General features: G+C 35.5%; 1 protein-coding gene across 3 annotated transcripts; it reads right to left on the bottom strand.

Moving 5' to 3' along the window:
• Positions 1-37,069: 37,069 nt before the first annotated feature.
• Positions 37,070-40,115, bottom strand: LOC111905505 (protein RGF1 INDUCIBLE TRANSCRIPTION FACTOR 1). 3 transcript variants are annotated; one of them, XM_023901188.3, is made up of 4 exons: positions 39,820-40,115; positions 39,510-39,683; positions 38,896-39,111; positions 37,070-37,725 (listed from the first exon to the last, which is right to left on the bottom strand). In XM_023901188.3, the coding sequence occupies exons 1-4, from the start codon at positions 39,820-39,822 to the stop codon at positions 37,501-37,503; spliced, it is 618 nt and encodes a 205-aa protein (XP_023756956.1). In that variant the 5' UTR covers positions 39,823-40,115; the 3' UTR covers positions 37,070-37,500. The 3 variants fall into 3 exon arrangements, with proteins under 3 accessions (XP_023756956.1, XP_023756955.1, XP_023756954.1); XM_023901187.3 differs by having other exon boundaries at positions 39,510-39,686; positions 39,820-40,020; XM_023901186.1 differs by lacking the exon at positions 39,820-40,115 and having other exon boundaries at positions 39,510-39,692.
• Between the last annotated feature and the right edge of the window lie 31,974 nt (positions 40,116-72,089).

Raw genomic sequence — 72,089 nt, 5'->3', positions numbered from 1 at the left:
CTATAATGTGGCCTTAAGGGCAAAAAGCCCAAAATTTTCTTCTCTTTTCTCCTCTCTCTTGGCCCAAACTACAAACCCAAGAAGAAGGGTTGACTTTGCTTACCACATCATTTTTATTTGTGGGATAACTATGTATTATACTTCAAACATCCATGCTACACTCATATTTCCATGCAACCTCACTTCTCTCTCTTCTTCTCCCTCTTCTTTTTCCTTTCGGCTGAGAGTCTCCCAAACACACACACTTCACAACAAAATTCTCTCTAAATCACTCAAGAATCATACACTCCTCTTTATCCAAAAAATCTCGAAAATTTGGCTTGAAGTCTAAGGATTTTCATCAAGAAACACATCATCTAAGGTAAGTTGATGTTAAATCCATGATCTAGCTACTTCATTTCATCAAAAATCTCTTCTAAATCTATTCCAACTTGTGATCTTGCACCTTAGAAGCATCTAAGTTCGAGATCCTCCAAGGAAGCTTACTAGGATCGAAACTTCCTCATTTTCTCTCTTCAAAACCGAAACTACAACTCAAGGTGAGCTTCATACCCCTCTCTTTTCGGTTTTCATAGGTTTTATGGGGGATAATACAAGAAAATGTGTAGATCTATGTGTATATGTATGCTATGTGTGATTTTATGCATGTATGTGTGTGATTTTATGTGTTTTTGTGACAAATATGTAACCAAAAGGGATGTTAATTTGAGAACTATGACATGAGAAAGGAAACAAACATAATCTAAGTTATTTTACACTAAACAAGTCAAGAAAAATAGCTTATAAGGTTATGAGGAACGTATTACTAATAATCTAACTGGCTGAACTTCTGGTGCGTCAAGAAAAATAGCTTATAATCTAACTTGCTGAACTTCTGGTGCGTCACCTCGACGATTGAGCGTCGTCATCATCCTTACTAATAGGACCTGCTCTATTACCTGCTATATAGGTCTCACCGTATGAGCGACTAGTCATACCCGTCTTTAGTACTATGTCACTAGGATCTATGCTATGTACCCCGACTCTATGTTTAAGTGATTACACTACTCAGAGAGCCGTTATGCTGCCGAAATTACACTACTTATGTATTGCTCTTTTGAGCAAAATTTTCATGTATCCAAAAATGCGGATAATATTAATGAAAGGTTTTATGTTTTCTACTGTGATGTTGTAATCTGCTATGTGTTATATATATCCATGATTGTATGCTAAATTGTGAAATTTCTTAAGTTCGTGCCACACACCTAGTTTATAGGATCACCATCTCACGAAACCATAGGCACTCAATATCTTTCCGTTCCATGACAAAAAGATGCCTCGACGACCAACTCGCGGTAACCCTGGACCAACCCCTCCAGAAGTTGACTCAGCTACATTCCAAGCAGCTGTGTTTGCTGCAGTCACCGCCACAATGGCACAGATTCACCAAGGGAACAATGGAGGAGTCAACGGACAAGGGGCAGGAAGTTCGAACAACGGGATCAATCAAGGACCGACCAAAACATGCTCCTACAAGGATTTCAACAATTCCAAGCCGCGAACCTTTAATGGCACGGGTGGTGTGATAGCCCTGAAAAGGTGGATTGAGAAGGTGGAATCAGTGTTCGAAATATGTGAATGCCCCAAGGAATTGAAAGTAAAGTTTGTTGCGTGCACCTTTGTCGACCAGGCTCTCACCTGGTGGAATGGACATATAGAGGCCATGACTCTCCCTATAGCCAACTCGATGCCATGGACAGAGCTGAAGGAAATGCTGATGGTTGAGTACTGCCCTCGTGGCGAAATTCAGAAGATGGAGCAAGAGCTTTGGGATCTCATCGTCCGAAACTCTGATATAGATGCATACATATCAAAGTTTAGCAAGCTGTCATTATTGTGCCCTGGCATGATTACGTCTGAAGGAAAGAAAATCGAACGATTCATCTGGGGACTTACCTCCCCAATCCAAGGAAATGTGATCGCTGCAAAACCTGAAACATTCGACAGTGCCAAGAGATTGGCGAAGAAGCTGTACGACCACAACAACAAAAAGGGCGAGAAGCCAGCGGAAATCGAGGGCAAGAAAGAGAATGACAACAAGAAAGGAAAGAACAACAAGAGAAAAGGATTACAAGGCGCAGAATCGGCAAAGAAGCAACAAACGGTGATGGTCAATGCTGCAACCACTCAAGTACCCTTCACACCACATGCTCCAGCCTCAGCTAATCCAAGTGCTCCTAGGCAGTATTCTGGGAATCTCCCAAGGTGCAATAGGTGCAACTACCACCATAATGGTGAATGTAGGGAAATGCATTGCACCAGTTGCAATCAGAAGGGTCACACTGCAAAGTATTGCAGGACCTATCCTCCCCAGAATCATCCCCAAGGAAACAACAACAACAACAACAACAACAACCGCAACCGCAACAACAACCACAACAACACCAACAACAACAACAATAACACAGGATCAAGCCCCACTTGCTACGGATGTGGAAGGACAAGGCATATCCTTCGGAATTGCCCCAACACCAACAACCCTGGGAACGCAAGAACAGGAAGGGTTCTAGCTATGGGTCAGGGAGAAGCGTTTCAGGATCCCACTGTTGTTACTAGTACGTTTCTCCTAAACCACACTTATCCATGCGTCCTATTTGATATCGGAGCAGAACAGAGTTTTGTGAGAAATAAATTCAAATACTTGTTAAATCAACAACCCTAGAAGCTTAATGAAACCTTCACGGTGGAAATGGTTAATGGGAAGACAGAATCCACTGGGGAAATCTATATCGGATGTACCCTAGCCTTAAATCATCACGTCTTTCAAATCAACTTAATGCTTGTTTCCATTAGGAGTTTTGATGTGATTATCGGCATGGATTGGTTAAGCCCCCATCATGCTGAAATTATGTGTCACGAGAAGGCCGTTCGCCTTCATCTCCCAAATCACGAAACCCTAGTTGTTTACGGGGACAAACCCAGAACGAACCTTCGTCTTATCTCCTGCATTAAAGCGTAGAAGTACCTACGAAAGAAGGACTTGACGTTCCTAGCTCACATAGTAGACAAATCCAAGAAAGAGGTCAACATTCAAGACATTCTCGTAGCTTGTGAATTCCCAGATGTCTTTCCTGATGAACTTCTGGGAATACCCCCAGAAAGACAACTCAAGTTTTGAATTGACCTTGTACCAGGAGCTACCCCCATCGCCAAAGCGCCCTACAGATTGGCTCCTGCGGAGATGCAAGAGTTGTCCAGTCAACTCAGTGAGCTTTTGGATAAAGGATTCATCCGACCCAATTTCTCACCTTAGGGAGCTCCAGTTCTCTTTGTCAAGAAGAAAGATGGTACATTCAGGATGTGTATCGACTATAGAGAACTTAACAAGCTTACTGTCAAAAACCGATATCCACTTCCACGAATCGACGACCTATTTGACCAGCTCCAAGGAGCTAGTCACTTCTCAAAGATAGATCTGCGATCTGGATACCACTAACTCAAGGTCTGGGAGGAGGATATTCCAAAAACCGCCTTTCGAACTCGTTACGGACATTATGAATTTGTTGTAATGCCCTTCAGTCTAACGAATGCTCCTGCCACATTCATGGACCTAATGAATCGAATATGCCGACCTTTTCTTGATAATTTCGTAATCGTTTTCATCGATGATATCCTAGTATATTCCCGAAGCAAAGAAAAACACGGCCAACATCTTCGACAAATCATGGAAACCCTACGAACCGAAAAGTTGTACGCAAAACTCTCCGAGTGCGAGTTTTAGCTCCGAAGCGTGAACTTTCTGGGACATGTTGTTAGTCAGGAAGGAATTCATGTGGATCCTTCTAAAATCCAAGCTATCAAAGGATGGGCAATCCCAACAACACCCACAGAAATTCGCCAGTTTCTGGGTCTCGCCGGCTATTACAGGAGATTCATCCAGAACTTCTCTAAGACGGCTAAACCGCTTACCATACTTACACAAAAGGGCGTACCTTTCGTATGGATGGACAAGCAGGAAGCCGCATTTCGATCTCTGAAGCAAGCACTCTGCAGTGCGCCGGTGTTATCGCTACCCGAAGGAACGGATGACTTTATAGTTTACTGCGATGCGTCAAATCAGGGATTAGGTTGTGTACTCATGCAGCGTGGAAAGGTGATAGCTTACGCGTCCTGGCAACTAAAAACGCACGAAGTGAATTACACGATCCACGATCTAGAGCTAGGAGCAGTGGTCTTCACCTTGAAGATTTGGAGACACTACCTTTACAGTACCAAGTGCATTATCTTCACCGACCACAAGAGTCTCCAGCACATCTTGAATCAAAAAGAGCTAAACATGAGGCAACGAAGATGGGTCGAACTGCTAAACGACTACGAGTGTGAAATCAAGTACCATCCAGGCAAGGCTAACGTGGTAGCCGATGCCTTGAATCGAAAAGAATACTCAAATCGTCGTGTGAAAACTCTCTCGATAACCATCCAATCCCACCTGACCTCGCAAATCAGAACGGCCCAGTCAGATGCCATGAAGGCGGAAAACAAAACAAGTGAAGCATTGCGTGGAATGGAGAAGAACTTGGAGGTGAAGGAAGATCGAGCATATTACTTCATGAACCGCATATGGGTCCCTAAACTTGGGGATTCAGAGAGGTATTCATGAACGAAGTTTACAAGACGCGATACTCCATCCATCCGGGTTTAGACAAAATGTACTTGGATGTTAAGAAACATTATTGGTGGCCAAATATAAAGGCAGCGATTGCCACTTACGTGAGCAAGTTCCTCACTTGTGCTAAAGTAAAGGTGGAATATCAGAAACCCTCTGGATTACTACAGCAGCCAGAAATTCCTGAGTGGAAATGGGAAAGGATTACCTTAGATTTTGTGACCAAACTACCCAAGTCGACGGACGGTTTGGACACGATCTGGGTAATAGTTGATAGACTAACGAAATCCGCCCATTTCCTACCAATAAAAGAATCATACAAGATGGAGCGCCTGACAAGAATCTACATCAAAGAAATCTTGATACTCCATGGTGTATTGGTATCTATCATCTCAGATAGGGATAGTAGATTTACTTCACGCTTTTGGCAATCGCTTCAAAAAACTATGGGAACACAACTTGACATGAGCACTGCCTACCACCCACAAACGGATGGCCAAAGCGAGCGAACCATCCAAACGCTAGAAGATATGCTTCGCGCGTGCGTAATAGACTTTGGAAAATCATGGGATACCCACTTGCCTTTGATCGAGTTCTCGTACAACAATAGTTATCACTCGAGTATCAAAGTTGCTCCTTTAGAAGCATTATACGGGCATAAATGTAGATCACCATTGTGATGGGCTGAGGTAGGAGACACCCAGTTAGCGAGAGGGAAAACGCCAAACAATGCCTTAACGGGACCGGAAATCATACGCGAGACGACCGAGAAGATAATTCAGATCAGAGCACGACTGCAATCGTCACGAGACACACAAAAGAGTTATGCCGATAAACGACGAAAGCCCTTGGAATTCGAAGTCGAAGATAGGGTGTTACTAAAAGTCTCTCCTTGGAAAGGAGTGATTCGTTTAGGGAAGCGGGGAAAACTGGACCCTCGATACATTGGACCCTTCGAGATTCTTGCCCGAATCGGTCCGGTGGCTTATAGACTGCAACTACCCGCCGAGCTCAGAAGTGTACACCCTGTGTTCCACGTTTCCAACTTGAAAAAGTGCTTATCCCACGAGACTCTCGTCATTCCTTTAGAGGAGATTAAAATCAATGAGAACCTTCTGTTCATCGAGGAGAGGTAAAGCATACCAAGCAAAGCCACATTCCAATTGTGAAAGTTCGATGGAACGCGAGACACGGACCAGAATTCACATCGAAACGCGAAGATCAAATGAATCAGAAGTACCCTCATCTATTCTCGCATTCTCAAATCTAGCTTTCAAAAGAATTTTGGGACGAAATTCCCTCTAACGGGGGATGATGTCACAACTAGAAATTTTGGTACCTTGTAACCACAACACTTATAACAACTATGAATCAATAACATGAAAGCATGCATGATGCTTATTCTATAACAACAAAACTTCATCAAATACTTCATTCTAACACTACAAAAGGTCAACAAAGAATTGGAAACCTTTGAAATCCCAATTTAAGTCCATTTTGGAATAGGATTTCTTTATTGGGCCTAATGGACTCAAAAACTTCCAACTTATCCATCTTGAATCTAGAACCCTCTAATGGGACCTAAATGGACCCATATACATGAAACATCATATTTCGGGCCTTAATGGGTCACAACCAACTTAATTTAGCCCTATTAGGTCATAAAAATTACACCTTGATTTAATTGGGCCAAGCATCATCTAAATTATCTATAATGTTAGCTTAAGGGCAAAAAGCCCAAACATTTATTCTCTTTTCTCCTCTCTCTTGGCCCAAACTACAAACCCAAGAAGAAGGGTTGACTTTGCTTGCCACATCATTTTTATTTGTGGGATAACTAGGTATTATACTTCAAGCATCCATGCTACACTCATATTTCCATGCAACCTCACTTCTCTCTCTTCTTCTCCCTCTTCTTTTTCCTTTCAGCTGAGAGTCTCCCAAACACACACACTTCACAACAAAATTCTCTCTAAATCACTCAAGAATCATCTACTCCTCTTTATCCATACATCTTGAAAATTTGGCTTGAAGTCTAAGGATTTTCATCAAGAAATAGATCATCTAAGGTAAGTTGATGTTAAATCCATGATCTAGCTACTTCATTTCATCAAAAATATCTTCTAAATCTATTCCAACTTGTGATCTTGCACCTTAGAAGCATCTAAGTTCGAGATCCTCCAAGGAAGCTTACTAGGATCGAAACTTCCTTATTTTCTCTCTTCAAAACCGAAACTACAACTCAAGGTAAGCTTCATACCCCTCTCTTTTCGGTTTTCATAGGTTTTATGGGGGATAATACAAGAAAATGTGTAGATCTATGTGTATATGTATGCTATGTGTGATTTTATGCATGTATGTGTGTGATTTTATGTGTTTTTTTGACAAATATGTAACCAAAAGGGATGTTAATTTGAGATCTAAGACATGAGAAAGGAAACAAACATAATCTAAGTTATTTTACACTAAACAAGTCAAGAAAAATAGATTATAAGGTTATGAGGAACATATTCTAACATAAAACCCATTTTAGGGCTTAAATTGTCAAAAATACAAAACATGGGTTAAAGACTGTCAATTCACAGTTTCTTGAGGTTCAAAAGATTCAAAATAGTTTATATAATCATTTTTCTGAATATTAGAATTTTCAAAGGACTTGAAATGCAAAAATTTAGCTTAATAGGCTAAATATGGGCTTTTCGGCCCAATACGCCCATAATTGCGAAATTTTGAAGTTTTAAGGGGTTGAATTGTAACATTTTGCAAAACAGGGGATAAGAAGTGAAATAAAACTATTTCAAAGGTCAAAAATGCTTTTCAATTCCAAAAAGGATCAAAAATGTAAACTTTTTAGATTTTGGGGCAAAACTGTAAAAGTTGCGAAAAATGGGATTTTAACCGAGAAATACCATTCTGGAAGGGCTAAAGCTGTTAACAAAATAAATTTTGGGTTAAAACTGTCTTTTCAACAAGTTTATGATACAAAAGTGTCAAGAATATGTTTTAAGGACTAAAAATGAAATTTTTTTATATAAAGGACTAAAGGTGTTATTTTTATAAAAGAAAGATAGTGAAATAGTCAAAATCATACTTTTAAACAAATTAATTCATTAAGACAAAATACAAGATCCACAACTACCGACAAAACAAAAAACAAATACACATTCAATACCAAATATCGTTATAAACGAATTGATTTGGTCTCGAATTAATACAAAACAACAATCGTTCAATCAAAACACTTCAATAGATACGTGATGACTACAATGAGTAAATCTGCAAACTTTGGGCTTATGAGTTTCAAATCATGCCATTTGGGCCTTGCAAGCCCACCAACATGATCTTTGGGCCCAAATGGATAACGCTTATATGTTATTGGGCCTTCAATAACCCAATATTTTATAAAAAGACTTTCAATAGCTTTTATACGCTAGTGGGCCAAAGTGTCTCGTTCGAAAAGCTAGTAAGGTCACAGTAATCAAGTGCGAGTTGGACCATCGTGTCTTTCGCATCCGCGACAGCCTAAGGTACTCACGATAGTAGTGGGACATAATAATCCCCTTCTCTTCGTTCGCTAAGGCTTACGAGAAATCTAAGTAGACAAAATTAGGACGATATACAATGTGGATTAATCAATATTCATTTGTTAAGATAATACAAAAATCAGTAATCACAAATACATTTCAACATCGGAAAACATCGGGTTTTCCGGGGAATTCAATACTACTCGTTCGAAATTTTATAACTATAATACAAATATCCTTCATATATATATATATATATATATATATATATATATATATATATATATATATATATATATATATATATATATATGTTTTTAAAATCATTCATGCATCAACTTAGGGATCTTCACACTTTGATAAACAAAAGTCTTTTTAGAAAATATCGGATTTTCTGGGTTTTAAAAACTACACAAATCATTTTATCACAACATTGCTTATGAACTCACCAACATTTCATATGTTGACGTTTTTCCAAAATAACTTGTATTCTCAGGTAATAGGTAAGCAGAAGAGTAATATGAAGCAATGTTAGATGTTATGTTGTTAAAAGCACTCAAACAATTTAGGTTATGAATGTGTAATATTAAAACAATGTACTTGATGTGAACAATTCCAGTTGTAATATATTGATGCATGGTGACGTTTATGTTATGATTCATGTATATTCATTGTGATGATATTCGATTAATGTCACGCGCGCCCTTGGACATTTCCGCCGTCTGGTTTGGGGGTGTGACAACATACTAGCATATTCGAAGTACAAAGACAAGTTTCCTATCACTAAAACATACTTATGAACTCACCAACTTAAATGTTGATACACTTTCAAAATCACTTGTATTCTCAGGAAACCAGTAGACAGGTACACCCACAGGGTTTTGAGAAGACAGGGATTTTAGAGTCGCGTCTTTTATAGTTTTGGTATACCTTTTGATGTCATACAAACTATATTATGAACAGATGTAAATACAATATTCTATTAATGTAATGGTTGTATTTGCGTTGATTACTATTATGCAATTGTTGTGATATTGTACATGACGTCCTCCGCCTCCAAACGTTTTCTCCGTTCCGGTTTGGGGGTATGACACTATCGACTGCCGAAGTTGAATATATTGTAGCTACCTCCTGTACCTCGCATGTGATATGGATTCAAAGTCAGTTAAGGGACTATAGAATTAACATGAAAATAATACCCTTATACTACGGTTCTGAAAGTGCCATTCACATCTGTCACAACCCAGTGCAACACTCCAAGACCAAACACATTGCACTGAGGTATCACTTTATTAAAGATCACGTGGAAGATGGAAATGTAGAGATCTACTTTGTTAGATCTGCTGATCAACTGGATGACATATTTACTAAAGTCGTACCAGAACAAATCTTTAATCACATTCTTCAAGGCTTAGGAATGATAGAAGCTGAATTGGTTCCGAAACCACCTTCGCATTAGGAAAGTTTTGATTGAACTGTGAATATGTGCGAACACTCGTAGTAATTTGTAGTCATCTGTTTAACTACGAATGGGTGCGAACGCTTGTAGTGGTTCACAGTCTACTGTTCAACTGCGAATTGGTCCGAACGCTTTGAGCGACTCGTAGTCCATTGTTCATTCGGAGGTTCAGAGCTTTTTGTATACCTTTATATATTTTTTTATTTCTACTTATTTAATTTTTCTGTTTTTATTTCTTTTTCGGAAAATTCAAAATCCAAAAATATTTTATTTTATTTTTGTTTTATTTTCTTTTTTAGAAAGTTCAAGATCCAAAAATATTTTATTTGTTAATGTTTTTATTTTTTTTTCAGAAAATTCAAAAATCCAAAAATATTTTATGTTTTTATTTTTCTATTATAACATCAAAATAATAGATAATTGAGCAGGACTAACAGGGCATACTATGGTACTCTCAATAACGAATGATGGGGTAGGTATTGAATTTCTAATCTTTACACTAGTTAAGTGTCCCTAGAAGCATGTTGTTGCATGTAGTCTGAAGCCTTTGAGACTCTATGTTTGAAGCCTTAGTGAATTGATAATACCAATCATTTCTTCCCAATTAGGCTAATATTCACATAAGTAATTAAGCTACCTTACTCTTCTCACATTGAGTTAAGAGTTGACTGCTTGGGCACTTTCATATAGCAGAGGTACATTTCTCTTCGGAACCATCTCCTAATATTTCTCCATCACACTCGTTTCCACACTCGTAACCCTTGAGACTCTCAAAAATTACCATTGAGGTTTACGGTTACACAACTTCTATGTTTATGATCTTAAATTCGTTATCACCACGAATTGAGTGAAACCCAAAATCCAACACAGACAGTGAACAATTTAAATGCTATAGATTAATCACCATGGAATTGACGAAACTCCACTTTTGTGGTTCGTACCTTGAAATCTCTTTTTATTTTTGAGAGATCTTAATGAAATGTTCTAGACCTAAGACTTTTCTTCCCATAAGATCCAGTTTTTATTTTTCTTAGGATTTCTAAATTCTCCAACCGCTCAAAAATTTTCAAATCATACTTATTCTTATGGCTACACTAGTCAGACAAGTACTTCATACGAACGTTCGGACTTATATTAAGTTTCTGACTTAGTTGAAGAGGAAGCCACCCCTTTCGCCTTATTAAAAAGACGCCTTTCACTGTTTCTCAACAAACAAATGATCATAATTCAATGGAACACCACACAAAAACTTCAAAGTCTCTCTTGACTGTGAAGGAAGAGATCATTTCCTGGGATCTATATGCTTTATGTCTTTAGTGAGATCACTAGAATCCCATAGAGAACTTATTTTATTTCTTTATCTTCGGCACACTCTTAGACGAAGATCCTTGTGATTTTCAAAAATATAGTTCATTGTCCTAACGGTTACTTTCAGATTTAGAGTATAGGAAATGGTGATCAATTGCGAAAGTCAGCAACTGCGAAAGTGAGCAACTGAAATGGCGATATTTAATGGATAAGATTGTGATCATGGTGCGTGGAAATTTAAAATTGGCGCTAACATCACGCCGCCTGACACATGCATGTCGCATGCTAGTCTGTCACACTTTTCAAGGCTACCTTATCGGTATTTTGGAGCGCCAAACATTGATTTTCTCTCACCAATTGTACCATATATAAAGAAATTCAATGCTTCACTTTTACTCATTGCTTTCAAAGTAATTATACTTCCGGTGCAAGAAAACCCCTTTTCTCTCTCAAGTACAGTTCATCGTCTTCTCCAACCAATTCAACGGCAACTTCATCTGAAACTCCCTCTGCTGCCGGTCAGACTACTTCGCCAAGTTTGTTGGGTATCAAGGTCAACCCAAACCTAATTCTTGATCTTGATCCATCGAAGTATGATGCGTTTCTTCAACCTCTCATCGAATGTCTTCGTCATTCACCACTAGGACAGACACTTACCATGTTTGAGGTTGTTCCCTTGGTTCATCTATCCAAGGCATATTATACTGCTAGCTATCAAGAAGGGGAAGCTATTATCACTTATGAAATTGACAACCAGAAGACCAACATTACCAAAACCAAGTTCTATCACTTGCTAGGGTTTTCTCAAGGTCACGATTTGGTTGATCCTGAAACCATCTCCAACTCTACTCTTTTGGAGATGTTCTATAGTATGGGATATCGTGAATACCTAGCTAAGATTCCTCCTATGTGGAATGGTTTATTTACTTTGCTCTTTAAGAGTTTTTCAGAGAGAGTAATTGGGTCTGACAGTTCTAGTAAACTTTTTCTTACCATTATGTAAGGTGTTTATTTAGGGGTTAATCTGGACTATGGATCAGTTCTTTGGACTCAGCTTGCCCAGAGTACACTTTCTGTCACAAGGCACATGGAGATTTTCTGTGCTCGATTTTGGTCCATTGTTGTTCACAGGGCCATAAATCGCCTTCATATTCCAGAGCTCGAAGGTTCGAGTGTTGTCGATATTCCCATTTTTCACACCTCAAACTTTATCATGGCTGATAGTTCAAGATTCTCTTTTATTGGCTCAATTCCTAAATCAGTGCTTCGGAATGTACCAGCTGATAGTGAATTAATTCAAGCCTATCGCAGCCAACCGGCTTCAGGTCCTCGTCCAATGACAGCAGCAATGCATGAAGTTCTTGCGGAGGCTGATAATCCAAATAAAGGAGGAAAAAGAAAAGCGAAGGCTAGACCTTCCGAACCTACACAGACTCCGAAGAAAAAGAAGCGAGCCACTCGCAGGCAAAGAAATCCAACTCTAGGTGCTAAGGATGATTCGGAGTCCAACACCACCTCGGTTGTGCGCAGTGTAGAGCGAGTCCATCACGAACATGAATATACAGTTGCGACTTCGCATCCTACACTTTTGGAGCCTATAACTACGAATCATGAGGTAACCTTTTCTATGCCAACTTCAGTTCCAATTTCGGATGATTTCTTTCAAGATTTTACTCCACCTTCACCCTTGATACAACAACACTGATCTCGATTACTTCTTGTCCAAACATTTATGTTGGTGTTTCGCAACCTCAAGCTTCAATTCCATTATCTACTCCGCTCTTCACAGACTCAACGTCAACCACAACAACAACCACCAGTCATTACCAACATATCTGATACGGGAGCAAGGACTTTTGGTTTTTCTATTGGTACAGAGTCCCCTCCCATCTCACCACTTCGTCAAGATGATCGAGATACTGTATTTGGTGATGATAGGGACACTATTGAGGATTTTCATTATATTCATTTTAATATCCAACCAGAGAGTGATGAAGATGATGCTCCCATGACCGCAAAGCAGTCCAAGGAACTAAATTCCAAGCTGGATTCTTTAATTGAGTCCTCCAAAGACTCTTCTAGTAATGAATACGCTCAGGCCTCTGTCAAAGCCTTCTTGGAAACTCTTACCAAGGAGCATGCTTCTAATTTCACTCTCACCAACAAAGCATTTGCAGATTCTTCACAGACCTGCAAGGAAACGACCGAAAAAGTCGCAAAACTAATTTCTGATGCTCAAACCTTTATGGGTAATTTCCAGACATATTTTGAATCAAACACTGCCAAAGCAAATGAGGTGATTTCCAGTCTTGGAATTTATGTTCACACTAAGAAAGATGCTCTTGATAAGGTTCATATAGGCATTCAATCAAATAATGTAGAGTTTCACACTTCCATCTCTTCCAAAATCGACAAACTTCAGGTTTATTTGGCTCATGAAAACAAGATAATGAATGAGCTTGCTATTAAAACTGATAGGGTGAAAGTTCTATCAGTCAAGTTAACACATGCGAACTTCCAGATTGCTGATCTGAAGTCTGAGAATGTTATCATCCGAAGCCGCGTTGCTGATGTGAATGTTGAGTTGCACAGTCTGATTGAAATTTGCAATTCTCTTCAAACAGTCTTAGTTCGTCAACATATTGCAGAGAAATTACAGCCTATCTTCTCCATGTTAGACAAAACCCAAGGTGTTTCAGAGTCTTCTATTCCAAAACAAGGGGGAAGCAAATAAAGAAGCAAAGAAAGTGACAACTAAAGATCTTAAGAAATTACCTGGTAGTGGTGATGATCAAGAACAAAAGCCCAAGATAAACGAACTGAAGGTTAATGCAGCTTCGAGTTCGAGAGGCAAAGAGAAACTGATTGATGACAATGATATGGAACAAGAAGATAAGAACGAGAAATTGCAAAGGAAGATTAGTCGAGCTAAAATAGATGAAAATCATCGCATTGTCAGGAAAGCTGAAGAGAAAGAAAAGCTTGCTTGTTAAGCAGAGGAAACCTTGAAAGCTCACAAAACCATCTTTCCTTTGTGGACACTGGAACGAATTCTGAAAGAAGCCGTCGACAATCTAAACGTTTACTGGATAGAGCCCGTTGGATCATTTGATTTGGAGAACTCTTCAGATTTGCAGCTTGATATGCCTATTACACTGAAGGATTTTCTATTTCACAGCTTTGACAAGAATACGAATGTTTCTCCTGCTGAAAAAGGTGTTGATCAGGTGCTCTTTTCGTTTTATCTAAACCACATGAGGCCACCATATGAAACGTAGAACTCAAAGAAGATCACAACTATTAAGGTGGTCGGACCAATTGAAACTAAGAGCTTCATTAATGCATGTTTCAAGGTTGATCGTGCGGCTGTGAGTTCAACGCATGAATTTACTCTCACAGATCTGCCCTTCCTCAACCCATTCGGTTGGATTTCTTTGTTACGTCTACTACTGAAGGATGAACAGAAATTCGAGCCTATCATTGCACATCTGAAATGAATGTTGGTATGTCACATCCAATAGATTGGAAAGATAGATGTGGAAATTGCCACTGTTCTACATAAGAAACCTACAGTTCTTCCCAAGGAGCCTCCGAAGGATCTTGATATGATGAAGTTGGGGAGGATACGAAAGAAGGATTGGAATGTTGCTTTTCAGATAAGAGAAAAACCAAATGTAAACTTTCACAGAGTCTACTTCTATTTGCCAGACAAACATCTATACTTCTCCTCCGATCTCGTATATATTGTGGATTTTGTGAGTCAGAATAAAGCAAGCAGTGTTGTGGACAAGAAGTGTTTTGCGGACATGATCAATTGGTATGTCTTGGTTTGCAAGACTCTGCTGGGGATTATGCCGAGGCTATTTAAAGTTCAAAAGCGGCAACAAAAATGAAGATTGCCTTCCTTATTGACACAAAGGGCGAGATTTTTGGGATTATAAATTGTTGTGTCAATTATTGTATTGTTTTATCTTTTGTAATGGACTGGGCCTCTCCACCCGATTCTTTATTATGCTAGGGTTAGAGTATAAATAGTTTTTGCATGCACCGTGTTTCTTTTAATGATCTTGTAACTCTACATTGCCTTTACAGTAGTAGTTCTTTATCGAGCTCTTCTAAGTCAGTGCTTTTCAATCATTCAGCACAACTTTGATCTCTATTCCTTGTGTTTGATTCTTCTACCTATTTTGAATCTATCGATCTTATTGTTTTAATCTTATAAGTGTATTCCTTCATCTATTATCCGGTCTGTAGGCAACCATGCCTCTTGTCCCTTTCTTATTATTTTATTTTTTCGTACCATCTCTTTTCATGTTTCCTGGGATACGGTTCCAAGACTTGTGTACAGTTTATTCGAATTTAGATTCGTTCGTGAGACGTTGTGGTATTTTCATTACCGAATTGCTAAGTATCAGGCCAGTGATGTAGTCTCTCAGACTATCGGCCTGGTACACCATTAAATGGCATTTATAAGTGACTGAAGTGTTCAATCAAGGATTAAAGAGAAAAATCAATACAAAAATTGCTCCAAACCACGATTAAATTAAAGACGATTTCCCTTGTTGTCAAGATAAAGGCTATTGGAAAAGAAGTTGTCCTAGATACCTGAATGGACTTGAAGATGAAATGTTTCCTCTCATCGAATTTGATTCATGTATTCACTAAAACATTTCATACTACTATATTTATTTTTCTTGATACATGATGTTATGATCACTTGTGCTCGGTATTACAGGAACAACAGAATGAAATCTTAAGCTTGAATAGATCGAACCACTCATACAACTGGAGAAGGGTCATTTCTTACATTGGTTGGAAAGATCATATTGAAGCTTCATAGTCTAGTTATGGTTAGTGTTGATTTAAGCAATTGTTGTTATTCGTCATAAATGAAAAGGAACATAATTTCATTACATTCTTTATTTAGACAATGTTCTCACTATGGTTTTGATAATAACAATGGTGCAATTTAGTTTCTAAAAATGGTGCATGTATTTTTTGTTGACACAAGAAAGTGACCCTCATCGTCTAAGAAGGACCCGAAGAGCGAATGCTTTTGTGAAGCAAATAGGAGAATGTCGAAGACTGTTAACCATCAGTAGAACCTGAAGACAAGAAGAAAAGACCCACATATATCTTTTGAACATGAAGACTGAAACAAGTTAGTTTAACTGACTATGCGTGTAAACATTGTATTATCTGGTGTACCTTTTAGAGTCACCGGAGTCAGTAGCTTTGTAATAGTTTATTATTTCTTCATAACTTTTGGACCTCTATAAATAGAGTGATCCTCTTCATGTTTATGTACCAATCCAGATCTTATCAATACAAGATATCTTCATCTCTATACTATCTAAAGTTATCTGATTGATAATTTATCTGAGTCCCTTTTCAGTTAAGTTGTTCATCATTTACTAACTTGTATTTGAATGGAAACCATGTTACAATTCAAATAAGTGTCTACCTGTTTATGCTTATTGATATAACTTGTTGCTATTTACTTCCTTACTTTTTCGCAATCTAACTTTTATTGTTGAGATAACAAAGATCATTTGAGATTAACTTATGTTTCCGCAATATATTATATTTGTAACCTCCCAATGGTGAGGTACTTCTAATTTCAACCCTATATTTTAATTATGTTGCATTTTAGTCGCTAAGTAGAAGATAATGTTCATTGGAAGCCCTAGTAGCATTTTTTGTAATTTGAGAGGAATATGAGTACTTCATGTATACGTGCGTAAGCTTAGGGTACTAGGGCACGCCCTAGTACGCTAGGCGTACATCAGCATACACAGGACATACTTGCTAGATATGGAAACCCTAGTTTTTAGGGTTTAGCTCATATATGAGCATCCTTATAACCTCATTTCCCCTCACCTCATCAGCCTCCATCCCTCTTGAGACGTTTTGCAACCCTAACTCACCTTAAGAAGCCATTCTAGCCTAAAAGTGTATATTTGTGTTTTTAGAAGAAGAAGGAAGAAATCCATGCTCATCCTGGAGGAGTGAAGCACCTTTGATCTGGGATTTGTACTTCATTTGCAACCATTCTAAGGTAAAAAGCTTGCAACCTGATCCCTCTATCTCATAGATCTAGTTTTGGTTGTTTTATGGAGGTTTTTAGGTCCCAAAATGTTAGATCTTGAATATAGCATGTTCTTGACCTTTGAGTTGTCCATTCAGACCCTATGAGGAGTCTTAAGTCATAAAAATGGGTTCCAAATGGTTAGTTTTGCTTCATGTATCTTGTAGAATATCTTAATGGAATAAGACCTTGTGTTAAGCACTTATTGGACATGCTAGGTCATAAAGTTGGAGACTTTATGAATCTTAGGAGGATTTTAGCCATGGATCTGAATTATGGATGTTAGAGCTTAAGCCATTAAGCACTTAATGGAGTTTTGGGACTTGCGAGGGTATGTCCCGCGTACTTGGAGTACGCACCACGTACGAGGTCAACCACCCCGATGGTGGTCATCATGTGAAGCTGCATATGCCTAATGTACCTCGATTATACACCCCGCATACATGCCCTGAGTAGACTCGGTCGAGTTAACTCGGTTGGGTTGACTCAATTGACCTAGTCGGTTTGACCAGTTAACTTTGACCAAGTTTGAATTTGAGGGTATTTTGGGATTTTGATTGAAATTGGTCATTTGGTGGGAATAGGTTTCAGTTAGATAATTGAGATTCAGAGTCAAGACCTCATCAGCTTCTGTTCAGTTTGCGGGGTGACTTTTCCTCACTATAGTTTTGGGTCGAAAGCACGAAAGTCGGCCCATTGGATTGTTATCCTAGTTTATTACACATTGATATTTTGTAGTGATCTGTTAGATATGTATCCTTGTATATAGGATGATGCTATGCTTAGTGATCTGTAAGATCTGTCTAATTGTCTCTTGACTGGTTATATGTATGCTTAACTATTATGTATATGTCGACATGGCTTATGTGTGGTTGGATTGAGGCAGACCATTGTAGACTGAAGGCCAAGAGACCCAGGGCATCCCGGATAAACTGTAGGCCCGAGAGGCGTACTAGTCAGGCCGAAGGACCGGAGAATGTTCAAGATATGCTGAAGCCCCGGTGAGGCTTACATGTCATGCTGAAGGTTCTGTGAGCGTACCCAATAAACTGTAGGCAAGTGGGGCATTCCAGTCAGGCTAAAGGCTCTGTATGCATGTTGGTTGTATTATGCTTATGTTATGTGTTGGTACTTTAGGGAATCTCACTAAGTGATGGCTTACAGTTTTGGGTTATGTTTCAGACATTTCAGATGATTGTGCGAATGCGAATGCGTAACCGTACACATCCTCATGTTTTGACTTATGAGTTTTGGAGACTCTGATGTTGAACTTGTTTTGAAAACTATGATTGTAAACAATTTATAAGTTTGTTTCGTTTTAAAAAGTTTAAATTTATCATGATTTTTATGGATGTTACAATCTCGTTATTAAGTTCTTTACTCAAAATTTCAAAACTTTTCCTTGTAATGGTGTGTATTTAGACGTGTTAATTCTTAACCTCATATCCAACTTGTTTTATGCATTTTAATTGTATAGTTTGAGTGGGATGTGATATATTGTAGTTATCAAACCTTGCAAGTAGTTATCAACAAGAGATCATACATTATGAGTTGAATTTTTCTCTTATGGAAATAATTAAATATATTATAATGTTTTTTGCATATGATACAACAATGCAATTTAAAGTATAGCAAATAAAATTTAAGTGTGCTTTCTTGATTAGAGTACTAAAAGAAAAGGTATGTATCAAACAACCTCCTTGATACGAACATACCAAAATTCCAATCCTCTAATACATTCCAGACAATGAAATATATGGTCTAAAGCAAACACCTGGATCATGGTATGACGTTCTATGATAATTTCTTCTTGCATATATTGAAAAAGTGGATGTATATATTGTTAAAGATTCCAATGAAGAAGAAAATTTTAAATAAAAGAACATGGCTACCAAATTTCAACCAGGGTTGCATGATATATTTTATATATAAAAGGTCAGTGGGAGGGGTTTGTTTGTTTTGAATATGAATTTCAACCATGGTTGCATGATATAGATTATTATTGTGTCTATAAACATTTGTGGGTGAGAGGTAGAAAGACAAGGGGTTGAACAAACAACTTGTGTGTTGTACATGAGGTTAAATTTTGGGTGTTCAAGAAAATATAATCAAAAGGATTGGCATGTTTTAATTGAAGATGATGTAGGTAAGTTTCAAGTTTGATTTTGCATGCACTAGAACATGAGGACATTTGGAAGACATTATTCTAGTTTGTGATCCATTTACTTTTACTGAAACTGTTGTTACATGTATGGATGATTGTGTGATAGTGGAAGTGAAATTGATTAACTGTAATGTTACGATCTAGATTATCAATGTGCATTCTCCTTAAGACAAGGGTAGTAAAAGAGGTTTATGGCCTACTATTATTTTTTTTATCAATCAAAGGAAAAGGTAGTACATATTCAATGATTTTAATAAAGCTCGTGATCAATCCTAAAGGTTTAAATCACATTTTTTTCAAAGATCTGCTAATTTCTTTAATAATTTTATTCAACATGCAACTTGGATACATGTTCATATAGGTGGGAGAGACTATAATTGTATTAATAAAAATGGTACACAGGTGAGTAAACTAGATCAATTTATCATCTCAAAAAATCTTTTTAATATGTCAAAAAATTACCATATCATAATTCGATTATCCTTGAAAGTGAGATGTTAAATTATGGGTATATTCATTTTATGTTGTTTCATTCTTTGGATGCAAGTGGAAGGATTTGAAGAACTTGTTAATTCTACTTAGGAAAAAAATTGTCGAAAATGGTGGGCAACAATGTGATTGTAGTTAAGAATAAATTTATAGGTTTAAAAACCAATATAAAGGTCTAAAATTCATTTTCGAAAAAACATGGTTTGAAATATGAGTTTTTGAAGAAAATCAATGTCATATATATATATATATATATATATATATATATATATATATATATATATATATATATATATATATATATATATATATATATACTTATAAATGAAGTATTTTTCCTTTCACCACATTCATTTAAAACTTTAATGTATTTTTCTTTTCACCACATTCTTTTAAAACTCCCATGACTTTTCAATTTATTTCTAATAATGATTATAAGTTGGTTAATAAGATTAAATAAATATGAAACCTAAAGTGTAATCATATATAAACTAAATTTCAATATAAAAGGAATATCTTTAATTCTACTTATAAAGTTATGTTTTTTTAACTTTTAACATGTTATACTTAATTTATTAGTTTTAATATATTGTTGTGTGTAAACCATTATCATTTTAAAGCTACAACTTTTGAACAATTTGTATAAATACTTCAATTATAAATTTAAATATAACATTATATGATCAACTTAAATATAAAGTTTTGTTTAACTTAAACAAACCAACTAATATTTTTTAAATAGTTAAAAGTAATAAATTGTAGTGTCTTTCTAAAAATGATTATAAATTGGTTAATAAGGTTAAATAAATATTAAACCTAAAGTGTAATTATAAATAAACTAAATTTAAATATTAAAATAACATCTTTACTTCTACTTTTAAAGTTATGTCTTTAACTTTTAACAAATTATACTTAATTTATTAGATTTAATATGTTTTTGTTTGTAAACCATTATCAGTTTACAACAACAACTTTTGAATAGTTTGGACAAAATACTTAAATTGTTAATTTAAGTATAACATTACAGTGTCAACTTAAATATAAATGTCAGTTCCGCTTAAAAAAAACCCAACGAATATTTTGCAAATAGTTAAAAGTGATAAATTATAGTGCTAAATAAAAAAACTGAATTATAATCTCAATTTAACTAAAACATTTCCTAAATATATTTATATTATCGTTAAAAGTTTTCAAATAAGTAGCTTAAAATAATTTACAATAACAATAGTTAAAAATAACTCTATATAAATGATTATATTGTTACCTTTAAAATCAAAAAACAATGTTTGATATTTTAAATAACTATACTAATAGAAATTAAAACGTTAAGCAAATATATTTTTGAAAAATTAATTAACAAGAACAACTATAAATAATATTAAACCATATATTATATTTAATTTATTCATAAGTAACTCGCGGGTAGAAGTCATTTAAACGGTTGAGATTATGCAGTTATAATAGATGTATATATTATCTTATAAATCAAAATAATCAATATATTATATCAATTTAGTATACGAATTATTATATCAAATTTAACAGCAATGTTACTGTTATATATATTATATATATATATATATATATATATATATATATATATATATATATATATATATATATAAGTGTTTCTGCGCAACGTATGGACATTCGCCTAGTATACTTATAAAAGAGGCATTGTTACTTACACTACATGCATTTGAAACATTCATGACTTTTCAATTTCTTTCCAATAATTATTATAAATTGGCTAATAATCTTAAATTAATGTAAAAACTAAATGCTAATCATAACTTAAGTACAATATTAAAATATCATATTTTACTTCTATTTATAAAATTAGAACTTTAATTTTTTAACCTATTATAGTTAACTTATTAGTTTAGATATGTTGTTGTATGTGAATAATTGTCATTTTTAAAGTCACAACTTTTGTATAATTTATGATTTTATGCAAAATAGTTAAATTATTAATTCCAATATAATGTTAATTGGTTAACTTAAATCAAAGTTTCAGTTAAACTTGAAAAAAAAAATCAAGAGACTATTTTATAAATAGTTAAAAGTTATAAGTTATAGTGTTAAACCTAAATTATAATCCTAAATTAACAAAAAAAACCATGAAACTATATTTTATAATGATTAAGAATTTTCAAATAAATAGCTTAAAAATAACTTATAATAAGAACCGTTAAAAGTAATATTATATAAAAAATTATAATGTTATCTTTAAAAATAAAAAACAATGTTTGTTGTTTTAAATAATTACAATAAATGAAACTAACAATATTCATCATATAAATTTTAAAAAAATTAAAATTTTGAAACCAAATTAAAATAATTAAGAGTTTCCAAATACGTTATTTTAAATAACTTACAACTATAATTGTTAAAAGTAACATTATATATATAAATTTTACTGTTACCTTTAAAAACAAAAAGAATGTTTAATATTTACATAAATTACAATGATAGAAATTAAAATCTTAAACAAAATAAACTTTTTAAAACTAACTAATCATAATAGCAACTAAAAGTATCGTTAAATCATCTATTATATTTAATTATATTTATGAGTAACCTGCAGGTAGAGGTCATTGAGACAATTAAGATTATAGAATTTTAAAAGATGTTTAGATTATCATATAACTCAAAACGAACAATGTTTATACCAACTTAGTATAAAATGTATTATAAAAAAGCTAACAACAACTTCATTGAAATATTAAAAAAAAAACCATATATTTGTAAAGATTTCAAATATATTGTTGTATTTTGCGCAACGCGCGGGTATTCACCTAGTATACTTATAAAGGAGACATTTTCTCTTGCATCATATGCATTTGAAACCTCCAAAACTTTTCATTTTTCACATAATTAATGACAATCATTCAGAAGTTTTGTAATTTATATATAGTTAATGGTATTTTATGAAACAAATTGATTAAATCATGTTCGTTTTTTACCTTACATATACTTAATGGCATTTCATGACCATTGCAGTCTAAAGGATTCCTCATAATATCTTTACCTATATGTATGCATAATGTCATTTCCTTGTAGAGAATACCAATGGATGTATTGTCGCTAAAAATTTTGGATTCTTTTGTTATAAGGTTTGTTATTGATTTCATACATGTATTCTTTTTATTCTTCTTATTAATATTTTTCTAACTTTTGATAAATTTTTTGTATTTTATTTGTGTGTTTTCATGGGTTGTTTCTCACATCTCCAGTGAAACCAAAATCTAAAGTCATAATACATCTCAACCATATATTCCTATACCTACAAGATTTTTTTTTTACTTTCTAATAATAATTAGGATTCTAATTATTAATTCTTCCAATTGAGTAGAATGACAAGATTGCTCATTCTTAGAGCATTTTTTATTAAGCCTGTGTGCTTAATTTTTTTTTCACTTGAGTAAATTCGTTATAATTTTAAAATGTGATGATTATTTATATAATTACTTTTAATTAGAAAAAGTTATAGTATAATGTTTAATTAATTAATTAAAGCACATGACTTGGGTGATTTAATTTTACTCAAATAAGTATTTACATACGTTTTACTCTATATAGTATATCTCAATATTAATATATGATATATGATATATTCACATGACTTGATGTACGCGAATACAAAGGTTGACCAAGTTAATGGCCGGCAAAATATAATAACGAAGATGATATTAAACAAGTTGATGAGATTAAGGGAAGACGAATGCAACAATTTGGATTTAGTAAGTTATTCGAGTAACGAAAACGAATTTGTTCAAACTGGACCAAATAACCAAAAAACGGATTAACATAAGTAATACGATTCTGTTAAGTGATAAACATCAAACAGATAACCTGAAATCTGACTTATCCACATGTCAATCATACCGACATGAAGTATATTCGATGGTGTGATATTCTCTAGGTAAAATGACTTCATTACTCACATTTGTCTCTATGTAAACGTGTAATTAGGTATTTTTTTTCAAAGTTAACAGATATTATATATTGTAAATTTTTATTTGTGTAGGTGAATGGAAAAAAGTATTTACTAATATATTTTACGAGGAAAAAAATAATATATCAAACTACTATTGTTAGAGAACAAAAGCATGTTTGGATATATATATATATATATATATATATATATATATATATATATATATATATATATATATATAGGTAAAGGTTCAAATGAGAACCAAAAAAGGCTAAGAACCGTAAAAACCTCTAATTTTAGAAGTTTATAAAGGGTTTAGGGTTTAGGGTTTAGGGTTTGGGGTTTAGGGGGTTTAGGGTTTAAGGTTCTTAACTCTAAACCCTTTATAAACATCTAAAGTTAGAGGTTCTTACGGTTCTTAACCTTTTTTGGTTCTCATTTGAACCACTCCCTATATATATATATATATATATATATATATATATATATATATATATATATATATATATATATATATATATATATATATATATATATATATATATATATTATTAAGATAATACAATTCTAAAAGATAGATATACAAAATTGGTTAATTATCATAATAGTAATAATACAAAAAATCAAAAGTTAATGAAAGTTTATATTATCCAAAAATAAACACTCTTAAGATGAGTTAGTTTAAATATATATCTATCATATTCTATATTTAAAGTAACTACAATGTAAAAAAAATATTTCAAAATCAATGATACCTACACAACTATTTTTAATAACATATATTAATTATATTAAAATATTTTGTGCAACACACGTATATTAATCTAGTTGATTTAATAACTGAGACACGTATTGCTACAAAGATAGAGATTGAAAAATCCATCATATTATTGTAACAAATTGGTGAGATTGGTACTTGGAAGTGATCAATTTAGAGAAAATTAAAAAAAATAAATTAGATAAATAATGCGACAAAATTATAAGTTATTACACAACATACTTCAACAAAGACGTCATCAAATAAATGTTCATGGTGTTTTTGGTGGATGGTATGTATATTAAAAACTCGTCTCATGTGAAAGTTACATCTTGTACTTTTTTAAGGAGAAATTTTTTGAATTTAAGGTGGTTGAGTCCAGGCCATAATAGTTATCGATTCAAGTCCTCTATCGGTGTACCAAAGTCAAATGCGTGATTCTAGGTTCACGATTAAAAAAATTAAGAGTGCAGTTTGGTCTTGTGGCATTGAAAAGGCGAGGACTTTATGACTTTTCCTTCAAAGTTATGAAACAGTTTTGGAATATTTTACAAAAGAAATTGTCAAATTTGTAATGAAATTTCATGACACTAATTTATATTTTGGGTAGGTGTAAATTTTCATTTATTACACTTATTTTGAAAATGCCAAACCTGTTATTTATAAAGGATTATAGACACAAAATTTTATTAGGGTCCAAAATAAAGACATAACTAGGATTTTAGCTAATAGATTTGTGAAATTGGCAGGTAGTGTGGTGAGAAATGAACACTTAGTGTTTGTTAAAGGTCGAATTTTTTTTGGATATCCCTTTGTTGGTTAGGGCATGTTTGATTTACCTCTTACTGGGTATAGTAACAGGTTACCTCTTATTCGGTAATGAGCCTTTAATATCAACATGTTAGCCTCTTACGTGGTCCACTATCGTCTTACCGAGTCCAACAAAAAATGTTAACTGCTTAATTTGGAATGTTATCCCATTTTTACCAGACACAATACATCATTCCATCGCTTTTGCCTCCATCGTTTCTGTTTCCATCGTCATCTCCTTCTTTCGCCAGTACCTACTACTATGTCGCGTCTTCGTCTTCCTTTGGTGATAACTTCCTTTGCAACCCTCTATTTCAGTCACATAACCACAAAATCCTAACCTCCGTCTGATTTAAATTATGTTATTATTTTATTTTTTCAGGTGAGAACTCCTAACCTTTAACTGCTCCATTTCCAAAATCATCTCGACTCAAGGTCTAGCCTCTCACATTTTCTTTATTTTCATTTTTTCTTTTCCTTCGTTCTTTTTTTCCTATATCCTTCTTAATATAATGAGATGATGGTGTTTTTTAATGTGGCCTTTCTTTTGAAAGAGATTGTTTTAATGTGGTCTTGATTTCTTAACATAATTAAATGTTGTGTTGCATAGTTGCCTCAAGTTTTTACCATACTACCCTCTTATTATTTTTCTAATCTCATTACATTGTATGATTTACATTTCTTGATCATAGAAACTGAATATTTGTTTCCTTCTCATGTGTATCACTCTACCTATATCGATGAGGATTGAATTGTGAAGCAATTACATTCTTTAGGGCGAATGTGTTTACTAGAAATAGATACGTACTTTCTTTTATTTGCTTGTTATAACCTTCTATTTGCTTTTATTCTTATACGACATTATACTTTAAATAAGTTGATGAGACTTTTGATGCTTTTGTTTGTTCAATTATTATAAGGGATAATGACTTGAAAGGGTAACGAACTTTCGACTTTTTTCACATTTAGTCACTAAACTTTTTTTCGTTATCTATTTGCCATTGAACTATTGAAATTGCTCACATTTTACCCTTATGACCGGCTGTTACCGGTCATAAGGGTAAAATGTGAACAGTTTCAATAGTTTAGTGGCAAATAGATAACGAAAAAAAGTTTAGTGACTAAATATGAACAAAATCGAAAGTTCGTTTCCCTCTAAAAAGTTAAATGACTAAATGTGAAAAAACTTCCTCTTGTATTATGTTTTAGCAAATTATTATTTTTGTTAAATTGTAGCAACATTTGTTGATGAAGAAATCTATGAAATAAAGAAAAACAAAACCCTTAAAATATATTTAAAAAAAAACAAAAAACCAAAACCGAAATAAAAAACCAATGGTTTGACTTCCAAAATAAAAAATCAAAATTTCCAATATGATTTTGGTTTTACAAAAAAAATGAACCATTCTCACTAATGTGAATTATGATCATTGGTTTGGCATGCAGAATTTGTGACATCCCATGAATATGTAGTTACAACATCGTCTGAACTCATAATTCATAGTAAGGGGTTAGAGTATCATCGCATGAATACGTAGTTACAACATCGTCTGAACTCGTAATTCATCACGTACAGGTTATGGGCCTGCTGGTGTTTTCATGGGTTGTCTAGAAAAGTCCGTGGTCGCCATCTATACTCTGGTAGATGACTACATCGCCACATTGTCGGTTAAGGTTATGGTATCTCCTTTCATCCTACATCACCTATTCATCATCATCTATTTACCTAATTATTATCACCTTTCTATCATCACCTATCTCTCATCATTTTATTTCATCACACACCAACTATTTCATCTACTCATGTTTCATCCGCAACATATTTGTAGATATAAAATAAATATACCATTAAAATTTTTAAAACATGTATAAAATCGTTCATCCAGCATAGACAACAAGTATTCAAATAATATGCACACATAGCACGTAATTTATATAAAATACTTCATATCTATGTGTAAGATGAAAGTAACTATATATACCATAAAAATCCCAAAAATGTTTCCTAACTTCAAACCCCAAGGTTTACTCTACTAAAGCTTCATATTCTCGGCTCTCTGGACCTAGAAGGGTCCAGATCTATAACACAAACTTGCAAGAGGGGTTTGAAGTGATTCAAGCCCTAACCCCAAAATGGAATCTACACAATAGGGAAGGAAAGGGGTTCATTTTTGTACCTCAGAATGAAGCTCCTTGCTTGAATAACTCAGAACAATAACCTTCCTTGGTCCCTCTTGCTGGAACTCTTCTCCTTTCTTGCAAAATCACACCAAAAAGCTCAAGATAGCTCTTCCTCTCACTCTACACACTCAAGCTCGCTAGGGTTCTCACTTATGGGAAAGGTAGTCGCAATTGAAGGCCCTAAGTGCCTTTAAATATAGCTCGGGCCCAAAGATTTAGGGTTTCTGCCAACAGCGCAGACTCGTCGAGTCGCCTCACCGACTCGTCGAGTCCATTCATTAATCCGAGTCATCAGTCGCGACCTTACTTGACGAGTTGAGGCGTCAACTCATCGAGACTCTCTTCTTAACTCAAAAGAAAAATACTTAAATTATGATACCTGGAAATCCGGATGTTACATTTTGTTTTTTTATTTTATAGATTTCTTCATCAACAAATGTTGCTACAATTAAACAAAAATGAATAATTTGCTAAAATATAATACAATAGGAAGTTTGTTCACATTTAGCCATCGAACTTTCTAGAAGGAAACGAACTTTCAATTTTGTTCACATTTAGTCACTAAACTTTTTTTCGTTATCTATTTGCCACTAAACTATTGAAATTGTTCACATTTTACCCTTATGACCGGTTACAGCCGGTCATAAGGGTAAAATGTGAACAGTTTCAATAGTTCAATGGCAAATAGATAACGAAAAAAAGTTTAGTGACTAAATGTGAAAAAAGTCGAAAGTTCGTTACCCTTTCAAGTCATTATCCCTTATTATAAATGTACACAAGATAGTTGATAGTTTATTTTTTTCTCAAACTAATAAAGTTTATTCAGCACAAAACAAAATAGGAAGGTTAAAATTATCATTTTAAGCATTCAGCATAGTTAGTCAGATGCATAATAAAATAACATGGTTTCGGTCAGAAACAATTGCACTAAAAACTTTTGACCCGATCAAACTCTCAGGCTTTGACTTACTTAAATCTTTCATAGTAAACAACTATCAAACAACCTTTTAATGAGGTCATTGATTGGTACAAAAACTAGAAGATTAAATTCATCATTTTTTACATATAAGAAAAAAAAATATTTTTTTAAGTTGGGGATACATGTACCACATTATGGGGATTTTTTTAGTTTTGCTAAAGTTATTTGATTTTGGTTCATGGTATCCTAGTAGTGAGTTTTAAGTGGGAAGAGTATTAAGGCAATAAGATCGTATCATATTTCCTTTTCATTTTTAGCTATCTAGAGTTTTCATGTTACTATTAAAGATGCAGTGGTAAATAGTTTGTATCGACCTGCTCGGGTTAGTTAAAAGAATTTACGAATTTTCATTTATACTTACTTGGTGATGTTCTTTTTCTTGACAAATAGTCGAAAAATGTTCCAAATATTGTTACGGTGTTGAACTAGATCAACTTGGATTATGGTTTGAATATTAATTTACAAAAATCAGACTTAGACAGAATGTCTTATGCAAAAGTCAAGATTTGGCTACCCTTATACTGTCGGTTGGAAAAAAATATTTTGTGTGTGGAAGGTTGGAATCTAATAATAATAGTTGTCGCATTAGAAGGTATAAACTTTTTCTATTGGAGGTCGTACTACTTTGTTGAAGTCTTTTATTGGTAGCATTGTTATATTTTATGCCACTTCTAAAGTCATACAAAAGGTGATCAAAGAGACGTAAATTTTTCTTTGATGGGTAAGCAAACAAAAAGAAGATTAGTTATCAAGTGGGAAAAAGTGTTCGCTCCTAAAGATAAATATGGATTTTAGTATAGTAAGTTTGTATGCTTTTAATTGTGCATTGATTCAAAATTGGCGGTGTTGATTTCTTTTAAAGATTCTAGTTCATTGTGGATTAAAATCATTTGTTCTTTTCATATCATGGGTTTGATCCTTTTCAATTTTGATATAGGGGATAAGTTGCAAGCACTTGGTCTAGAATTTCATATTATCAGTTGCATGAGACCAGATTGTCTTAAGTTCTTTTCTTCCAAAAAAAAAAGTTGGCAATGATTCGGCCACTAGATTTGTCAAATGTTGGGGTTGGAAAAAACTCGCTTCAAAAGAGATTTCTTAGGCTATGTTTGGCGTACTAGCTGAAAAGCTATATGTTGGCTGAAAAGCTAGCTGATAGCTAAAAAGCTAGCTGTTAAATAAAAAACTAACTGATAGCTGAAAAGCTAGCTGATAAAAAATAGCGTTTGGTAAAACTAGCTGAAAAGCTAGCTGAAATATATAAAATTACATAAAATGACATGCAATAGTATGTGTTTCTATAATTAATTAAGGGGTGTATTTGAAAATTTTTGAAAAAGCTCCTAAAAAGCTAGTCTAAGTAGTTTTTCAAAAAGCTAGCTTATAAGCTACTTTTTGGCTTACCAAACACGACAACATAAAAAAGCTCGAAAAATAAGCTAGCTTATCAGCTAGCTGTGACGCGCCAAACACAGCCTTAGACTTTATTTGTTGGAAATCGACATAAATTGTTTTATTACGAATCAATTCTTAAATAATAATTATTGTCGGGCATAATGTCAAGATCTTAGAGGGTGAATGAAGATGAATATTTTGTGGCCTTAGTATAACTTATAGCATCGTTTGGTTTTTTTCTCATAGACGGGTAAATTTGTCTTGGTTAAGGTGAGTTTTTTTAGCAAAAATGTTTTTTTTACGCATTATGAACTTAAGAAAATACATTCTAGGAAAAGATTTTGTTTTTCTCATGAAAAACGTCTTTTCTAAAAGACAAAAAAAATAGCTTTTATTTTTGAAAAACATTTTCTATGTTCTAATTCTAATGTAATAATTCTTTTTCCACCACCACCACCTCCACCGCAACCGCCACTGTCACTGACAACACCACCATCCCCTCCGCCTCCTCCGCCTTTGCAACCACCACCCCACCCCCATCTTCGCTAACACTAGCCCCACCCTCACATTTGCTACCACCACCAACCCCACCCTCACCTTCGTTACCACCACTTTCACCATCACTTCCGTCACCACTAGAACTGTTAGGAAAATATAACCCAAAAATTGTACGAAATAATAAAACTCTAAAATTGTTGACTAAGGCCTGTGTTTAACACAGTTTTCTTAAAACAAATTCGTCTTATATGAATGTTTGTTCCCATGATACAACAACAAAAAACAATTCTCCTAGATTATCCGAACCCTCACTTGGTCCGAATTATATTTTGGTTGCAGCAAAAGAGAGAGGATGAAGCGGAAGTGTAAGAGAGGAAGAGTATTTAGTTTCATTCGGTGTATCTAATCAATCACATAGGCGTGATATTTATACTACCCAATGTAACTGGTGTAATCAAAACAAAATCGTACCTGTCACAATTAAATAAGACAGTTAATCAAGAAATTAAAACTGAAATCTATGATTAATAGCTTTTAATTCGTTTTTGTAATAGTTAACCAAAAGGAAATAATTGAAAAAGGTCCTTGAACTTTTTCGGTCGACCGGTGGTGCATTTATGCCCGCACACAAGGTTAGTGGTCCGAAGCCAAATTTGGCTCGCATTTGCACCCCTTGCATGCACGTGTAAGAGAGAGTCTTGGTTCTAATAAGTCTTATAAATGTAGCTAGTCTTTGTAGTTATAGACCAATTTCCTTTTCGTTCTGCCACCAATGTGAGATGAGTTTAAAACCCACTTAACTCCTTTATTTTTTTTCCAATTGCCCTTTTTTGACAAAGTAATTTCTCATTCAATTTTAACCATTTTGGACGTGTGGTATATCCAAACGAAGATATCACGAAGGAGAATAAGAATATATAATCTATAGTTTTTTTTATTATATTTAGATTCCAAAATTTGTGCTCAAAAATGGAGAAAACCATTTTTGGAAATTAATAAAATTAGATTTCCAACAAGAACTAACACCAACACTGACACCAATACTACTCATATTTTTTACAAGGTTCTAAATAACGTAAGGCGTCACTTGGCGGCAATGTCAAGCCTCAAGTTTTTTTAGTCGTGGCGAGCCACGTTATTTGTAAAGCGTGACTTAAGACGACAATTTTGTATATATTTAATATATATATATATATATATATATATATATATATATATATATATATATATATATATATATATATATATTCTACTATTATTCATTTTTATATACATATGTGACTTAAGGCGGTATTTTGTCAAAGTTTGGCGGCAAGTACAAGCCTTGGAGTCATGGCGTGCCATGGCAGAGCTGTGACGAGCTTTTTAAAACATTGATTTTTTATGAAGACTTTAAAAACAAACAATATTTTTTTATGAAGAGTAAATATATGGGAAAAAAATACTTTTGATCTACATCTTATTCCGTAAATATGAAAAAAGACTGAAAAGATTTTATCTCTTCCAAAACAAACACCACATTAGTCCTCGTTACAATGTCTTCTATCAGTAACTATATTAATAATTAGTTGTAAAACTCGTGTATTACACGAGTTGATTAAAAAAATGAAATATTAAAATATAAATAATAAGTATTTTTTAAAATAAAATTTTAAAATAAGAAATGAAGAAACATATTAATTGCAATTTAGTATAATATTTATTATATTTTTTTTACTTTACATATACAAGTATAAGTATTATGTGGCTTTCTTATTTTAAAAATTAAAAAAACCATAAATTGACATGTGAATATTATTTATTTAAAAAATATCATAAAATGATAAGTGTCAAAATTTATTAGAGATTGACATGTGGCAAAATTATCTTCATTTATTATAGTAGATTTTACGTATGTTGTGGGTGATGAACCAACTAGATTGAATAAATTTATTCCTAAAAAGACAAACATTTTGGTTTGGAGAATGTATTGTGATAAATTGATTCAGTGCCAACAAAAAATAATTGACAAAACTTCAAAAATAGTCCATGTGGTTTTCGAATATATCATGTTTAATCCCTAAGTTCAAAAAATCTCACAGGTCGTCCCTATGGTTTTCAAAATTTTTAACATTTGGTCCTTCCGTCTAACTCTGTCAGCCTTCTACCGTTAAGTGAGGGGTATTTTCGTCATTTCAACACCCATGGACCATTTATGAGGTTTTCTATTTTTTTTTTTTTTGGAAAAAAAAGAAAAAATAAATAAATTTAAAGGGGTCCCACTCATCTCTCTCTCTCTCTCCATTTTACAATGGAGGAATCTTAAAAAAAGCTACAACAATGGAAGTTGCAACAGCTGTGTTACCAAATCTCACTCATTCAAATCCCCCAAATCCCCTGAATCGCTCCATAAATCTCACACCCAACTACCTTCTATGGTTCTTAATGAAATCTCCAACTCACAACTCTCCAATTCACAACATCTGGGTTTCAACTTTTTCTGCTCATTGTCTTCCCCATACACACCCACAAATAAAGAAAACCTAAAATCGGAAACTCCAGATTTGTCCACCGAATCACATCTTCAGAATCCGGTCTCGGCCCGTGAAGAAGCACTACCACGGACGATCCATAATTGCAAACCCGAAATCCCATGGGATAAACATCAAAACCCAGAAAAAATTCGTAGAATCTTGGTTTTCTTGAGTAAAATCAAATTGAGTTGCATTACAGGAACCCACTAATCTCTCAATTGACTCAAAACGCCCCAATCTATCTAGCAGCATCTCGATCTGGTAACTGCCAAATTCCTTTATCTTGTTGGCGTTTGAGATGAGTTCTTACAGAGCCTTCATCCTCTCTGTAATAAGAACAAGATTTTGAAGAAAACATAATACGAGGTTTATAGGAAAGATAAGAAACATGGGCCTGAATCTTCTAGCTCTACTTCTCTGACGTGGCTGTGATGGTGCTCCACCACTAGTGTTGCAGTTGCGGTCTTTACTCACGATTGTTGACAACGATTTCAACAATGTAATTTGGAACGTAGGTCAACTACTCACTATTAACTTGTGGTTTCCAGTCTAAGACACAAACACAGGACGGAACAATAAAAACCACGCACACACATATGGGGAAGGGCGGTGATTATCGCGTCCATAAAATGATGACCACAACAAGCAGCTGACAGTGGTTGGGAGATGTAATCGAAATCGACGGCGCTAGAGTTTTAGGAGGTGGTGTCGTCAGAGTCGATGGGTATTATATGATGCAGTGATAGTCGGAGCAACTGTATTGTGGAATCGTTACAGAGCAACAAACTTCAAACAAATATGGTTACGATGATGCAATAATGATGATCATAAATTACAGACGAATGTGATGGAGGTGAAGTTATATGATAACAGGGATTGAATTTTCCCTTTTTATTTTGGGTTGCAAGTGCTCTTCCTGTGAATGTAAGAGAGAAAACAAAGACAAAGGGGTGGAGTGGAGTGGGGAAGAAGGGAATAAGGGTGGGGTTGTTGGAGAGAGAGAGAGAGAGAGAGAGAGAGAGAGAGAGAGAGAGAGAGAGAGAGAGAGAGAGAGAGAGAGAGAGAGAGATAGGTGGGTGGGCCCCCTTTATATTAAATAATTATATATATATATATATATATATATATATATATATATATATATATATATATATATATATATATATATATATATATTAAATGAGGCAAAACTTCATAAATGGTCCATGTAGTAGTGAAATGACCAAAATGTTCTTCACTTAACGGCCAAAAGCTAACGGAGTTAACGAAAAGGACCATTTGTTAAAAGTTTTGAAACCACATGGACGATCCGTGAGGTTTTTTGAGCTTAGGGATTAAACTTGATATTTTCGAAAACCATAGGGACCATTTTTGAAGTTTTGTCAAAATAATTTGTTAGAGACGGACATTTAGTTATCTATGCATGTACATACATACCCATATAAGAAGATTTACGATAATATATGCATGTATATGCATACCCTATTTATAATGATTTACGATATTATATGCATGTATACTTCTATATAAATATATATATATATACATAAACCCTACCCTAGGCGTAGAGCTTGCAAAAGTGTGCCCTTTTAAATACGATGTTCTATAATTGGTCGTCCTCCCAATTCCTACTTAGAATAGCCGGCACATTTTGATATAGACCACAAAGAAAAAAGGGAAACAATATATAAAAGTCTATTGCCGTTTCTACATGCATTTTGATATGGTCTTCCCATTTTATAGAATGATCGAAAATTCCTAATAGTTTGGTCTTGTGTGGTCGGGTCTAGATCTAGGCATGACCCGATATTAGCTGTTTGATAAGGAATTTTTTGTATTTATAGGTCCCCATCTCAATTAAGAAAGCAAAGAACCGAAAAATTGATAAATATTCCTCCATTAAAGAAGCAACCACAAACTCAAGAGTCTTGTTCATAACTAAATATAAATTGTTTAATATTGATAGGTAAAATGCCAAGTTTTTAAACGATCGGTCTCAAATGTAGCTTATCAGTATCAGATGCAGATGAAAAGATTCGGTAGAGACAAAATGAATAGTATATAAGTAGTGTAGGGAGTGTGGGTGTGTTTGTAGTTCCAAAAAAATACAGTCTGAAAGTAATTTATTATGGTTACGTTATTTAGTGGTAAAACATTATTTTCATATTTTGGGTATTATTGAAGACTTAGATTCCTCTATTGCTTGGATTCTTGGATTCTTAGGATACTTAAATTCCTTGCTTGTGTAATTTGAAAAATTACAAGTTTTGACTTCAATTCAAATAATGAACAAATACCTAACTTTTCCAATTTCTCTATTCATTAATGTTTTCAATTAATGAATGGTATATTTTTCAAGACTAAATTGACAAAAACCCGTAGCTATCATGATGGAATAAATTTCAACTAAAGACAAGAAATGGATGCGAAGACATTCTTGAAGAGGGTTTTCCAACCGAATAAGTTACTTGTTAGATAAAGTAAGGGTAAAGCTAATCGATGATATGTTGCATAAAGTAAGGCTAAAGTTAATCACTGATATTAATTTGATATATTTTCGCTTGAATACTAGTATATATAGTTTATTATAAATTTGTGACATGCATGATAAATAATTAAATAGCATACATTTAAAAAAAATATATCACCATCCACAAACATCATGCGAAAATGTTAAGAGGCTATTTTACAATATTTGAACTTTTAAGATATGAATTTTTAGGAATCTTAAAATTTTAATATGATTTAACTTTTTAATATCTGAATTATTAAATTTTAGGAATCTTAAAATTTTAATATGCTTTCAATTTTTAATATCTGAATTATTAAGAGGTCGGATAGAATAGTGAGAGAAAAAAATGTGGAAAAAAGTTCCCTGAAAAAATAAAGTATTTTAAAAATATGTTTATTTTTTTTATTCAAATACAACTTATTTTCTTAAAAATTAAAAAAATAACCAAACAATTAAGAAACTTCTACTAAAAACACTATCCAAACACTTTGAAATATAAAAAATTAAGAGACTACCAAATCACCGTTACTTAAAAACCAACGAACCGAATGACATTTACTTTTGTAGATTATGAATCTTTTTCTTTTACTTAAATAATGATTTATTTTCAATAATTAAATAAAAAAGTAGTTAAGATTGGCAAAAAGAAGTACACATGTCAATTCCAAGTTAAAAGTCTCCAAATCAAATGTTCAATCAAGAAGGACTTAGTAACGGCCCGACCATGTTTATTTCATAAAAATGATATAACAAGTTTTTTCTCTTATAATTGATTATTTTTTAATAATTTAACAATAAAACATGAAACTAACTCGTTTGCATTATAAAAGAAATCAAAGCTACTTTTGATTATAACAATAATGTAAAGAAACACAACCATAAATTAAGAAATTGATTCCAATTCATTGAGCCAACCAAACTAGGTTCCATCAAAGAAACATGACTTTTACCCAACTTTTTCCTTTGAGTATATTATATGGAATTAAATAAATATTCAATTAACTAAAGCTTTCCTTTTTGTAAACGGCCCATGTGAGTTGGGGGGCCAATAAAACTTATAAAATGGACTCCACAAAAAAATATATATATACATATTGCTTTAGTTTCTTAATTAAATCTATACCTTTCAACTATAAATAACAATTATGAATTATTGGCTTATGGCTCCCTCCCAACAAGAGTTTTTGTTTTGTACTTTGGGACCCCTCCCCCATCCCTATAGCTAATTTTACTACCAACTCTCTTGTAGTTCATATTTCCACATCAATCTTTGATTAAAATAATATTTATCATGTAATGACGTAATAAACCATCCAACAATACACGTCAAATCCTGATTTGATTTTTTAATTTAAACCATCTAGTAAAAAAAAATATGTTTTTGACTTTTATACCTTTATTATGATCATTCACTAAACCCCAGATCCTAAAATCACTCTGTCTTTAATTTAAAAATAAATCATTCAACAATACACGTCAAATCTTGATTTGATTCCTTAATTTAAACCATCCGGTAAAAAAAATATGTTTTGACTTTTATATCTTCATTATGATCATTCACTAAACCTTAGTTCCCATAATCACTCGTCTTTAATTTAAAAACAAATCATCCAACAATACACATCAAATCATGTTTTGATTATTTAATTTAAATAATCCAGTAGAAAATATGTTTTTTAATTTTATATCTTCATTATGATCCTTCATTAAACCTCAGTTCCCAGAATCGTTCGTCCTTAATTTAAAAATAAATCATTCAACAATTCACGTCAAATCCTGATTTGATTCTTTAATTTAGACAATCAAGTAAAAAAACATGTTTTGACTTTTATACCTTCATTATGATCATTCAGTAAACTTCACTTCCGAGAATCACTCGTCTTTAACAAAACATAACCATTTAGAATAGATTTACAGTTTTTTACTTTTTTTTTACTGAGTGTACTGTTTTAAACGACCTTTATGATACGACACACCTCATATACTACATTCTCGAACTAGAAACATATAAATGATAGCCTAGAAAGGCTTGGGGAAGGCATGCCATAGATGGGTATGTATTTGGTGAAACAAATTGTCAATGTTGATGGGTTGTATAAAGTAGGAGGAATTTAAGGGGCATTTGTTTTGTTTGCTTTTTCAAGGGTAATTTAGTAATTTACCTTTTTCAATCGATCGAGTATGATATATATTATATATTATATATGTTATATATATAAATATATATGTATTTATATATTAGGAACCAAAAGGAGCCCTATGAGGAATGCCTTTTCTTCTCCTAGTGGAGGAAGTTGAAGAAAGAGGTGGGGGAGGTGTGGGCGGGTAAATGTCTTGTTGTGAGCCTTCACGCAATTCTTCTTCTTCTCTTCTTGTTGATGATGATGATATCATTCTTGTTGATGATGATGATATGTCCTCTAACATAAAGCTTGTGTTTCCATTTCTTTTTATTCCTACAACCTTTATGTAAAAAATTTGATTAAATAAATAAATAAAGTGTAGTTACAAAATAATGTGAGATTTTATTTGGATTTTAGAATGTGATAGTGATTGATTGCCATCATGTTAGCATTGATGTAGGTTGTGATTATAGGGTAGACGAAAGAAAATGTTGGTTTAAGAAAAAAAAAATATATATTGATAAATTAATTACATATATAATTATTTTTGTTGTTTGAAATATAAACTTTACGTATCACTTTAGAAAAAAATGTTAAACGAAACGAAAATTAAATACAAATTAAAAAAAAAATATAATATAACTAATGTTTACAAATTTAAAAAATAGTGTCATTGGAAATTTTATAATAAAAATCAGTCAATGTGAACGAATCAAATTATCTTATGATTGCTCGATTCCATTCCTTGTGACAAAGAATCATAATTTTTTTATTATTATCGATGATGTACTTTAATTATATTCTCTATTAGATTTATTAAATACCAAACACTACCTAAAACCAACAAATTATAAGTTTCTTTTTTGTTGGATTTATTTGACAAATAATATCAATAATAAATGAAGAATGTCATAAATATTTGTATTATATAACTTTTTTTAACATTCAAAAACAAAATTGGCATGGTCTAAAAAAGATATTACATTTTACATATAGCATTCAACATTTGAATAGTAATTGTTACTATAGATAATCAAGTTAGTTATTTGAAATCCATGATGATGCATTTGATTTACTTTTGAATAAATTTTACCTATAAATCTCACCTAAATTAACCGTATTACATTTATTATATCAAAAAGGGTTCTATTGTTGAAATATTCTAGAAACACCCAAGAAAGCATGTCCAAAAAAAGCAAAAACTTTTACTCTTGTTTTACTGTAATATTTATATATCACATTATATCCATATATACTAATAAAAATATTTATGTTATTATTGCTGTATAATGGGTTGCTTTATTATTATTATTATTTTAATTTTCTTTAACATGTAAATGATGTGCATGATGAGGTCATGATCATATGGTACATGCGATTGCCAATTCATATGGGGGGTGAGTTGTATTGTCAACATTGTGAAGCAAACCAAAGGCAACAATTAAAGCAAAAAATTAGGTATTAAAATATTAAATGAGAGTAATTAATTAATGAAGGAGATTATGCTAACCTTACAGCCTAGTGAACAAAATCGAAGTGCATCCAATAAGCTTCTTCCACAAATTTCACAAATGTGTGAAACTGCTTTTCCTGATTTAGGTTGTGGCCTTTCGTTTAGAAATAGAACTCTTGCACTGTTTATAACGTATGTTTGAACTCCATTGATGTTCAAAACTTTTTCGATCTCTGAAACCCTCACAACATCGTGATATGATGATCTTCTGATCTGCATTTTCATCAAAAAGTTGTGGAAAGGTTTACAGAATTGACAATGTGAAGGTAGTTGAGAACAGTGTTGGTGTTATAAAAAGTTTCGAAAAAAGATTTTTAAATTGCATAAAAACAAAATTGTTGAGGTGAATATAATGTTGAAAATGAAAACAATGTGATATATCTCATCTCATTTTTTATAATGTAAACGTAATTAATGTTTAATTTCAACAAAATTGAAAGAAAATGTGAAGAAAAGAAGCAATCGAATTTTGATAATGTTGATGTGAATTTCAAGGTCTTCATGAAATCAATGGAGTTGTACATTACAACATTGTAAGTACAACCGATCAGAGCGTGAGATTGTCTGTTATAAATGTGAAGGAAAAATCACACACACACACAAACACGAACCTGAATGACTTGATGTTCTTTATGGCGAGAAGATCGGCAATAGAAGCAGAATGCGTCGCCATTGCAATCCAAACAATACATATTACATTCACTTCTCGCGGCGGCGCCGTGCGTCCGGCAAACCGAGAAGAATGCCGTTCCGAGAAGCTTCTCTAGCCATGGCGGCACCAGTTGCTGCTGCATTCGCCAAATGTTAAAATCAATTCATCGACACCAAGAACACATACCAGAAACACATAGTAAAACACACACACGCACACATGGATGTTTCTGAATTGATCAATTGTACATACAAACGCTGCACATTTACCATTGCGAATTCGAACAAATGTGCAAAGATGGAAATTGAACTCCAGAACTTGTTGTTGATGGAGTTTCTTCGCCGATCAGAAGAATTTGCAGAGAGATTCTTGAGAGAGAAAAAGTTTGTAGAGAGAGAAAGGAAGAAAGAGAGGAGGTGAAAACAATTTTGAGCTTAGAATTCATCAACATAACAACGCCTGAGCTAATGGACAAAAGCAAGCATTGTTAAAAAGGAATATATAACTTTCTGGTCCTACTATTATACCTAAATGACAATATTAGTCCCTGTAATATTGTTTTTTTGTATTTATGACTCTATAACTAGTGATGCATTTAAAACAACCAACATGTGTGGACTCTCGTCGTCCTTCTATAATTTTCCAAAAAAAAATAAAAAAAATGTCATCCTTCAAAACAAGTTAAAGTTTGTTTTTAATTTATCTCTCATCTTTAAACTTTGTTATTGTCAACAATATGGAATTTCAACAACAATATACATATCACGTTTGTTAGAGCTTTCTAGTATGTAGTACTTGATATTTATTAATGATTAAGAAGTTTCATTTCTTTGGGTCCAAAAATAAATTCATTTTGTACTTATTGTTATGTGGGATATTGTTGATGTATGGTTCGTACATAAAAAGACTAAAAGCATATGAAATATTGAATACTTGTTGAAGGTTTTGGTTGTCATGGTCATATATAGTTTTGAAATCGACTATTGAATGTTAAGTCTTAACTTGAAAAATGTGACAATCTACATGATTCGAAAAATACCCTGTGAAAACCTTACTCACCGACACATCACAAGTATGACTTGGATCTAACATCTTTAGGTTATCCCAAATAAATTTTAAATATCGCCATTAACATCAATGGTGGGTCCAAAATTGATATCTAACAATGCAATAAATAAAAGTTTGAAAAAAGTTTGTAATTCATACCCATGGCTATCTCATAGGACTCCTGAATTGTGATCATAACATGAGAAGTATAATGTCAAAAACAAATTTTCATAAAAGTAGGTCTGAATTGATCCCAATATCTCATTTTTAAGATTTTATTTTTCAATCATTAAACTGACATTATATTGACACGAATAGGAGTTGCTAAAGATGACATTACAACAAAACTACATTACTACTTAAAACTAAGTGGATTCACATTGTAACGGGGAGTAAAAGGAAAATGCAAAGCACCTTTGAACTAAAAAATGAGAGTTTAAGGACTAATGTGATCCAAAATATAAACATTTAACCGATAAATTTGATATTTCACCATAGTAGAGGGGCTTAGTATGATTTTTCTTTACTACAAATGTTAAAGTGGACGGCTAGGATCTAATCGGTGGAGGGGCTTAAAGTTCATTGACAGCCGTCGGATCACGTGTTGCGTTTGGCACTTACGCCTTTCGGATGTCTTTTGCGTACGAAGAGAGGTCGGGTCGGCCATTGGGTTACGTTTGAGTGCATCACGAAGCTGTTAAGTAACGTCATCGCTTTGTGACACGTGTGGGTGTGGAAATACACGTGTCATGATATTGTTGGTCTGTCTTGTCTAGTGATTGCTACTATATGTCACCCTTGTAAGGCGTCGACTTACGGAAAGATCGGTGATATGTCTCAAGTGCCCTTTGTATTTTGCGGGTATTACGTTGATGGCAATGATGTTCTCAGTCGTTTATATTAAGAAGGTCATCCCTACGTGTATATTAAAACGTTGCATTTATATAATAAAACTAGGCGAATGCCAGCGCGTTGCGCAATGGGATAATTATGTAGTTTAGTATGGTTATATATGGTTTAATGTATTGTGAATTAAGCCATACATAAAACTTGTATGCGATTAAATAGCATGTATATTTTTTGATTTACAGATTTTTTTATCATAATCAATAATGAATTTTTTTACTATTAGTTTAAAATTTAAAATGTAATTTTTATGTACACATTAGTGTCTAATGTAATTAGTTGATGATTGATTAGATATGTATTCTCATTTGTGGTCGTCTATTTATGTTGAACCTCATATAAATATATATTTAACGACTTTTGTTAGTTTTACTATTGAATAGAAAATGGTGCCGTATTTTAAGTAAATATAAAAAATCTCATTCTCAATTTATTTTAAGATAGTGACATATTTTAAGTTAATATAAAAAATCATATTCTAGAACTAATGAAAAGAAAAAACGGAGCCAAAATTTTTAACTATAATAAAGTTGATTCCAATTAAAAAGTGCTCAATCGAAGATAATATCATTCAATAAACATCATAAGATATTACGTTATATTCAAATTACAGACATCATTTTTGTAAGAGTCATTCAAAATATATGAGACTATAGTGCCTAATACAACAATGTCATAACCAAATGACCCTAACATACTTTAAATGAAATATAATTATAATATATTATATATGCAACTAAATTTCTGCACAACATATGAGATTCGTCTACTATATGATATTCTTCTAATATATTATACTATAGTATAAACATTATATTTGGAAAACCACTTTGACTCATATTGTAGTTTATAACATTAAATTTGTGATCGGGTGTATTTGACACACATTTGTGTATTTATATCTATATTATATATTTAAAACAAATATTATATAAACATCCAACCTAAATATTCATCTTCAAATTTTCTTTCTTCACCACGTAAACAAACTTTTGTTATAAAGCCAAAAATGGAATAAAAGACACTTAATTATATGATCATGATATATTGTATTTTGATTGGGGCTTGTACAAAACATGCATGAGCATATATTATTAATTTATCTCTTGTTTTGGGTAATTGGAATAAGATAGCTTCAAATCCAACGTATCAAACGGATTACCCATTACTAAAGTCTAAAACCCAAAAACTCAAACATGTTCTAATACCATACAAATGCATGAAGTTTTAGCAAATTATTATCTCATATGAATTACCATTGATTATGTGTGATTAATTATTAAGAAGGTGAAACGGTTTGGGAGTTTCAAATGCATGAGGTTTTAGCAAATTATCGTGGGGGTTTCAAATGCATGACAATATATCAAGGGAAAATGCAAGCTTTATAAGTATGTAAGATATGAAATTCGGTTTAAGGGAGATACACCAATTTTTAAATTAGTGTTCCTTCACTAAAGTGTCCGAAAATCAATGTATACATTTTATAAAAATTATTCATTTGTTTAATGAAAAATAACTCATAAATTATTGAAGTAGTTTTTCCAGAAAAAAACGTTATTTCAATGTCAATTCGCAATTGTGTTCGTAAAGTTTATTTATGTAGAAGAGGTTGTTTGATAGAACCTAAATTATTAAGTATTGAACCATTAAAAAGTATGAATAAGTGTTGATTAAATGTTGTTGAATAGATCTGTAAGACGGAAAATAGATTACCACTTTAACTTTCTAAACAAGAAGCAATCATATCTAAAATTAGATTGTACCTAAATTTACAAGCACAATAATGTTCCTCAAATACGTAGATCTTCAAACATAAAAAATCAGCAAGGAGTTGGAAGAGAGATTACATAACACATTCAATGAATCTCATAGATCTTTAAAGGATATTAACCTTCCTAAGAATCATTTTATTCCAGCACCAATGATTCTTAGTTGTGGAAGGTGTTGAAGCAAAAAAATGACCCTCTTGAACTTCAGCTACCGCAACCTCCAAGCTACTGCAGTCAAGCAAGCTTCATCAACAATCATCAATCGAAGTCTTCTGTACCGCAGTCTCTATATATTGTCTACATTACTTTGTCTTTATTGTAAAACACTCTATTGTCCAGTATGCCTTGCATGGCTACTCTTAGAGTTGTAAACATGTTATCTTTATGAGTCTCTATAAATAGAACTCATTCTCTTGTAAACAAAAGTGTGAATCTCTCATCTAATTCTAATACATATCTCAGAAGTTCTCATTCTATCTTACTTATTCAATCTTCTTACTCTCATAATCAATCACCATCTCTCTTCGGAGAAAGTCTCTTGTGACTTAATCACTAAGTTTGATCTCACTTATTAACTTGGTTTGAATGCACTCCTCGTTATGAATCAGCTTATGTCTTTACTTGAAATAACAACTGTTGTCATTTACATTTCTTTACTTTTCCGCAACTAACTCACTAACTTCTAACTCTTAATATTATTGTGGAGCTTTTAGATCCTTCGAGATTAACTATTCCGCTATATACTTGTTCTAACGTTTGTTCAAGTGTGTCTTAAAGTTTTTCTCTCAGCATTTGGTATCAGAGCCATAGTGGTTGCTTTTTGAAAATCGAAACTCTAATTTTTCGAAGAGCCTTCTATACCACTGAAGCTCATTTCTAAAAAATAATAATAAAAAAAAACAAGAAACAAAAAAAACTTCAAAACATGGCACAATCGTTATCTCTGAATGTTTCCAACAGTGTTGGTGGTTCAAATCGAGCCCCAATATTGGTTGCAAATGAATATCATCACTGGTCACAAAGAATGGAAAGATACTTAAGAATACTTGGTAGAGATGTATGGCGATCCATAGAAGAAGGACCACATGTTCCAGTCCTTACACCAGTCCAAACTGACGGAGCTACAACAAGACTTGGAGGACGTCAACCAACTATGAGTCGTCCTACAAAGGATGATCTAGATAAAATGGAAAATGATGTTGTTGCTTTTTATGAAATCTCTTGTGGAGTTGCTCCTGAAAACTTTGATATTATCATAAATTGCAAATCAGCAAAATAGATCTGGGATGTTCTCAAGAATCTGTACGAAGGCTTAGAGCAAGCTCAAGACAAGAAGCTCACAACTGCACTCAATGAGTTCAACAACTTCAAAGCTCACCCTGGCGAAAGCTTGGAAGGCTCCTTCAAAAGATTCAACCTGATTGTCACCAAGTTATCCAATGCGGGCACCATCCGCAGTAACCATGAAACAAACCTTCAGCTCCTTAATGGCTTGGGAAGACATTGGACTACGGCCAAAATGATAGTCCAAGGTGATAGAAAGATTCATTACCTATCACTCTACAAACTCTATGGGGAACTCCAAGCACAGGAATCCACGGTACTCAAAGACTATGCTGACTTCGGAGGACCTCTGGCTCTCATAGCACAAACCCCACAAAACCAATCTTATACTCCCTCGTATTATACTTCACTGCAGTCATATGAAGCTGATACGGAGTATGACGATGAAGAAGAATTTCAAAAAGCAATCGCTCTTGTCAGCAAACAATTCAATCGACTACCACCTCACTCCTTTCGCAAAAACCAACAATTCAACAAACCACCCTTCAATCGTAACTTCAACCCACAAACAAATCACTCACATTATCCAAAAAATTCTCATCCACCACCGCAAGCTCACAATACTCAACCTAAGGAAGCACCGCAACCTACTCAAACCTCTGACTCCGGTACTCCCTCAGAAGACAAGACTGATGTTTTTGTTTGTCACAAATGCAACAAAGAGAATCACTTCGCAAGAGATTGTAAGGTTAATGTAGTTAAAGACAGAGCATTCTACCTTAGAATGGCTCAAGAGCTGGAAGAAAAGGAGAAAGCAAGGGCATACGTAGCCCATGTCAAAAGAGACCATCAAGTCTGGTCATCCAGAGATGAAGATGAAGCTATCAGCAGTATTAATGGCAAAGGGAAAATCTGCATGATGGCAACTTCGGATGATGATGGATCTACAAACATGAACAAAAACTACTGCTACATGGGAAAGGATGGAACTCTAAGCATCGTTGAACAGGTAAAACTCATGATCCAAACTCTAAATTATAGCATGCATGATTGTCAACCTTACATAGATAATCTTAATGACACTTGTGTTGCCGTCCTTACATACTATAACAAAGCCTTATATGAGAAGAACATTGCGTCCCAGGAGATTTTCCATGTGAGAGGACGACTGGATAACAAAAGACTCAAAATGGCTATGTTAGAAAAAGATTTAGAGTTAGAAAAAGATGCAAGAATGTTGAGTGAAACCCAATTAGAGATAGCTTTGAATCAGAGAGATTTAGCTCAAACTGAAATTGTACGTTTAAATCTTTTAATCGAAAAATTGTTCAATCAAAGTGAAGCTATTGAAAATTTGGTAAATAATGGAACCATGGACAATACATACAATTGGGGTTGGTCCACTGGATATCCTACCGCAATGGATTCCTCACCCCGGTTCAACAAAGACAGACTTTATGTCCCTCTAGACCGTGAATTTCATTTCCTAGTCAATGACAAGACTTTTCCCGAAGATATCAAAACTCACTTCGGTAGACTGCACAATCTAAGCAACAATTGTGTCATTGAGGAAATTGTGCCTGAGGTTTCTGATCACACATGTGATCAAACTCCTATCAAAAGCACTACTTTCCTAAGTTCTCAAAACTCATCCGTAGTTGATGAAGAAATTGTCATTGAGGACACCGAAATCTCTAAAGATTTTCCATCTGTGTCCTCAGACTGCAGTGTTCCTCACTGTAGTCAAAAGTCTCACATAAGTCCCACTGAAGTCCCAACTAAGACATACTTTGCGGTAGTCAAATCATCCTCACCACAGTCTTCAAACAAAAGTTCTACCACTCTTCAAACAATTTTTCATGAATTACCCATAGAAAATTTGGAAGTAGGTCAATGTTCCCAAATCCCAGAATCCTCAAGTTCTGATGATTCAAGCCCACGTTTTCACAAAATTTCCAAGGATTCCAGGAAACCGTAGTTGAATAACAAAGACTACGGTTCACCAAAATCCTTAGCTAAAAAGGCTTTCAAAGAAGAACTTCGCTCTCGAGGCACAAATAGACAAATATTTTCAAAAAACAAAAGGCATGTCAGATCTCAAAAGTCCAAAAGTCCAGAAAAAATTGTTTTCTCACACTATTTTTCAAAAGATCCTACCACCAAAAAAACATCCAAAAAGGAATGTATAGTTTCAACAGTGATTCCTAAATCATCTGACACGACTAAAAAGGGTTCAAAGTCTTTTCAAAATGGTGTTTTTCAAATCTATTCCTCAGATGATCCGAAATGGAAAGGTATTTTACCCACTCCAACAAATTTGAAGTCACGTCAAAATTTTCACAAATGGAAGGGTATTTTACCAAATCCAACAAAAAGGACACAAAGATCTACACGTGCTAAACCTATTTCAAAACAAACTTTTCAGAAAAATGACAACACTCATGTCAGATCTTTTCAACCTCGGTCTAGTCAGAAACCTAACAACTATTCCTTTAGATCGCCGACCAAACAAGGTGTCAAAACTAAAGACAAAATCTCAACCTGTATTTGTCAGTATAGTTGCAAAAATCAGAAACCTCGTAACTTTACAAAAACACACTACACTCCTGTTGGGTCTATTAGATTGCGTCATGGGCTTGGTCCTTAGCCCAGTTTGATTGCCGGTATTGGGCCTGTCCAACCGTGCATATTTTTGTACTAGGGTTTAGTATATAAGCTGCATGCATGCAGACTTAGAGGTTATCGCTTTCATTGTTTATTTTCTCTAAAGTTTTGTAAACCCTAGCTCACCTCTACATCAGAAGTTCTTCATCGAGCTCTGCTGAGGCGTGACTTTATTTTGAATCGTAAGCATACATTTGATGCTATTCAGTGTTCGTTCTTTTACTGTTCTTGACTTGTTTGATTTCAATATTCATACCTGTGAAAGATCTAATCGATCTAGAGTTTTATTCTCATCAATTGGTATCAGAGCAGGAGACTGTGTAATTCATACACATCTCTTCTGTTGAAGAAGTTATTAGGGTTTTTAATTTCGCATTGATTGATATTTATTGAGCCGTCACTCTATATTGACATATTTCATTAATTGTTGATCTAACCCTAACGATATATTACAAGTCTGATCTTTTACAGGTTATCGATCAAAAGTCTTTACAATGTCCATGGATGATTCACAAACCAATCCGATCAATATCTCCAACAGCATAGGGTCTACAACAAGAATACCAATCTTGTATACACAAGACTATGAAGTTTGGACGCATCACTTTGAAGATTACGTGATTGGATTGGAGGATAATGGATACTTAATCTGGGAAGCAATTACTGCAGGCCCATTCGCTCACTCAAGCACATCTAAGATTGTTAAAACAAAGAAAGAGTACAATCAGCTTGTCAATGATGTCAAAGATATTCCTCAAGATGAGAAGGAGAAGTTTCAATGCAACATCAAGGCCCTGAGGATGATAAGGTTTGCATTGCAGTCGGATACGTTTCGTTTAGTGAGTTCTTGTGCTACAGCTAAAGAGATCTGGGATAGATTGAAAGAATTATATTCCACTGACGAAGATTTGGAACATTCAATCCAAACTCTCTTGCTGTCTGAATTTGGTGACTTTAAGCAGAAGCCTGAATAGAAACTTGTTCAAACTTTTGATCGCTTCAATCATCTTTTAAGTAAGATGATAAAGCATGGGATTAAAAGGAAAATTATCAAACAAAAGGTTACTTTCATGAATGGCCTCAGACCCGAATGGATGGCTGTTGTGTCAACAGTTAAAGCTCATGAACAGTTCAAGTCTTATTCTCTGGCAAAACTAGTGGGTATTTTGAAATCCCATGAGAGTGCTCTATCTAAGGAAACGAATGTGGTTTCCAGTCTGGGTTCTTTAGCTCTTGTCTTTAAAGGAAAAAGTTTGTTTGAAGAAGAAGAGGAATTGGATCTTGCAAATTATGATCTAACCGGTGAAGAATACGCCATGATGATATCCAATCCCAGAAAATTCATTAAGAAGAAATTCCCAGCCAACAAGAACCGAAACTGGCAGGGTAGTTATAGCACCGAAAGGATCAAGGAGGAACCGAAGATGGGGTCAAAGTCTGAAGAGTCAAAGAAGGAAGCAAAAGTTGGAGGAGACTCAGGATTCGACTGCCATTACTGTGGAGGCAAGAATCATTTTGCTAAAGACTGTATGCTGAGAAAGAAAGAAAAGAAGACAAATGAAGAAGATGAGGAAGCGAGCCTCCTGAGAAGACTGGAGGAAATAAAGAAAAGAAAGTCTACTGCTAATAATACTACCATGAATGCTTTAATTGTGCAGGATACAAACAACAGTGATGAATTTGGTGGTGTGGAGGTCTGGCCCACAAATTTTGAGGATGATGAAGTCAGGAAGCCCACTCATGGAAAGGCTATGCTGGCAAAAGAAGAACATGCAACAGGAAGATGCTTTGTGGTGACCGAGTGTCACACCCCAAAACCAAGAACGGCGGAAACGTTCTGGGGCGGAGGACGTCATGTAAGGTAATCACAACACAGTAAATGTAAATAGGCAAACAACATCATCCATTGCATTAAATATATAAATTTAATACATGTGTGTTCTGTAAAATTTTAGACACCAAAAATATAACGTAAATCAAAATAACAAAATGATGAGTCTTGAGTACGCTCCATCATCTCAAAAGCTGGCATCGGTACCTGTCTACTGATGACCTGAGAATACAAGTTATTTTGAAAGAGTTTATCAGCATTAAGCTGGTGAGTTCATAAGTATTTTAGTGTCAATGTTCATTGTCAAAAACGTTTGAACTTGTCCCAATGTATAAGTTTGTAAAAATGTAAATAAATGTTTAAAAGTATTTGCAAAAGTTTGAATCTCTCAGAAAATCCTATATTTTCTATAATAGTAACCTTCTACCAAGGCTTAACTGTTTTGTAAACTCGTCTGTTGTAAAAGTGTGTGATTACCCAAGTATAACTATCATTTGATAAAATATAGTTTGTACATTAATGCTTAAGTGAGATTATCACCAAAATATGTAATGGGTAAATCATTGTAGTACTGTAATTTTGTATAATAAGAACTACTGTTGTACTGATTACTACTACCTTAAACCGGATTTATATTAAGGTATAATGTGATAATTGCACCATACTATCGACTGATAACAACGACATAAAGAACGGTCGTAATAACGGAATGACGTTTGGCACCCGCAGACCTGCAGGTCCGACTGTAGCTAGCAGCAAGGTGTAGGATAGTCAATCCAGTATAGATCTATACGCAAACTCAACGCTCTCCCTCCAAGAGAATTCTGGCTACAACTCGGGCCATGACATTTAAGGCATGCTCCGATACAGTGGATCACATTTGTTATCGTATTCTTGCATGTGTGATGAAATGTTTCTTGTTCTAGTATAGTTGTATATGTTCTCGTAGTATAGTTGTATATATTCTCTTCCTAGTATAGACTCATGAATGAACTGACTCATTGATCTAGCAGTTGTAATAGTATGATTCTGTGTTACCCCGATGGTAACTTGTTAACAGTGCGTTTAGTACATATGATTATGGAAGTACTTTCATGTCTATATATGTATATTTGATATATAATTAATATGGAAACAACCTTCGGATGGTCACCCAAAATCCTATCAGACCACATCCAAATCGAGGAAAAGGAAACAAGGTGGATAGTCTTCCTAAGTCCTTTAAACATTATTTATACGTCTATACATATATGGGCATGCAATTTGTAATATAAAAGCATAAATAAGTATTTATAAGGCATTTGAAACATAAGTATTATTTTTAAAGAAAGATTGACTTGATGTCAATCTATAAAACCATTTGAAGGTGTAGATTTGATTAAAACAGTTTAAGTATAAGGAACATTTGCTTAAATCACAGTTGTAGTGTAAATTCGAAAAGTAAATGGGTTTGGAAAACATTTAGAAGTAAAACAGTTTGATAGATAGTTTGAATAGTGATAAAACCACTGATTTCCCTAGTTATTAATCACATGTGATTAGTACAATCACATGTGATTGAAACAATAACTATAAGTATTTAACTTGTATTCCCCCCTTTTGAAAGCATATAAAAGCATTTAGAATATTTAACAGGTTGATTAAGGGGTATGAAACTCACTTGATTGATTGAAGAAAGCGAGATGGAAAACCGGGCAGAGTTTCGTCTCGGAAAACGGATTTTTCTCGGGATTCTCGGGAATCTCGGGAGTAAAATCGACCCTCGGGACTTGAGCAAAAAGACCAGAGCTTCGGGTTATAACGGGCACGGAAAACGAGACAAAGTTGTGAGAGAGAGGAGAGAAATGAGCAACATTTTCGGAAAGCCTCGCATCCTATTTATAGGAAGGCTGAACCGCCTCCGAACGCGGGGTGTACGCTCGTACGCAGCGCGTACGCGTACGTCATGCATGACCGAAGCCTCGACTGCCTCGGTTCGGATGGGACGGGTTGCTGGGTACGCGGGTCGGATGGGACGGCGGGTCGGACGGGACAGCGGGTCGGACGGGTCGGAGCTTCGGACGGGTCGGACGGGTTAGAACTCTTCGGATAGTGCGACGTGGACGATCCGAGACCCTCGATCTCAGTACGCGGGGCGTACGAAGGTACGCGGGGCGTACTTCGGTCCAATCCGATGACTCCCCTTCGGATATTACCGGGAATTTATAATTAAATTTATATTTATTATAAATAAACTTCAAAAATTCATATCTCCCTCATACGAACTCCGTTTTTGACATTCTTTATATCCTCGCGAAGGTGAGACCATGATCTACGACTTTCGTTTAGATTCCGTTGGCTAATTCCGAAATTATTTTTATTATTTATTTATTAAAATGACGTGATTAAGGAATTTCTTCAAAATTTCATAACTTCCTCATCCGGAGTCAGATTTGGACGTTCTTTTTATGTACGCAAACCTTGATATGATTCCTATTACTTTATTTAATCCGAATAAGATTTTAGGAAGGTTACATTTTGACCTAAATTTGATCGGTTTTACATTACATTGACCCGAAATATCGGGTTGTCACATCATCCCCCCGTTAGAAGGAATTTCGTCCCGAAATTAGAATTTTAAGCAAGTTAGAAATTACGAATAACTAAGCAAAAAGGTGAGGGTATTTCAGTTTCATCTGATCCTCACGTTCCCAAGTGAATTCCGGTCCTCGCTTGGCATTCCAGCGAACCTTCACGATAGGGATACGGCTTTGCTTTGTCTGCTTGACCTCACGGTCCATGATCTCTATAGGTTCTTCTACGAAGTTGAGGCTCTCGTTGATTTCGATCTCGTCGAGTGGGATTACAAGAGTCTCGTCGGATAGACACTTTTTCAAGTTAGATACGTGGAATGTAGAATGTACGTTACGAAGTGCGTCTGGTAGTTCGAGTTTGTAAGCTACGGGGCCGACTCTTGCAAGAATCTCGAAAGGCCCTATGTACCTCGGATTAAGCTTCCCACGCTTGCCGAAGCGTATCAAGCCCTTCCAGGGTGAGACTTTGAGGAGGACTCGGTCTCCCACCTGAAATTCCAAAGGTTTCCTTCGCTTATCAGCGTAGCTCTTCTGTCGGTCTCTAGAGGCTTTCAATCGTTCACGGATCTGAACGATTTTCTCTGTTGTTTCCCGAATGATCTCCGGACCGGTGAGAGTACTGTCGGAAGTTTGCCCCCTGGTTAATTGGGTATCACCCACCTCAGCCCAGCACAGAGGGGATCTGCACTTACGGCCGTAGAGAGCTTCATATGGAGCAGCCTTGATGCTCGTGTGATAACTGTTATTATAGGAAAACTCGACAAGGGGTAAATGAGTATCCCATGCCTTCCCAAAGTCAATCACGCAGGCTCGCAACATATCTTCTAGAGTTTGGATGGTCCTCTCACTCTGTCCGTCGGTCTGAGGATGGTAGGCTGTGCTCATGTCCAGCCTCGTTCCTAGGGAATGTTGTAGTGATTGCCAAAATCTTGAGGTGAACCTACTATCTCTATCGGAGATAATGGACATAGGTACACCATGTAGCCGTACGATTTCCCTAATGTATGTTCTCGTAAGCTTCTCCATCTTGTTGGTTTCTTTGATAGGCAGGAAGTGTGCAGACTTGGTCAATCTATCAACGATGACCCATATGGTGTCAAGTCCACCCGTTGTCTTGGGCAACTTGGTTATGAAATCCATAGTGATCCGCTCCCACTTCCATTCCGGGATCTCTGGTTGCTGCAATAAACTAGAGGGCTTCTGGTACTCGACCTTAACCTTTGCGCAAGTAAGGCATTTACTTACGAAGGTAGCAATCTCTGCTTTCATATTAGGCCACCAGTATAGCTTCTTAAGATCCAGATACATCTTATCTGAACCTGGGTGGACGGAATACCGAGTGTTGTGCGCCTCGGTCATGACCAAGTCTCGGAAGCCACCATGTTTCGGTGTCCAGATCCGGTTCATGAAAAATAAAGCTCCGTCACCCTTGGCTTCTAAATTCTTGTCCATTCCTCTAAGGGATTCTTTTGACACATTTTCAGATCTCATGGCCTCAAGTTGAGCCGCCTGAATTTGCTTAGTCAGGTGTGAATGGATGGTTATCGATAATGACTTGACTTTGCGACCAGAATATTCCTTCCGACTTAGGGCGTCTGCTACTACGTTGGCTTTACCCGGATGATAACGAATATCGCATTCGTAATCACTGAGTAGCTCGACCCATCGTCGTTGTCTCATGTTGAGCTCCTTCTGATCGAAAATGTGTTGTAAACTCTTGTGGTCGGTAAAGATAGTGCTCTTCGTTCCATACAAGTAATGTCTCCAGATCTTCAGAGCAAACACTACTGCTCCTAGCTCAAGATCGTGGGTCGTGTAGTTAACCTCGTGTGTCTTCAATTGTCTTGAGGCGTAGGCGATGACCTTTCCTCGCTGCATCAGAACACATCCGAGTCCTTGGTTTGATGCATCGCAATAAACTACGAAGTCTTCTATTCCTTCGGGAAGGGATAGTATTGGTGCGGTGCACAAGGCTCGTTTGAGCGTTTGGAATGCTCTTTCTTGTTTCTCTTCCCAGTCAAAGGCCACACCTTTCTGGGTTAGGGTTGTAAGAGGCTTCGCTATTCGTGAGAAGTTCTGAATGAACCTGCGGTAGTAGCCAGCGAGACCTAGAAATTGACGAATTTCTGTAGGAGTCTTCGGTGCTGACCAGTTCTCAATGGCCTTAATTTTGGATGGGTCCACGTGGATTCCCTCTTCGCTTACCACGTGTCCTAAGAATTCGACTCTTCGGATCCAAAATTCACATTTCGAGAACTTCGCATAAAGTTTCTCTTTTCGTAATGTCCCTAGAACTTGTCGCAGATGATCGCCATGTTCTTTCTTACTTCGGGAGTAGATTAGGATGTCGTCAATGAAAACGATGACGAACTGATCCAAGTAGGGTCGGCATACTCTATTCATCAAATCCATGAATACTGCGGGCGCATTGGTCAATCCGAATGGCATCACCACGAGCTCGTAATGTCCGTAACGAGTTCGGAAGGCGGTCTTCGACACATCCTCCTCTAGCACTCGTAACTGGTGATACCCGGATCTCAGATCAATCTTAGAAAAATAGTTCGCCCCTTGCAGTTGGTCGAATAGATCATCTATGCGTGGTAGAGGATAACGATTCTTGACCGTCAGTTTGTTGAGTTCTCTGTAGTCAATACACATACGGAAGGATCCGTCCTTCTTCTTAACAAACAAGACCGGTGCTCCCCAAGGTGAGAAACTTGGCCTTATAAATCCCTTGCTGAGCAGTTCGTTAAGTTGACCAGAGAGTTCTTGCATCTCGGCTGGTGCTAAACGGTAGGGCGACTTGGCTACTGGGGTAGCTCCTGGGACTAAGTCGATTCTGAACTCGACTTGTCGTTGCGGAGGTAATCCGGGTAGTTCTTCTGGGAAAACGTCGGGGAAGTCGCTCACTACTGGGAGGTTCTTTAGTTCTTTCGTTTCTAGGTTCGTGTCGACGACGTGAGCAAGGAATGCGTGGTATTCCTTACGCAGGTATTTCTGTGCTTGAATACTTGATATGATGCGAAGACTTGCACCGGGTTTGTCGCCATAGACTATAAGAGTTTCGTTAGACGGAAGGTTTAGACGGACTGCTTTCTCGAAGCACATGATGTCGGCACGATGAAGGCTTAACCAGTCCATGCCAATGATGACGTCGAAACTTTTTATTGAGACTGGCATGAGGTCGATTGGAAATGAATGGTTGTCTAGGGTTAGGGTACAACCTAAGTATATGCTACTCGTATTTTCAGTTTTCCATTAGCCATTTCTACTGTAAATAGTTCTTTGAGTGCGTGCGGTGGTTGATTAAGCATGCGAGCGAATTTATGGTTTACGAAGCTTCGCTCCGCTCCACTATCGAATAGAATGCATGCATAGGAGTTATCGAGGAGGAACGTACCGGTTACTACTGTCGGGTCAGCAACTGCTTCCCCGTGGCCAATAGCTAGTACCCTCCCTGCTCCTCCAGCATTCCTCGCTTTGGGGCAGTCCCTCTTAAAGTGGCCTGCTTCGCCACATCCATAGCAGGTCGGGCTCGCGCCAGAGCCAGGGACTTGGTTGATAGGTTGTGCCGGGAACTTACAGAATCGGACGGTGTGTCCTTTCTTGTTGCAGTTAGAGCACTGCAATTCACGGCAGGGGCCGTTGTGGTGGTAGCTGCATTTGTTGCACTTGGGCGAACTTCCAGCATACCGACTAACCGGGGCAGTAGTAGTAGTAGGGGTTACTGCGGCATGAATTGCCACCAGTTGCTGCTTTTTGGCAGCCTGCTGCTTCTTCCTTTCATCCCAGAATTTCCGCTTAGTATCGGCGGGTTTGGAGGGTTCCGGGATGGCTAGGGTGGTTGTGGTTGCAGGGGTTTTGACTCCATGGTCAATGAGTCGTTGTGCCAATCGTTTGGCACTGTCGAAGGTAGCGGGGTTTGACGCTAGCACATTCCCCTGATACGGAGGCACTAGTCCCCATATGTACCTCTCGATCTTCTTCCCCTCGGTGGGAACCATATTGGGGCAGAGGGCCACCAGCTCGCTGAATCGGGCAGTATAAGTGACCACATTGGTGCCCTTCATTGACAGGTTCCAGAGTTCCTGCTCCAGTTTCTGGATCTCGCCCCTCGGGCAGTATTCCTCAGTCATGAGGTCTTTCATTGTTTCCCAGCCCATGTCGTTGGCTACGACGAGAGTTAGTGCTTTGACGTGGCCGTTCCACCACGTTAGGGCTTTACCCTCAAAGGTGCATGCGGCGTATTTCACCTTGCACGCAGCAGGGCATGAACAAATTTCGAAGACTGATTCAGTCTTCTCGAACCATTGTGAGAGAGCAATGACTCCGCCGGTGCCATAGAAAGGCTTCGGCTTGCAGTTTGAAAAATCCTTGTAAGAGCACTCCCTTGAGCGCACAGGGATTTCGACCGGAATAGATTCCACAGGGGTTCCACCTCTGCTGGCATCAGAAGAGTGATACTGAGCCATGGTAGTTGCCACTGCTGCAGCTACAACAGCATTCAGGGCTACAGTATCGATGACCGGAGGCGGAGGAGGTGGTGGAGGTGCAGGATTATTCCTATTCCTAGGAGACTTGCGAGGAGGCATCCTTTAGCTGAAAGTTTAAAAAGATAAGAAAGATGGTAAGAATCAATTTGTAAGCAACGCGAGAGTGACCCATGGACTAACTAAACATAGTCCAACAGTTGAAAGGGTGCTTGAAACCACAACAAGCATTATTAGTAGGAAAGCACAAGTGTATAGATTTTTCCCAGATAGATAGATCTCAAAAATCCTGGTATTACCGATGTAATAAGTTCAGTGAAAATTGACCTAATAGTAGGTCATACATCATACTATATAGAAAAGTTTGACAGTCCTTAGATTTCAAATTTGAGTACGGAAAGTTAGAAATATTTTACACATAAGTGCTACTTGGAGCACAGATGTTAAAGGCTATCCTTTAATTAAAAGACGGAGATGTACTAGACATCAACCAACGGCGATGGGAAAAATCCCGGGCGAGTACCGCGGTCGGACACTTGACGAAACACCTCTTGAATGGGTCGATCCTGAGTCCTCTGACGAGCTCGAAGTTCCAATATTTCAGCTCGTGAGGCAGCCAACTGCTATTGCAGGGTTTTATTTGTCCTCCGGGTCCGTTCCATGTCTTCTTCAAGACGGCGGATGCTGACTGTGTTGACACCTGAGTCGGCATCAATCTCTATGACCCGGTCGACGGCTACCCCACCTTGCTCGACAATACGAGCTATTCTGCGGATAATGACAGGTAGAGCTCGGTCAGTAGAGCCACCATCGCTGACGTTGTAAAAGGTTCGGTCCCCAAAGTATGGTAAGGGTTGACCCTGATCATCGCTCCAGCGGTTCAGGTTGTTTGCCCACATGGGTGTAGGGCCTGGAAACGCTGGTCGAGGGTTGTTGTTCGGGGCTTGACCTACAATCGGTAGGTTGTTGACTTCAGGCTCAGAGTCGGACCCATCTGAAAAGCCTTCTGCGAGGTGATCATCCAAAGGGATTGGATGATCAACTTCGGGCTCTTCATCGATCCACCCGGCATTGCCTTCATTGGGAAAGTACGGGTCGCCATGATGGATATCTAGCCATCAAGATCTATGCGAGAATAGAGGTATAAGAATATAGTATACGTGTAACTAGTAGCGCAAAATACTCCTATAGTATTTTAAGTTTAAATTCTATTGATCTTCTTGTGGTATTGTTGGTAAGTTTTTAGACTTGTTAACCTATCACAACCATTCTAAGGCATGTGCTAATCACTCCTAGGATCAGCATAGTTGATCAGGCTATGCCATTCCCAGGACTGACCATACATCCCCGAGCTCACTTGTGATATTTAACAATCGTAACACTTTTGTTCTTGTCATTGTGACACTTATTTTAGTATGAATGCAGACTAGTATACTTACTTAAATATTTTATTATTTTAAGTATAGACTCTTGGTCAGAGTTTAATCCCCAATGGGTTTATAGTTTAGTATATCTTTTATGGGTTGATATACTCAATTCACTATAAACAATGCTCTGATACCAATCTGTCACACCCCAAAACCAAGAACGGCGGAAACGTTCTGGGGCGGAGGACGTCATGTAAGGTAATCACAACACAGTAAATGTAAATAGGCAAACAACATCATCCATTGCATTAAATATATAAATTTAATACATGTGTGTTCTGTAAAATTTTAGACACCAAAAATATAACGTAAATCAAAATAACAAAATGATGAGTCTTGAGTACGCTCCATCATCTCAAAAGCTGGCATCGGTACCTGTCTACTGATGACCTGAGAATACAAGTTATTTTGAAAGAGTTTATCAGCATTAAGCTGGTGAGTTCATAAGTATTTTAGTGTCAATGTTCATTGTCAAAAACGTTTGAACTTGTCCCAATGTATAAGTTTGTAAAAATGTAAATAAATGTTTAAAAGTATTTGCAAAAGTTTGAATCTCTCAGAAAATCCTATATTTTCTATAATAGTAACCTTCTACCAAGGCTTAACTGTTTTGTAAACTCGTCTGTTGTAAAAGTGTGTGATTACCCAAGTATAACTATCATTTGATAAAATATAGTTTGTACATTAATGCTTAAGTGAGATTATCACCAAAATATGTAATGGGTAAATCATTGTAGTACTGTAATTTTGTATAATAAGAACTACTGTTGTACTGATTACTACTACCTTAAACCGGATTTATATTAAGGTATAATGTGATAATTGCACCATACTATCGACTGATAACAACGACATAAAGAACGGTCGTAATAACGGAATGACGTTTGGCACCCGCAGACCTGCAGGTCCGACTGTAGCTAGCAGCAAGGTGTAGGATAGTCAATCCAGTATAGATCTATACGCAAACTCAACGCTCTCCCTCCAAGAGAATTCTGGCTACAACTCGGGCCATGACATTTAAGGCATGCTCCGATACAGTGGATCACATTTGTTATCGTATTCTTGCATGTGTGATGAAATGTTTCTTGTTCTAGTATAGTTGTATATGTTCTCGTAGTATAGTTGTATATATTCTCTTCCTAGTATAGACTCATGAATGAACTGACTCATTGATCTAGCAGTTGTAATAGTATGATTCTGTGTTACCCCGATGGTAACTTGTTAACAGTGCGTTTAGTACATATGATTATGGAAGTACTTTCATGTCTATATATGTATATTTGATATATAATTAATATGGAAACAACCTTCGGATGGTCACCCAAAATCCTATCAGACCACATCCAAATCGAGGAAAAGGAAACAAGGTGGATAGCCTTCCTAAGTCCTTTAAACATTATTTATACGTCTATACATATATGGGCATGCAATTTGTAATATAAAAGCATAAATAAGTATTTATAAGGCATTTGAAACATAAGTATTATTTTTAAAGAAAGATTGACTTGATGTCAATCTATAAAACCATTTGAAGGTGTAGATTTGATTAAAACAGTTTAAGTATAAGGAACATTTGCTTAAATCACAGTTGTAGTGTAAATTCGAAAAGTAAATGGGTTTGGAAAACATTTAGAAGTAAAACAGTTTGATAGATAGTTTGAATAGTGATAAAACCACTGATTTCCCTAGTTATTAATCACATGTGATTAGTACAATCACATGTGATTGAAACAATAACTATAAGTATTTAACTTGTATTCCCCCCTTTTGAAAGCATATAAAAGCATTTAGAATATTTAACAGGTTGATTAAGGGGTATGAAACTCACTTGATTGATTGAAGAAAGCGAGATGGAAAACCGGGCAGAGTTTCGTCTCGGAAAACGGATTTTTCTCGGGATTCTCGGGAATCTCGGGAGTAAAATCGACCCTCGGGACTTGAGCAAAAAGACCAGAGCTTCGGGTTATAACGGGCACGGAAAACGAGACAAAGTTGTGAGAGAGAGGAGAGAAATGAGCAACATTTTCGGAAAGCCTCGCATCCTATTTATAGGAAGGCTGAACCGCCTCCGAACGCGGGGCGTACGCTCGTACGCAGCGCGTACGCGTACGTCATGCATGACCGAAGCCTCGACTGCCTCGGTTCGGATGGGACGGGTTGCTGGGTACGCGGGTCGGATGGGACGGCGGGTCGGACGGGACAGCGGGTCGGACGGGTCGGAGCTTCGGACGGGTCGGACGGGTTAGAACTCTTCGGATAGTGCGACGTGGACGATCCGAGACCCTCGATCTCAGTACGCGGGGCGTACGAAGGTACGCGGGGCGTACTTCGGTCCAATCCGATGACTCCCCTTCGGATATTACCGGGAATTTATAATTAAATTTATATTTATTATAAATAAACTTCAAAAATTCATATCTCCCTCATACGAATTCCGTTTTTGACGTTCTTTATATCCTCGCGAAGGTGAGACCATGATCTACGACTTTCGTTTAGATTCCGTTGGCTAATTCCGAAATTATTTTTATTATTTATTTATTAAAATGACGTGATTAAGGAATTTCTTCAAAATTTCATAACTTCCTCATCCGGAGTCAGATTTGGACGTTCTTTTTATGTACGCAAACCTTGATATGATTCCTATTACTTTATTTAATCCGAATAAGATTTTAGGAAGGTTACATTTTGACCTAAATTTGATCGGTTTTACATTACATTGACCCGAAATATCGGGTTGTCACACCGAGGGTGTGTACCAAATGAGAGGATACACAACCGATGGGGGAGTTGAAGATGAAAGGGAGCGAGAGGATAGGTGTTTTGCTGCCAAGCCTGTCAGTGCACAGATCAACGAATGTGATGAGTTGATCAAAAAGGTACAAAATATTCTTAATTCTCTAAAAATTCCTGTTACTAATTATGAAAAGGAATTTAATAACTTAAAGTCAAAATTCTCGAGCATCAGTAGCAGTCTCACCCAAACTCATGTCACAAATTCTAACCTAACTGATCAAATCAGCAGGATTTCATCAAAGAGTGAGGAACAAAGGATGTGGATCGAGAAAAAGGAAAAAGGAGTTAATTAGATCTAAGGATGATTCTATTTATTTGCAAAGAGACAATCTTAAACTTCTTAAACAGCAAAATGTGTTTTGTTTAATTGCTAAGAGACTCTATTTTAACATCTCTCAGTTGCATCTTGATTGTGAAATAGGAAAGAAGATACATCGCATGATTTTACCCTTCCTTGAATTAAAGGAGGATGAAATCGATGCTGAAGCCTACAACTGTGAAAGCGTTGTATCTTCTGACGAAGTTTCTCCAGCGTATAAAATAGGTCTAGACAAAGTTGAAACCTACATAAAGTCCAAAGACCACAAGGGCATGCTCAAAAATCTGTTAGACGAAAATGATAGATTGAAATTGAGAATCAAAACTGTACAAAAATTTGACTCTTTGAATGCCAAGTTAAGTTTAGAAAATAAAATTGATGTTGAAAAAGCATCTGAACTTAATGAGGATGATGATCTGAGTGAAATCTTTGTAGAGGATTTGTGGACTGTTCTGAATTTGCCAAAAGCGAACCTAAGTCACACAAGAACCTAATTTCTGAAAACTCCGTTGAGTTTGCTCGTTCGTCTACCGACAAAACCAAAGTTCTCAAAGCCAAAGTTGTTGTATACCAAAAGGTACAAACTACTCCAAACCAAGTCTACACAGTACCGGGTGTCACTCCACAACAAATTGTAGAGTTAAAAACTATGGTAGAAGAAGACAATGCTGGAGGATGTGACGAATTTTTCTGGTCGGCCCCAATAGACAACGCTGATGAGACGAAGGTTCTTTCTCAGAAAACTTCATGGAGAATGAAAGGTAGATACATACCTGAACCACTAAATGAGCGTACAAAGTATGATGTGCCGAGCACAAGTGGCACTAAACCCCCATTGGACGAACCGATGCAAACCACTAGTGATACCTCTTTGGCAAAAAGTGAATGTTGTGCTCATACTTCGAAAAGAAAGGCCAACATTCACATGTGACAACCCGAAATTTCCAATTGTACGAACATCATCTATTCAGTAGAAGCTAGTTCAGTTTCAGTGATTTTCATACTTTTCCAAACAAGTCTGTGTACATTAGGGTTTATGTTTTAGACGATATCAGGAGAGTGGATACTCCTGGTTTTGTGAGACTTGGGCATTTCAAGTTTCATAATGTTACAGTCCAATATCAGGAATAAAAAGATTTTCTGCCAAAATATTCCAGGACTATAAATAGTTTTCTGAATTTAATTAATTCATTATTCACAATTCCAAATAGAGAAAAGCCATATTCTCTCTGACGGATCTTCGGGTTTTCATCCCATATTGTGAGTCTACTTTACTAAATGTGTTTCAATACTTGTTAGATGCTTATTAACATCAATAACATGTTTAGATTACAAGATCCGGGAGTTTACCGCCCAAGAACGTTCTTGGGGAGTAAACTCCAAAATGGAACTTTAATGCTTTCTAGACCCATCCCCATGTTAGACAACTTATCAAGGACTTAGTGTATGATCTTTGTAGACTAGAAATCATCCAAGAAGCACAAGTTATAGGAGTTTACGGCCAAGGAACTTCCTTGGGCCGTAAACCCCTTTTCAAGGGCTTAATGTGCCCTAAACTTCCTCTTATGCTTAAAGACTTTAACCCTCAAAGGCTTATGCTTATTTAAGACATCTAAACCCTTCAAAATCATAAATTTGTAGGAGTTTACGGCCAAGAACCCCTCTTGGGCCGTAAACCCCTTTTATTAGGGTAAAAATCATTCCAAGCACACCTTAGGCCTTAAGACAATTTACCTTGAATACTTGGGACTAGAATGGAGAGTAGAACACATAAAAATCACTCCTTGAAAGGAGTTTACGGCCAAGGAACATATCTTGGGCCGTAAACTCCAAGTGAAGGCACAAAAGTGTGCCTCTTGTCCCCATTAGCCTTAGATAAATTCATGGAAGCCATCCTTGATGTTTAAGAGCCTCAAAACAATTAAAAGCCATCACCCCATAGGAGTTTACGGCCGTAAAATCTATGGTGAATGGACTTTAGGCCGTAAACTCCCCTATGGAGTATTCTAGAGCCTTAAACTACTTCATGTGTTATTCCAACAAAGCTAGGAGTGTTCTAGAATCAAGATAGCACCACAAAACACTCAAAACCACCATTTGAGGAGTTCACGGCCATAAACCCATGAGTTTATGGCCGTAAAATCCAAGGTGTGGGGTTTGTTGGATGGTGAACTCCTATACAAGGCCATTTGATGTTCAAACCCTTTTGCCTTGTCCCGTAGCAACTTAGATGCAACCATTTGAACCTTAAACACTCATAAAAGTGTTTACATGTTTTCTAAGTGTCTTAACTTATCTATTTAAGTTATTATTTGTCTAATTAGTTATATATATGCTTATTATATGATAACTAGGCTCGTGCGTGTAAACCAGTCTCCGTTTGCCACCTAGCACGGTACCCGACACTGCAATTCAAACGACTCACCACAAGTGAGTTCATACCCCTTGAATCAACCTTTGAGATGATTTTAAATGTTTTAAACACTTTATGGGGGGGGGGGGGGGGAATACAAGTCAAATACTTATAGTTATTGTTTCAATCACATGTGATTTAATTTAATCACATGTGATTAATAACTAGGAAAACAACGATTTTTACCACTGTTCAAACTGTTTATCAAACTGCTTTACTTTGAAATGTTTTACAAACTGTTTTACTATCCAAACTTACTTATAGACTGTGATTCAAACAAATGCTTCTTATACTTAAATGGTTTTATCAACTTATGCCTTCAAATTGTTTTATAGATCGACATCAAGTGGATCTCCTCTGGAAGTTATATTTATGCTTCAAATGTTTTATGAAAACTTATTTATGCTTTTATATATTCAATTGCATGCCCATATATGTATAGATGTATAAATAATGTTTAAAGGACTTAGGAAAGCCATCCGCCCTATTTCCTTTTCGCGCCTTGAGATGTGGTCTGGTGGGATCTCGGGTGACCATCCGAAGGTCGTTTCAATATTACTTATATATCATATATACATATATAGACATAAAAGTACTTCCATATTCATACTCATCAGTACATCATTAGTTAGTTACCGTCTGGGTAACACAGGATCAATACATATACATATATACTAGAAACAATACATATATAGATATACTAGAAACAATACATATACAGATATACTAGAAACAATACATATACAGATATACTAGAAACAATACATATACAGATATACTAGAAACAATGCATATACAGATATCATAGAAACAATACATATACAGATATACTAGAAACAAGTACATATACAGATATACTAGAAACAAGTACATATACAACTATACTAGAAACAAGTACATATACAGTCATACTAGAACGAGAAACAATACATATACATAAATACGTTGATAATCGTGATCCACTGTGTCGGAGCATGCCTTAAATGTCATGGCCCGAGTTGTAGCCAGAATTCTCTTGGAGGGAGAGCGTGAGTTTGCGTATAGATCTATACTGGATTGACTATCCTACACCTTGCTGCTAGCTACAGCTGGACCTGCAGGTCTGCGGGTGCCAAACGTCATTTCTTTTATTACGACCAATCATTATGTCATTGTTACCAGTCGATAGCATGGTGCAATTTATCACATTATACCTTAATATAAATCCGGTTTAAGGTAGTAGTATTTAGTACAATAGTAGTCTTATTATACAAAGCTACAGTACTGCAATGATTTACCCATTACATATTTTAGTGATAACCTCACTTAAGCATTAATGTACAAACTATATTTTTAACAAATGATATTTATACTTGGGAAATTACACACTTTTACAATAGACAAGTTTACAAAACAGTTTAGCCTTGGTAGAAGGTTACTTTAATAGAAAATATAGGTTTTTCTGAGAGATTCAAACTTTCACAAATACTTTCAAACATTTACTTACATTTTCACAAACTTATACATTGAGACAGGTTCAAACGTTTTTACAAGAAACATTGACACTAAAATACTTATGAACTCACCAGCTTAATGTTGATAAACTCTTTCAAAATAACTTGTATTCTCAGGTCATCAGTAGACAGGTACCGATGCCAGCTTTTGAGAAGATGGAGTGCATTCAAGACTCATCTCATATTATTTTGTGTTACATTATTTTTGGTGTCTATAACTGTACAGAACACACTTGTATTAAAATTATATATTTAATGCAATGGATGATGTTGTTTGCTTATTTACATTTACTGTGTTGTGATACTATACATGACGTCCTCCGCCCCAGAACGTTTCCGCCGTTCTTGGTTTTGGGGTGTGACATCACAATAATCCAAAACAGGTGGCTGATAGAAAGCATCAAAGAAATATGAGATAAAAGAAGAATCTCTCAGAAAGAAAACAGTTTTGGAATTCCCAAAATCCTGACTTTATAAGGATAGAAAGGAAGCACAATTCACAAGAAGACTCAAGGAACCAGAAGGGAAGTTTCGGTCCTACGTCGGGAATAAACCAAAAGAGCAGTTTCGGTCCTCACCACAATATCAACCGAAAAGATGGTTTCGGTCCTTCGACCAATAGGAGCCGAAAGGGTGGTTTCGGTCCCTCGACTGAAAACAACCGAAAGGAAAGTTTCGGTCCTTCACCCAATAACAACCGAAAGGAGAGTTTCAGTCCTTCACCTAATAACAACCGAAAGGAGAGTTTTGGTCCTTCACCCAACAACAACCGAAAGAACGGTTTCGGTCCTTCATCCCATAGCAACCGAAATAGTGGTTTCGGTCCCCATCCATACAAGTCCAATCAGAAAAACAGGGATTCCAAAGTCACTTCTAAATTCAACTCTTCCCATTCAAATTCTTGTCCTTCAATTACTTCAAAGGGAAAAGGAAAACTCTACCCTGAAGATAACAATCTTCCAAAAGAGAATCAAAAGAATACTAATGTCAACACCACAAACTCCAGTCCTATTAAATTAGCTAAAATTAAAGTTTTCACCATTAAAAGAAAAGACGAAACAACTTTAGTTAAACGCACATACATGGTTGATATTTCTCTTACTATTCCCTGTCCTGTAAAAGGCTCACAAGGACCCAAGAAACTTTGGGTTCCTAAATTTGCTTAATATTTTGCAGGTTATTCGTGACGAGCAGTTTGACGAAGAATGGTACATCGATAGTGGTTGCTCATGTCACATGACAGGAAGGAAGGAGGAACTGAGGGAGTTTCGTTCTCTCAAAGATGGTGGCATTGTAAAGTACGACAACAACTCATTTGGAACTATCAAAGGCTATGGAATGATCACTAATGGCGAGTTCTCTATAAGGAAAGTAGCTTATGTTGAAGGACTTCAACACAATCTCATCAGTGTATCACAGCTGGTGGTTGGCACTGGATTGAAAGTATCATTCGACGATGAAGGCTTAGAAATTGTCGAGAATAGATCAAACAACATTCTGCTGAAGTCAAAGCGAAAGGGGGAAATGTATCCTTTGAACCTCAACCCAATTTGAGGTAAATCAGCTGTGTGCTTACTCACAAAGGCTCACTCTGATGAAAGCTGGTTATGGCATAGAAGACTATCTCATCTGAACTTCAAGGATATCAACAAGTTGGTCTTGGGTGATCATGTTCGAGGTCTTCCAGTTCTAAAATTTGATAAAGAACATCTTTGCGCAGCGTGTGAAATGGGAAAGTAGAGTAGGCAGAGTCATCCTTCTATTATCAATACTAAGGTGATAGTGTAGGGTTATGAGCATTCTAACACTCCTAAGTGTACATGCAACCCTAAATACCTTGGATCTATGTTTTCTCTATTATACATGCAAATAAGAACTTCCAAGGTATTATCCTAATCTAGCATACAAAACAATGAGTATAACAAGATAGAATACATACCTCTTTGATGTAGAAAGTCTTCATGAAGCTTGAGTTCCTAGTGCCCCAAGTGTGACACCTCAAATGGTTCACACAACACCAAATACACTTGGAATAACTTGAGAGAAATCTACACTTCATGAAATCGGCTAGCCCTTCTATTACTCACACTAGTGTGATGCTAGTGGCCGATTTTGTCAAGAATAAGATCTTTATATAGTGTTACAATTAGGGTAAACCCTAATTGTCATGACTTTCCATTTCCTTGGATCCATGGGTTCAAATACACCATGGAGCATCCATGGACCATCCTATGGGTTTTAGCCCAACTTGATTATCCATGGAGCATTAGCCCACTATACAAGTATAGATGATTTACACAATCAACCCATATATTTAATTAGTCTTCTTTTGATCACTTAATTAATCCTAGATTAATTCTTGATCAATACTAATTAAATAATCTTATTATTTTTATTATTAATATACTAGAACTTATAATATATTAATAACCATAAGTGTCTTATTTCTCTCATTATAGTCTATCCAAGTGCATGATGCCATGCAACCCAAATGGACCATGACGGGTCGGGTCAAGTCTTACCAATTATAGTTATGGACTTAGACATTAATCCAACAGTCTCCCACTTGGATAAGTCTAAAACTATTATTGCGTATGACTTCAGGAACCAACTGGCAATCGTAGCTCTCAAAAGCTTCTGTCGAACTCTGACCTTGTCGATGAACTCTGACCTTTGTCAATGACTTTTCCATTAGATAAGGGATCATATATTCCCCCATTCTAGATATCATATGGACTGAGATCTCTCAGTCCATTTGTTGTTTCCTGATTTCCGATTTATGATGACTGACTAATTGAACAAATCAAATCAGTCCTGGCCCGGCCGAGCACTTCCATTTGTCATCATCAAATCATCGAGGGGCTCACAGATATCGCTTTTATCCCGAAGGTAAAAGGAATGGATAAACTTCAACTCATATGGCTTGTTCTATTACTTGTTGAATCATACACAAAGACATGTTTTATAGCACCAAGTTACCAAATGCGTTTTCATGCAATCAATGTACAACCAACTCATAGTAACAACTCATATCTCTAGGTTTGAAGAATATAAGATATTATCGTCTCATGATCACTCGTGATAAAATGCATGAAGTGATTCCAATGAGCGCGGGTTGAATCCAATATTCAGAACTTATGAGCACTCATGAGTGTTGTAGCCCTTTGTCCAACACCTTAGACCTCTACAAGCCAACCCATGACAGTCTTAATTCATATCTACTTCCAACATATAACCGGATGTGGATAGTTTGAATAACTTAGTCATTCCGGAAGAATAACCCAGTTTATTCGGGAAGTCAAAACATGCAAAGTGAAACACAATAATAATTGAATCCAATATGGTATCAAAACCTATGAACATAAATAAAACACCTTTTATTTATCACCATATGATTACACACTATTGATTGTATACTGTTTCAGCTATCAACTTTATTGTTGAATTTAAAACAATAGTTGTCCCATGCTCCAAGCATGTACACTATGTTTTCTAAACACTAGTCATGCCATACACCAAGTATGCATACTATGTTTGTCTATGATCTTTACTTTGGGAACTAGATCCATTGAACATAACTTCAATGATTCTCTTTTCACACTCCCAAATCGTTACTGCAAATGCAAGAATTCCAAATTCATGCCATTTACTGAAATCTGTTAGATTCTAAACTTATATGCATTGATCCTCTTGTAATGATTATGCACAAAGTCAGAAAGACTTGACAATAATCATTACAGAGTATTCCAAAGGAGATTAGCTCCTTGGAAACATCCTTCTTGCATTAAGTTTCCTAATCTTAAACAGATTGAAAATTCTAACTTTGAAACATTTCCAGATTCCATTTTGACTATCACTTCTAAACAAGAGTTGCCTCCTTCCAGATTATGTCAATATGGTCCTTCCAGAATTATCACTATACTTCCAACTTTCCTTGAGCAACCAATCTTTGGTAAACCTTAGATTGTCCTCGACAATTGCTTAATCCTTTTAGTCATATCCAGTTCTAAACCTTTTCCCTTCTTAATGCCCCAGGCATTTGGAAGATTTTAGAAAGGATGAATATAGCACATGTAATCGATCCTATATCCGAAGCATATGGGACACGATTAATGATGTCTCAGATAAAGACTCAACCAGTCTTTTGCTATAATATTTCCACTTCTATTTGCCAAGTTCTCATAATTCAGATTATGAAAAGGGATGCCGTAATCATAATCGAATTTTAGAACGCAAATAATGAACCCATATATAGAATTTCCTTATATTGAGCCATTCCAACATGAAATTCATATATATATATATATATATATATATATATCCTTGACTAAATGATTAAAACCTCAATCTAAGCTTTTAGATTTGAGATGAAGTATAATTTTCTCTCCCTTAATTATAGCAAAACAACTTTTTCCCAATTGAAACCTTTTGTTTTCTATAATTAACATTGCTAACTTGCAATACTTATCATAATTATCATGCTCCCACTAACATGATGATTATTAGCATAACACTTATGCTCCCACTAGCTTTGACATGTACTCAGAAATCAGCTGACTTTCTTACCAAAGTTGCGATTTCTGATACTAGATTATTTTGATAAGACTTTCTCAAAATCATACACCTTCCCTTAGATAGCACACTTGTGTGTCTAAACATTTATGAAAAGGGATGCCGTAATCATAATGGTTAGACCTTTTTGCCACTTCTCACATGTCCAGGTTAGTGTGCCGGTAAACCACACACGCTCCACTAACGACTTTGAGAATGCAAATATCATAATTGCTATCTAGCTAAAATCTACTTAGTGAAAGTGTTTCCTCACCATCATTTTCATGAATCGGAGAGAAACCTTATGACACTTAGATTTAATGGTGTATGTGTTCTTATCCATGTGAATTGTCAAAACCATAGTCACAAGACAAGGATAATGACAAGTCCAAACTCATATGGACTGAACTCAATCTTAATTTCTTGCCACCTGGCAGCTCAAGAGCCTGCCATTGCTTCCAAGTTGATGTGCAACAAATTGAGAACTCTAAGAACTCATATGTAAAGCCAACTTTAACTGGAATGGGCATAGAATATGTCAACACGATAGGTTATAAACCTCAAGTCGTGTGCTAGTGAAGAACTTCAGGTTTTTATTCTTGATTAGTTCTTGAGACTTTCAAGACCTTTAACACTCCCACTGTCCTCTTGACATATAAGACTTTTTTGTCAGATATTCAAGAGATAGTGTGGATTCTAATCAAGACAAACACTTCACACTATTGGCCTAAGTTGGTCTTTGTTTTATCCAAAACATCACAACTTACCAATTTCAAATGTACAAGAGTAGAAAACTTTTACTCTTACATTTGACAAGTGTTTTAAACCTTCTTTAAGACATGTCACTCAAGTTACAATCTTGGAGTATGACTCTAAGACTTGTATTGGAACGAAGTATGACTCACCTTCTTGATTTAACCATTTCAATATTCAAGATCCCTCTTCTTAGTCATAAGAATGCACTAAGATTTCCTCAGAGAACTAATTGTGCTATGGTTTCTTAATCATTAAGATGATCACAAAACTGATACTAAAGTACTCTCACATCTTTTCAGATTTGAGAAACTTTTATCCTTCTGCCTAATTTGATTCTTCTTATTCTCTCTGCCATACATTGGAACCTTTTCCAATGTCTCAGAGTTACACTTAAGCTTGTAAGTATAATCATGTTTACTGAGCTTTAGTAAACTATGACGAATTTTGTGATGGACTTAATCAGTGCACAAGAATGTGTACTCGATCCCTTAGTCCTTCACTTGACTCACACATCCATGTGACCGAGTAATTAGTCTTAATTTTTCCAATACTTGAAAGTTCTCATTCATCATGCTATACAACTTGCATGATTCCAAGTTCCGGTCCAATTGCAACTTGGGTGATGAGAATCTTTCCTTATTTGGTAAATTTAGACATTACCACAAATGAAAGAATCAATTTCATATTTCCACTCTTGCTATTAATGGAATCATATAAGCAACAATTTTTCCACAGATGCCATTGTAAGGATATTTTTAAAATAAACAAAATCAAAATTTTCCTTTTATTTTAAAACTTTGCGGAAAAGCTATCCTTACAGTGAAAAAGCACATGAAAACTTTGTTGCTATCCATTCCTAAGCAATATATCATAACTCGTAAGAAGTAGCTCAAGAATCCGATCTTCAAACCATGCGATAGAAATCCATCTACGCGATCAGATTCAGCATATTCTTTCTTTAAGTTTCTTCACTTTTTCTTTGATTCTTAAAACATCACCATGTGACCCAGTCACATCATGTATCAGGAATCTCAGAATAGAACTTAAGAGTTAGATAGTGGACTTTACCTGAAGTAGAGTCAAACTTATTGACTTCAACATCCTTAGGTAAATTTGGCAGATTCGTAACCAATGTCCCTTTCTTTGGCAATATAAACATATGGACCCTTTGATAATTGTACACGGGACTATCACAGACTTAGCTTTTCTCTTTACCATTTGGTCAACCCAGTTGACTATGGCCGATCCCTTTCCACTGGGAAGAGAGAGCTTTTCTAGATTTCCTGTGTCACTATTGTCAATGTCCATCAAGTTTTAAGGAAGTTGATCTTAACAAATAGATAAGATCATTAAGGGTCTTGTCATAGTCTGTTTCATAGGTGTCCCAAAGGAACTCACTATGTGACTTAGAAAGTGATTGAACCACCAACTTTCTCAAGACTTTGACACCCAACTCTCCCGGCTTGTCAATATGTAGTGACAAAGAACATGGTTTGGCATGCAGAATTAAAGCTTGCACAATTGAACATGGTGATTTGGGTGTTTAAGAGATATATTGAATGTATATGGTGTTCCAAAAAAGATCTAGATCTAGACTACATAATTAACACACACTTACACACTCACTTCTACATCTCTCAAGCACACCTCTACAAGTGGACAAACCCACCTTATATAGAGGTGTTTACATGTCTCTCTCTCACTTTCACTAACAAATTGGTCTAAAGGCTAAAGCACCACATGCAAGTGGGTTTTACAAAAGTCAAACATTTACAAAGTCATGAATGAAGAACTTTGTACCCCAACATTCTCCCCCTCAAAGTTAGGAATGAATGACCCACTTCAAATCTTCCAAAATCAAGCACTACGCGGTTCGAGCCTCAAAGGTGACACATGTCGAAACGAACTTCAATCTTCAATTCTTCCATGACTCTTTAATTTGGGCTTTAGGATATGAGACCTTACAAACCGATCAACAACGAATGATTAAGAGTATTCCAAACTCCAAATAATCACCCAAAAGTTGCGCATAAAAACACACCCCAAAAATCTTCAATAGTTCCAAACCCATTTCGAATACATCACTTTCGAAAATCCAATTGCATCATCTCGTGGCTTCAAAACTTCAAGATCAATTCGGTCTTCAAATCCACGTAATATGAAAAATTCAAGTTCGAATTTCCATATAAAACTTCTCCCCTTTTTTATAATCGAAATTTGATT

This window comes from Lactuca sativa, chromosome 2 (genome assembly GCF_002870075.4).
Source record: "Lactuca sativa cultivar Salinas chromosome 2, Lsat_Salinas_v11, whole genome shotgun sequence".
Classification (NCBI taxonomy): domain Eukaryota; kingdom Viridiplantae; phylum Streptophyta; class Magnoliopsida; order Asterales; family Asteraceae; genus Lactuca; species Lactuca sativa.
This window is presented reverse-complemented; position numbering and strand designations above follow the sequence as displayed.

Excerpts from the sequence above, each read along its gene's own strand:
- LOC111905505 (XM_023901186.1), bottom strand. The coding sequence starts at position 39,692 with ATGCAGCAGCAACTGGTGCCGCCATGGCTAGAGAAGCTTCTCGGAACG. Across the intron at positions 39,112-39,509 it reads AAGAACATCAAGTCATTCAG|ATCAGAAGATCATCATATCA; the intron begins GTTCGTGTTTGT and ends ATGAAAATGCAG. Across the intron at positions 37,726-38,895 it reads TTTGTTCACTAGGCTGTAAG|GTTGTAGGAATAAAAAGAAA; the intron begins GTTAGCATAATC and ends TTTTACATAAAG.